General features: G+C 34.2%; 1 non-coding gene across 1 annotated transcript; it reads right to left on the minus strand.

Moving 5' to 3' along the window:
• Nucleotides 1-7,710: 7,710 nt before the first annotated feature.
• LOC141424360 (U2 spliceosomal RNA) lies at nucleotides 7,711-7,901 on the minus strand. Its single transcript, XR_012449307.1, has one exon. It is a non-coding gene; the product is annotated as a U2 spliceosomal RNA (small nuclear RNA).
• Between the last annotated feature and the right edge of the window lie 64,188 nt (nucleotides 7,902-72,089).

Raw genomic sequence — 72,089 nt, forward strand, 5'->3', positions numbered from 1 at the left:
GGTGAGCTCTCTTAACAATCACTTGTGTGGTGATCTAATCCACTTATTTAGAGGGCTCACAAAACTAAATCGATAGTTCATTTCTTTCTGTCCTGGGCATACATCCCTACTGTCACTTTGTTCTATATAGGGAAAATGCTATAACTTGTTGTCATTTTTTCTTTTCAGCGTAACAACTACAAGTTTAGTAGAGATTCTTTGTATTTCTCTTTTCAGACTTGTACTTCTCATTTTCTTTTTAGGCTTTGGAATGTTGAGGAAAGAAACACTCCAGGTATCATTCTACCTGTTGGTCTGAAGATTTATATTACTTCAGTTTCCAGAGCATTCTCTCTTTGTGTTTTGACTCTACTTTCTGAATAAATTTTTACCCTGTCAGTGTCTCACCTCTCATTTTCTACAGAACATATCTATAACTCTTCCTATACTTCTGCTGTACATTTGCCACTGTCCACATGCAACAACAAATGCAATCAGTGCTTTATCATTGGAGGAGAGGTTGTGGGTAAGGGCAATGGGTATCTTTTAGAAAGGAATAATTTATTCTCAAAATCTCCTTCCAATGCAAGTAAGCACTCAATACAGAAACATCCACACCCATGTTTATCACAGCACTATTCACAACAGCCAACTTACAGAATCAGGCTACATCCTCATCAACAGAAAAATAAATAAATAAAATGTGGTATATATACAGTATGGAGTATTATTCAGACATAAAGAATAATAAAATTATGCCATTTGCAGGAAAATGTATGGAACTGGAGATCACCATATTAAGCAAAATAAACCAGACTCAGAAAGACAAAAATGACATCCTTTGTCTCTTATGCAGAATCTAGATCTAAAGCAAAAAACATAAACATAAAGGGGGAACTATTTAGAATGGAACCAGTAGGAGGTATGAGAGGGGAAAAGGGAGGGGATATGATCAAGGTACATTGTATACATGCAATTAAAAGGTCATAATGAGACCCATTTAAATAAATGTGGGTGGAGGTGGGGGTATGTAAGTAATAGAGGTGTAAATATGATATAAGCATCTGGGTGCATCTATGGACACAGCACAGTGAAGGCTCTCACATTGTTCAATTCATATGCATTAATAAAAATTTTCCTACTTCCGATTAATAAACAGTAGGATAAATTCCTGATTCCACAATTCTATTTCCATTTTTCATTAAACAGCTGTCAAATGGAGACAATTACAATTTTATGAGATAAAAGAGATATTGACTTACAGATCACTCCATATTACATTCTTGAGTATAAACAAATGAATCTACTAAAGAATATGAGATTTGTGTGGGTACAGATCCCATCAATGTAGCCTTCTTCATTCCTGGAATGTAAGGAATATGTTAAAGAAAAAATAATCTTACAATTTAAAGTTATAGTCAACAAAGACACAGAATATTTAACAATTATTCCTTTGGAAAAACAGTAATTGGACTAAAAATGAGCTGATTCTAAATGCTTCCTGTACATTAACCTACTTATCCTCTTTATAAGCATAGGCTGCATGGATGGATAATTATTTGTTTTCCTTGCCTCTCAAGGAGTGAGTTCATCAATAAAACTTTGATAAATCACCAAATAACCTTTTAAACTACTAAATCATGGATACCAAACATGTGAAGGAGAAACAATAAAAGAGAAAACTCAAGAGCATTCTGGTTTTTATTTTTTGAAACTTCTTCATCCTTTAAATTTTCCCCAACCCTGATCTGCTTTAGTAAGTCTTTGACAAGCCCACCAAATTAGCTAATGTAGTATGTATATATTATGTCTCTCTCTATATATATACATACACAAGCATTATATACATATATTTTATATATATTACAAAGATGCTACATGTTAGTATATATATTCAATATAAATTGATATACATCTATATACATTGTATATATACGCTACATATACATACTAATACATATAATATTAAACATATATACAAAGAATGAGTCATTGCAAATATTATAGTTTTGCACAAATAATAGATTAAAGCAATTGCAATAAAAGAGTAATCATATTTTAGAGCAAAAACTTTATTGAGATTTTTCTTTGTGTCAGGCATTCTGTTAACTTGTTAAAATATATTCTCTGTTATATTCTTTTCATCTCTATAATAACCAAACTTATGAGGTAAGTATTATCATCCCCATTTTATAAATAAAAAATAAAAGCTTAAACAATTTTAACAGTTTGGCCAAAAGCACCCTTCAAATGTATGGCGGAACAAGAATTAAGAGACACTTACTACACTTAATGATTGAGACAGAACACAGTGAATCTAGTAATTTCCTCCTTATGTTTTACCTGATTTCTTCATCTTCAAGCAAATTTGCTGCACAGAGCCTAAGCCAAAGAATTGTTGGTGTAGTTCTTCACCCTTCTAAACTAATTCTGAATTATGCCTCCTGTTTTTATTTCCCAGTCTTCTGTGACCAGAGTAGCAAAATTATTCCCAAAGAATAAAAATAGTTTGCAACTTTTCTCTTTTTGGTGTTGCACAGAAAAAAATTATAATTTTTTATATATCTTGAAATGAGTTCTGATAATTCAGAAACTGTAAGGTATATCAGTCTTAGAACACCCTGCCTTAGGCACTCTCTGTAACAAACAGATCTGCTATCCAAACATTACAACCCCATCTACACTGACTACTTGCTCAGTCCTTCTTGTATTATGGGAGTCTCAGAATTCTCTGATGGCACTTAGCAGAAAATGTGCTGAGAAGAGTAGGAGTAGAATAAAATAACTTTGGGTATTCAAAAATCTCTCCAATAGTGTGGGGTATGGTACACAGAAGACTAAGAGTTTCTTATTAACCAAAGTGGCAGAGACACATTTCTCTTAGCCTATAATAGACCTCTATTTCCTCTTTATATAGCCAAGTAGATCTCAAATAAAGTTACTTATAATTAAACTGACATATCATAATGTGAGATAATTTTTCTGACTCATTATAATTAGAAATGATTCTTCTCAGAAATTGAGAAAGTAGTGATTTTTGTGTTGTATTTTAAGGACATTTTGACCACATCTTTCCCAAGGAAGATGAGAATGTCTTAGAAAACATAACTATTGCCTACCACAATAAGGACAAATTCCAAAATCATTTTTAGGTCTTACAATCCTCTGTCTGATATATTATTCCTCTCTCACAATACAAAAAAAAAATCTATGTTTTAGGGCTAGGGTGTAACTCAGTGGTAGAATACCTCCCTAGCATGTGCTCCCTGGGTTTGATCCCTAGCACTGCAAAAAATAATTTAATTAATTAATTCAAGTGTTTCTATACACTAGCTGTATAAAGCACACTAACTTCAGAATTTAAAATATTTAAATAAGTTTATCAATATTTAAATAAGTTCAAGGACTAAGTATTATGATTTATAAAAATAATTAATGCTTAGTTACTAAGACTAATGATTTTATAAAATGCACTGAAGGGCATATACTAAGCCCATTCAGGGTGGAATTATAAATAATGAATACTGCTACACTTGTCAGACTAAATGAGCAAAATCCAAAATGGTCTGATTTACTCACTAATTTGATGAAGTTACTATTTTCCCATAGATTTTCCATCAAGGAAAATGAAAGCATATCTGATGTGAAACATATACATCAAAAGCTATGCTAACACCACATCATGAGTGATGTCCCAATAATCTGTTGTCTCTTCTGTAGTTAAGTCATACAACACTGATCTAAGTCACAGTTGACGCAAGGGTCATTCCAGTTTGATATTATTATTGACATAGTTTTCTTCAGTCCAGTCTAAAACAACATTATGGGTAGATCTTAAGTAATCTTTTTTTATTGACAATCTCTCAAACTCTTAACCTATTTTCAAATACAAGATAAATCATATTTCAGAATACATACTAAAAATACTATGTTCTAATACAAGTAATTACAAAGTAAATTCCATCACTACATAAGTAAAGAAATTATCAACCAAGAAATTATCTGTCTAAAATGTAATGACCTTAAGTCATGTGCTTGTATAAGTAAACAACTGAAAATTTTTACTTTCATATTGCATAAGCCAAAATTAAACCCTAATCATGTTAGCCAGTCTAATTTCACAAGTCTAATGATTTGTGAAGTTTTGTTTACATGAATTATATGAGATATTTGTCAAATCACTTGATAAATGGTCACAAAGTGAAACTATATTAGTTTTTACTTTTAGTTATGCCTGCTAAAGCCTCTTTCATCTATTTATTCCCAATTCTCTTTAAACTAGTCTCTCATTCATACATGCATATATATGTACCCATATATACCCTACACTATATATATATGTACACACACAATTCCAGCAAATAAAGAGTTTTGAAATTAATTGAAAACATCTGATAGCAGAATTAATGTCTTATTCTAAAGAAACCTAATTTATGATATAGGTATTTACAGTTTGTATTTCAAAATAAATTGAGTGGAAAATGGTAGAAATGATTGTTGACTTTTTCCTAAACAAGTATTTTTCATATATAAATCTGGCTGAAATTAAAATTAGTGATGATTGTTGCATTAGTTATTCGTAAATAGTGCAAGATTGAAGAAAATAAATAAGATCAGAAAAGAATCAATGACACACCCAGTACAATAATATGATAATATAAATATAAAAAAAGGAAAAAAAATCAAGAAAAGTTTCTTACTTATTGACATTGACATACTTATGCATATATACCTGTACATATATATGCATGTATATGTTTGTGATTACGGTAGAAGTATCAATACTATTGACTTAACTTAGTGGGTGATTTTCTCTCATGAAATACATGAAACCACAAGAACTTGTGCAGAATTTTAAATATCAGCCAGAAGACTTTTTTTAAATAAATGTGAGTTATGAAGCATGATACAGTAAATTGAGAATAGGCAGATTTAAAGTTAGTTAGACCGAGCTATTTGTTTCCTACGTCTTTACCCATTGAGAATTGTAGACTTAAAAAATTAATTTTATATGTATAATTATTTTAGATGATATTATGTGTGCATTTAACTAGTCAAAAAGCTAGATGTACTGAACCTATGCCTAATTAGCTTGGAATTTTTGTCATAAGGGCATACTGAATTTTGTCATGTGACCTCTGTACATGTGATGGCAATATCATATGAGTTCTTGCCTCTTAAAAATTTTGTTATGTTGGGTGCCATATATGATTTTTAAATGTTAAAAAAACAACTTTTCATTCCAGGATGAAGCAAAGCTCCATTTGATTTGATAATATTTTTTCATTTCCTTTTCCTTTGTTTTCTTCCCTCCCTTCCTTCCTGCCCTTCTTATTTCCTTGACAGGATTCTGATGTGCAATCCAGGCTGGTCTGGAACTTCTGATTTTCCGGTCTCAACCTCCACCGTGCTGGGATTATAGATGTAGGTGTGCGCCACCATTCTTGGATGATTTGGTAACATTTTCTTATGGATTATATTATATCTATTCATGAGGAAAACTGATCTGTTGAATTTTGCTTCATTAAGGCCTTTTTCCAGTTTTCATTTTGGTATTGGGCTCATAAAATGAGTATTAAGGTGTCTTACTCTCTTAGACATTACAGAAGAGTTTATAGGGAAATTATTAATATTTCTGTGAAATGAGTTTTATTTTACTGATTTTTAACAGATTAGATTTTCTTCTTAAACTGATATATAAAATATAATCCTCTCTTCTAGCTTTCTGAAATATACAGTATATTGTTATATGTAGTCACCCTATTATGTAACAAACAAACATTGATCAAACTTACCGTGCATGAAAGCAACACTAGGAATCTCTCTGTAGAGCTATCTTTATCCCAAACTAGCAAAAATGAAATGTCTTTCTTATTATCTCTTATGTTTTCTCTTCAACAAAATTGAAGAAGAGGGAAGAACAGGTTTTGCCTGGAAGCCAGGTGTTAGGGGCGGAAGGGAAGTGGCACAAACAATATATACACATATAAGTAAATGCAAAATGATTAAAAAAATAAATAAAAAATAAATCAATGTGAAATTTAAAAAAACCCAACAACTTACCTATCCCTCTGGAACCCCTACTTTTTGCAGCCTCTGATAACCACGATTCTATTCTTGACTACATTAGATAACTTTTTCTTTCTACATATCAATGAGATCAAGGTATATTTGTCTTTCTGTGCCTAGCTTATTTAATTTATCTCCAGTCCCATTTCTGTTTTCCTAAATAACAGTATTTCATTCTTTTCATGGCTAAATATCATTCCATTTTCCACATGACCATATTTTCTTTATGCATTTATCCGTTCATGAATACTTAGATTGCCTCCTTTTCTTGGCTATTTTGAATAACACTGTAATAAACATGGGAGTGCAGATGTTGCTTCAAGACATTGATCTCATTTTATTTATGTAAATCCTCACTTGTGGGATTGCTGAATCATATATTAGTTCCACAGTAATCTTTTCTATAATTACTATACTCTTGCATGTTCCCACCAATACTATGCAAGGGTTCTTTCCTCAACATCCTTGCCAACACTTATCTCCAGTTTTTTTGAAAATAGCCATCTAATTGGCATGCAGTTATATTTCATTGTCACTGTGACTTGAATTTTCCTGATGATTAGTGATTTTGAATTTTTTTTTCATGCACATCTGTTAACAACTTGTATCTCCTCTTTTGGCAAATGTCTAGTTCTATTGCCCATTTTTGAAATTGGGTTATTGTTTTATTTCTATTGATTTTTTGTGCTCCTTCTATAGTATGTTGTCATATATATAGTTTGTAAATAATTAGGTTATCTCTTCATTCTGATTGCTATTTCCTTAGTTGTATAGAAACTTTTCAGTTCTATGTTATCCCATTTATCTAAATATTTTTTTTTTTGCTTTTTTCCATGTGCTTTGGAATCTCACTTATATCCTAGTCATTTCCCTTAGATTTTCTTTTAGTGGTTTCATGGGTTCAGTTCTTAAACTAAATCTTGTATCAATTCTCTGCTGACTTCTGTAATTGGTGAGAGATAGACCTAGTTTAATTCTTCTACATATAGACACCCAATTTTCCCAGTATCATTTATTCACATTACTATCTTTAATGCATTTTTAATAACTTAGTTAAAATAAGATGGCCAAAGATGTATGAGTTTGTTTTTAGGCTCTGTATTCTGTTTCATTGGTTTGTGTCTGGTTATATGCCAATATGATGCTGCTATAATTGATGTAGCTTTGTAGTATATTTTGAAGTCAAGGTGTGCCTCTAACTTTGTCCTTTTTACTCAGACTTCTTTGGATATTCAACTTACATATTTTGTGTCTTCTTCAACTTCCTTCATGAAAGTTTTATAGATATATTTCACCTCTTTTGTTAAATGCATCCTAAGCTATTGTAGCTATGGTAAATGAGATTATTTTCTTGATTTCCATTGTGGACAACTTGCTATGGATACAGAGCAACACTACTGATTTTTGTAAGTTTGTTCTTCATCTTGCAACTTCACTAATTAATTTTATGGGACTTTTGGTAGAGCACATGGAATTTTCTACATGTAAGATCATGACATCTTCAAATAGTCACAATTTAACTTAGTCTTTTCCAATATTCATGACCTTTTTTTCTCCCTGTTGCCTGTTTGCTCAGGCTAGCACTTCTAGTACCTAATTGAATAAAGGTAGTGAAAATGAGCATTAATTTTTACTTTTTAGACAAATTTTTACTTCCCTGATGGGGTGTGCACCATTCCTAGAGGTATTGCAATTCCAGGCTGATATGTGGAATGGACAGAGCAACCTCCTATTCCATCTCCTATTTCAAAAAATCCACTTGATATATTATTCTTGGATAGAGGACATGTCAGATACTTAGCTGAGAAGAACAGGTACTACACTTGATCTTAGCCAAAAGACCAAGAGGCAATATTAAAAAAAAACACTTACATTTTTTTCTTTTTATGTGGGTGTGTGGTACTGATGTTTGAACTCATGGCTTCATGCTTGCTAGGCAGGCTCTCTACCACTTGAGCTACTCCGCCTGTCCAATGCTCACTTTTCTTTCATTTTTTCTTTCTCTCTCTCTTTTTTTTTTTTTTTTTGGTGATTCTGGAGTTTAAACTCATGGCCTCACATTTGGGCACTGTACTACATGAGCCACTCGGCCAGCCCTGAGCATCCATTTTTATTCAAGATCTTAGAAAGAAAGACTTTCATTTGGTTTCTCACTTCAGTGTAATATTAGCTTGGTGTACTATAAATGACTTTTATATCCCTCTACACCTAATTTTTCCAGTGTTTTTTATCATGAAAAATTTGAATTTTATCAATTTTTTCTGAATCTATTGAGAGGATCTATAGGGTTTTTTCTTCTTTCTGTTGATTTAGTGTATCACAATCATTAATTTGTACATGTTGCAGCTTTTGCTTCTCAGGACTGAATCTCAGTTCCTTATGGTGAATATAGTCTCTCAATGTGCTGGTGGACATAGTTTATTAGTATTTTGTTGAATTTTTTTATACTCATGTTAACCAAAGACATTATTCTGTCATTTTCTTTTTTTGTCACAGTCTTGTCTGGTTTTGCTAAGAGGGTAATATTGGCCTTGTAGAATGGGTTTGGATCAATTCTGTCCTCTTCTGTTTCTTAAATTAAGGAGAATTGGTACTAATGCTTTTGTAAATGTTTGCCACTGCTCAGTAGTGAGCTCTCTGCTTCTAGGCTTTTCTTTGATGGGATAAGTTTCTTACTGACTCTACCTCATAAGTTTTTATTGGTTTATCCAGGTTTCTATTTCTTCATGACTCAATTTAATAAGATGTACATATGCAGAAATTTGTTCTCTTCTTGTAAGTTACCAAATTTTTGGCATATATTTGTTCATAATTATCTGTAATGATACTTTGTATATCCATGGTATTAATTGTAATATCTTTCTTTTTTTGTGAGACTTCTCTCTCTTTTCTGTTGTCCAGTTGAGGATTTGTGATTTTGCTTATCTTTTGAAGAAACAGTTCTTAATTTGTTTTGTGTCATTTTTAGTCCTGAACTCATTTACTTTTACTCTGTTCTTTATTATTTCTTTACTTACAGTAATTTTGGAATAGTTTGTTCTTGTTTCTATTTTTCCTTAAATTGTAGGAATGCCTTATATAATTGAGGTCTTTCTGCTTGTATGATAGGCTATAGACTTCTTTTTAGTACTGATTTTGTTCTATTCCTTGGGATTTACTGTGTTTTGGTTTCATTTGCTTGTTTCAAGAAATTTTTTAATTACTTTTTCAGATCTTCATTGATTCATTATGATTGATTCAAGGGTAAGTTATTTAATGCCCATGAATTGATATAGCTTCCAAGGTTTCTCTTGTTACTAATTTCAAACCTATTGCATCATTATTGGAAAAAGAATATGATTTCAATTTCTTAAACTTTATTGAGACTTGTTTTATATATCTAGCCTGAGAAGTGGTCCATGTACTGATTAGAAGGATGTGTATTGTTTAGCTATTGAATGGTATGTTCAGCAGATATCCATTAGGTCAATTTGGTCTAGGTTTCAACAAATATTTCTTGTTGATTTTCTTCAGGATTATCTGTCTGCTTGGGATTTTTCTTGTGAGATTTTATATGAAAATTTAGTTTCTTTAATAGATATGGAATAGTTTGATCTATCTAGTTTGTCTTGAATGGGAATAAGTTTGTCCATTGCATATCAATTGCTGAATATTTTGCATAAATTTATTCATAATATTGACATGTATTATTTTCATGTCTGTATGAGCTATAGTGACATTATATTTTCATTCTTGATACTGGTGTTCTACAAGTTTCATAAATGATGGCAGAATCAAATGAATTCCTATGTCTGAGACAGAGCTCTTTATTATTCATGATATATAAAGTAGCAGTTTGCTTGGACACTCCAAATCCAATTTGGAAAGTGATGAATGATGAAAATGAATGTTATGCATGTGGAGAATTGGTATCACAGCTGTACAACCCCAAGTCACTCCTCACTTGCAGGTGGACATATCTGCATTGTCCTTTAACAAGTATCCTTATAAAGAGTCTGAAACAAAACTTTCACATGTTTTTTTCTCTGTAGACATATAACAATGTCAGGAATCTGTGGAGAATTGTGCCCTTCTCCTTTCACTATTCTTTCCATGATTAGTCTGGCCAGGGTTTATCAATTTTATTATTTCCAAAGATTCAACTAGTGATTCCATTTATATTCTCTAATTGTAGTGATTGTTACATTTATTATTTCTTTCTTTATGTTTGCTTAGAGTTGAATTTTCTCTTCTTTTTCTTCTATGTCCTTAAAATGGAAAGTAACATCATTAATTGTAAGACTTTTGTCCTTTTGTAATATATACATATAACTGCATAAATTTTTAGCACGTACTCATTTTGTTTATACCACAAATACTAATACATTGCATTTATTATTATTCATTTGAAATATTTTCTCAACTTTCTCTTATGTGTTTTATCATTGGGTTGTGGTGCTTTCTTTGTCAATGTGTATGGATGCATTTATTGTATTGGAAATGTTTTATTTTTTGAAAATATGTAGTCATTATTGTACATTGTGTTTTATTTCTTTATTATACATATTTAAGTATATGGACCATATTTTTAATGGCTGCTTAAGCACTTTGTTATGGTTCCATATTCTCTGTTATTTCTGGATCTTTTTATATTGATCAGTTATTTTCTTAGTCATCAGTTCTAAGTTCTGCTTTTTGAAATGACTGGAAATTTTCAAGTTAAATACTGAGCATTATAAATTTCACATGTCTATGCTGGCTTTTATTGCATTCCTTTGAAAAGTGGTTAATTTTATTCTGGCACATAATTTATTCACACATGCTTGGTTAGAGTCTACTGAGCTTCACTTTTAAACTCACTAAACTGTAAGAAGAACCTTTAGTCTGAATCTGGCCACAACTCAGGTTAGAACTACTTGAGTACTCGTCCATCAATTCCATATGTTACAAAATATTTCCATTCTGGATAGTGTGAATGTAAACTCTTTCTAGTCCTTACTTCTTTTGAAAATTTCATTGTTCTCCTGCTTTCTAGTAGCTCTTTACTATGTTTTGAGTACTTTACTCCACAAATATACAGATCTATATTCATCCAAAGATTTAGCAAGATATATTTTCAGATTTATGGAGATTTTTCTGTGAAACCCTTTCTGTCTGGTACTATTCCTTATAGACTCTAGATTAAGTAGCTTTTATGAATATCAAAATTTATCTCTTCAATTCAGCAAGACTATCAGGTAATTCTTGTGTTATCCATCCTTGCCCTGAAACCCGTAAGTGGCCTCTAGATAGTTAACTGAAATAATTACAGAGTTTACACTAGTTTTTCATTCTCTCAGAGTTCAATTCTGAGCTACCTGTAACAATGTCTGAAAATAGTTGTTCCCAACATGTCTTCTGGCTTTCTAGTTGTTATACTGAGATGGTAATTCTAGTCCCTTTACAGCAATAAGAAAAAATTCTAGAAGCATGATTCCACTTTTATTCTTGAATTGAAGACTACTAAATATGCATAATTTTCCTGATGTGGTATTAAAAAGTCCACACAGCAGAATTATAACTTGGACCATAGAGACTGACAAAAAATAGATTTTTAACACTGTGTGTATCCTGAAAAGTAAATCTGAACATGCCAACCCCCATCAGTTATTCTTGTAAATAAGTCTGCTTGAGTTTGTGTTGAGCTAGGAGATAGGTAAAAATGACAGGAACTTTTTTCACTGCATTTAATGAAGAGGGTGAATATTCACAAAATTTCCCAAAATTCAGAAACAACTGGTATAATTTTTTTTAAGATTTAAAAATTCTTAAGACAGAAATCAAATTAGAGAAATAGATATAATTAGTAATAGTATATTTGGAGTTTCTTCTTAATTACCATTAAAAGTATAAACTTACTTAAATATATCTATGAAGGAAGTAAAATAAACAATTTCACCAAAAACCTTTGTGGAACAAAATTAAAATTCATATATTTTTATTTACAATTAAATTTACAAATTTATTTTATTTAAAAATTTTTATTATCATATTGCTGTACTGAGATCATATTGTGATATCAAAAACACATTTCACTGCTTTACATCTTGCCTTTTATAGAAGTTCTTATATATTAGTTTAATTTTCCCTCTCTGTCATTATTCCTCCCCACTTAAAAAAATTTTAACAAGTCGCATTTTCCATTTTCATGCACAAGTACATAACAGTTCTACCATATTCTTTCCTTTTATCCTCCACCCTCCCACTGATACCAACTTCAGACCCATATTAGTTTTTGTAGTAATAAAAGATGTGTTTTAAAGAATCTGATGTTTAATTCAGTGTCAAATTCAAAGTCCATTAGGAAGAATAACAGTGCTTCACAGCTGTTAGCACAATGTCAAGACCTACACAGGTCTACAGAATTAGTGAAACATTTAAATATATTATCTACAGAATAAAAATTACTGTGCCTCAAACTTAGAATTCTTATAGAAGTAAATTCCATATTTCAATAAATATAATTACTTAATTTTCATTCTAGTTCTGAGACTCAAACTTAAGTGAAAAATATTAAATTCCAGTGTTCTGTTACCTTTGAAAGTTGAATCTGTTTAAGGTGAAACAGGGACTTTTTAAAAATGTTATTTTATTTGTGTTTCTAACCCCTGTCATAGTCTCAGCAGACTGATTAGACAACTACCTGTAACTATAGCAAGCTTAAAATATAAACTTCTTTTATGAGATCCGTACAGATACGAACATAATTTTTTTTATTGTTACCATTGTTTCTGTCACAATACATCAGGTCAACCAAATCCACTATATCCAAACAAAAACTTGTCTCCATTGATCTTATTTTCTTATCAAGCTCTGTCTTTATTTAATTGTTCTTTTATTTCCTCACATATAGTGGTCATGAAAATGGACACCTCCTGTCACCCACTTAAGTACCTTAACTGACCATCTGCCTCAGGTACTCCACTCTAAAATATATCACTATGCTTCTGTGAGATCATGTTTTTAAATGCAATTCCTGAGAAATCATTAAGCATGGCATGAATAGTCAGGCTTATTCTCAGGAGATATATAAGTATTCAGATAATCTGGTTTGACGAATCCCTTTGAGAACCTTGAAAAACTATTTTAGAACTGCATTATGCTCTCAGTATTTCTTTCTGATTTCTTCTTTCCTTCACAAAAGCCATGTCTGAATCATGAGAAATCTGAAACTAGAAGCATGAAATGAAGAAATTTGGATGGATGCTCCTGAACACACAGGTCAGCAGACCTTCTAGGCCTGCAGAGATGCTCTATCATGCACCAGTAAGTTCTAGTGTTTATTTCATGATAGAAGATGCCGGGGTCAATAGATTCCTGAAATCAACAAGTCCCCTCTGCTTCAAGTACTGTCCTCACATCCTCTCCTGACTATTTCAACATACCTTACTGAAGAATCCCAGGGCTTAGGGAGAGAATACAGACTGTATATTTTGAAAGAGTTGCAACAATTAGCTGGTATTAAAAAAAAAAAGCAGGAGCCAGAGAAATACTCTGGGAATGTGTTCTAGTGATTCCTCACCAGGAAAACCAAAGGATAATGTTACATAAACAACCTATTAACTGAAGTCCATGCTCAGGACATGGGATGGTTTCTCAGTGAATGGAGCAAAGTCATTGTGTGTATGGCTCTTCAATACAAAAAGTATAATAAGGTCTTTGATTCACAATGTGGAAATAGTTGAGTTGACTTGGCTGCTAGGAATAGAGAGCATAGGAATCCAGAGTCTAAATGAAGTGGAAATAAATAAACATGTATATCATGTGAAATTGAAGTTTTCCCTTTCAGAAAGTCCAGATTGTACATTTTTAACAGAACTTTAAGAATGCATATGTGAGAGGAACACTGAATTTAGTAAGAAATTCAGTGGTGGCTCTTTTGTCCCAGCCATGGTTGATGGTAAGAAATATGATCATTAATATCCACATGCATCTTCTTATTCCAGCATAACAGATCTTGAACTTTCAGAAGTCAGTAGACTTCAATTCCTATAATGACCCACAGAGTTGGAATGGTACCTAGGGGAACTATTAAGCACCAGGGACTTTGAAGATTGAGCACTAAGACCAAGAGGTTGAAGGTAGTCACTCTAATAAAAAGAAAATCACAATTTCTTGCTCAGTCCTCAGACATGAATAGATTACAGTCCAGAAGGGAAAACTCTATACTATGGCAAGAATTTACCATACCTATTTATCCAGTTCTGTAAATGGGGATATACACACTTGCTTAAGTGATTACATGTAAGAGAAAGAGGAATGTGTTTAGGTATATTTAACAACTACTGACCCTAGGGTCTCAGTTGGCATTAATAACTGGAAACCCAAAACACCATCTCTGTACCCTTGCTAGAGTGGTTTACGGGGCCTCTGTATAGTCAAGGCATCACATTCTATCCACATTAAATGTACTTAGAGTAGATAGCAAGCACTCATGACAACAAATATATACCTTTTAATCACCTTTCCCTGTGTGTACTGATCCCCTCACGTGTGCATTATACATTTCGCTTACTGGCATCACTATTTGCCAGTTGTTCAAATTACTATCCCAAGAGCTTTTCTTCAGTCCTCATCCCATACCTTCTAACTGCAGTTAACCATTCAAACCTGTTGATTCTACTGGATTTGTGGGGGGGGATTGTGTTTGTTTTTGATTTTTGATAGTAGAGACTGAGTTCAGGGTCACACATATGCTAAGTAAGCAAGCTCTCTATCACTGATCTCCATCTCAACCTTTAAATATTTTTAAATTTTAATTTGTGACAGGGTCTTGTGAAGTTGCCCAGGCTGGCCTTGAACTTTTGATCCTCTTGCATCAGCCTCCCTAGTATTTAGGATTATATATGTGTGCCACCAAGCCAGCAGTTTATGTCTTGATTTATCAAAACTGTATCATTTTCTGACTGATCTCCTTCTAATATCAAGTTCAAAAACAAATTCCAAACACCTAACATATGAATCTACCTAAAATACTACTTAGACACTTGTTTTCCTTGCCAAAAATATTTTGGTGTCTCCAATAGAATTCAGGAAAAATTCCATACTCTTTATTGTTCATAAAAGCATATTCAAAGACCAGTCTCCATCTCTCAACACCTCATCCTTCACCTGAAAACTATAAGTTCCACATGAAAATTTAGACTCTTACCTTGCTAGAGTGCCTATAGTTCTACATTATCTTCCTAGAAGCATTCCATAATACTGACAGCTAGATTAAGTGTATTCATATTTATCCTTATAACATTAAGTGATTACCCTATCTCAGCAATCATTACACTTAAATCTTACCATGTTTATATTTTCTGGCCCATTGAACTATTTTATTTACCAAGTATCTAGTATTTTCCCTGGTTCACATATGTTAGATATTTACCAGATGGTTTTTAAACAAAAATAGTATTTCAAAACCTTCTCAAAATTCTTGAAATATGAGTTATTACCTCATATTAACTCAAATAGAAGATGTGTCCTCACAAATAATTCAGGATTCAAATTTACATTTGTTCTATTTACATTTACCCTTGTTTCTTTTCATGGAAATAATGACTATAGTTAAAACAGTAAGAGATTTTCTTCTAGCTCTGCTCCAGAATAGGAAATAGTAGATGTTTAAAGCATAACATTTGTGAAAAATCAAGAATAATACAATTCTTACCAAAATATTTACATTCGTGTATTTTGTGTCTGGCTATGCATACACATATTAGGCACCAGCACTGTATTTTAGTTTGTCATCTTATATAAAACCCATACGGTTTGAGAACTTGAGAGAAGCTGAACGATTCCCCCAAATTATCAGCTACTTAACTAACAAGAGAGTAGTAATTACACACTTGAATATATTAATTCAAGGAACACTCCACTATTGAACATTCAGAAATTTCTTACCTCAGTATATTTTTTGGGGGTACACAAAAAATTTTTTGTGTCTCCTCCCAACAATGCCTCTTCCTTCTCCTTTGTAGGCTAAGTTGTTAATCAGTTTTTATTCCATAGCTGAATGAAGCTACTTTTTAAAAGTAGAGGGACACTTAGATTCATAGATGGGGCAGAGGAAAAGAAGAAAGAGACCATTATTTTGGCCACTTTTTGAGCAAAATAATTATTTAAAAATTATGTCTAGCATGCCTTAGAATATTCACTATGTGCTACACTGCTAATTCTACTTTCTTCCCCTCTCTCCCACTCATCTTATCTTCCCACTCGTTTTTCCTATCCTACTTTTTCCTTTAAATTGTATACTATAAATTCTACCTCATTATTCTTCATTTTATTGCAAAGCCAAAAAAGAAGGGCAAGCAATGAATCTTTTCCTGGTTTTTATGTCACACAAATACTCACAAAAAAGATTATTAAAAGGATACCCTAAATATTAAAAGACATATAAAACTTACATTTATAATTACCTTCGATACTTTATTTTACTATGATGAAAATATATTAATAAAACTAGTGGATTTTTGTAATTGTTATAAATATATTAAAGAAAAATACACCCAGAAATTAAAAAATGTATGTATTCCATCTTAAATCATATAAATAACTGAATGATTTATTTTCTCATCTTTTTCTTATATTTTCATCCAAGAGAACATAAGTTATGATATATACTCAAGAGTTTCACTCTTATGTTTATTAGAATTCATTGTATCTTCTAATTCTTAATGAACTTCAGAAATGAAATAATATTGAAGATTTTGGTAGTTATTTTGCCATGTATAAGTCAAATGAAGATTTAATGGTCTAGTGAGAAATGTTTGATTTTTATATTTTGAAAGGGATAAGCCTTAAATGAATTCTGGAAAATTTAATTATTAAAACTTTGCATGTATTGTCTCTATTTAGTGAAATTAAATTCTTTTTTTAAGATTCGTTTTTTAAAATTTGACAAAAACTTAGTATAAAAATATAATTTAACAATGCAAACTCTTAAATGCCAGTATTTAATTAAGACTTGTAGGGTTAGCAGTAGGTAGTTTTGAAATAGTGAGCCCTATTATGCATGTGAAAGATTTAGAAGACGTGAAAGAAATCTGATGTTCCTATTCATTGTTAGTGTACTGAAAGGCTTCTGATTTTGCAAGTTGATTTTTCTATCCTGCTCTTTTCCTGCAGATTTTTATGATGTCTCAGAAGTTTGTATGGAGTTTTCTGGGTCTTTTAGGCATAAGATCATGTCATCTGCAAGTAGGGAGAGTTTGAATTCTTCCTTTCCAATTTGAACTTTTTAATTTCTTCTTCCTCTGGGTAGGAATTATAAGACTATGTTCAATAAAAATGGAGACAGTATACACCCTTCTCTCCTTCCTAACTATAAAGAAAATCATTTGTTTTTTCCCAATTTAGTATGCTGTTGGCTATAGACTTGTTGTAAATAGCCTTTATCATGTTGATTCCTTCTATTCCTAGTTTCGTCAGTGCATTTATCATGAAAGGATGCTGAAATTTTTCTGAACTTTTTTGCATCTATTGAGGTGATCATTTGTTTTTTGTCTTTGCTTCTATTAATATGCCATTACATTTAATGATTTGCATATGTTGAACCATCCCTGCATTCCTTTGTGAAACCAACTTGATCATGATGTATGAACTTCTTGCTCTGTTAATGAATTTGGTTTGCCTGTAATGTATTGAGAATTTTTGTAACTAAGCTTGAATTTCTCTCTTTTTGCTACGTCCTTGTCTTAGGCAAGGACAAAGTTTTGGAATAAGCATAATAGTCTTCACAGAGTGAGTGTAGCAGTATTCCTTTCCTTTAAATTTCATGGAAAACCTTGAGGAGTATTAGTATTAGTTCTTCTTTAAAGTTCTGGTAGAATTCAGCAGTTAATCCTTCAGGCCCTATCAGCTATACCACCAAAAGCAGTCTACAAGTTCAATACAATTCCCATCAAAATACCAATGACATTCATCACAGATAGTGAAAAATCAACCACAAAGTTCACTTTCTCTAAAATTGATCATATCGTAGGGCAGAAAGCAAACCTCAGCAAATATAAGAAAGTAGAAATAATCCCATGCATTCTATCTGATCACAATACACCAAAACAAGAACTCAACATCAAAAACAACAGTAAAAAACATGCAAAAAATTGGAAGTGAAACAACACATTGCTCAATGTTCAATAGGTCACTGATGAAATAAAAGAGGAAATTACAATGCTCCTGGAACTTAATGAAAATGAAAACATGACCTACCAGAACTTATGGGACACAGCAAAGGCAGTCCTAAGAGGAAAGTTTATAGCCATGAGTGCATATATTAAAAGGGCAGAAAGATCTCAAATCACTGACCTAATGCTACATCTCAAACTACTCAAAAAATAAGAACAAGCAAATCCCAAAACAAGCAGGAGAGAAATAATAAAAATAAGAACTGAAATTAATGAAATACAAAAAACCATACAAAGAATCAAAGAAACAAAAAGCTTATTCTATGAAAAAATAAACAATATTTTCAGACCCTTGGCAAAACTGACTAAAATGAGGAGAAAAAAACCCAAGTCAGAAAATCAGAAATGCCAAAGGGGAGATAACAACAAACACCATGGAAATCCAGAGAATCATCAGAGACTAAGTTGAGAACCTGTATTAAAATAAGTTCAAAAATCTTGAAGAAATGGACAAATATCTAGATACTTATGACCACCCAAAATTGAACCAAGAGGATATTTATCACCTGAATAGATCTATAACACAAAATGAAATTAAAGCAGCAATAAAGAGTATCCTAAAAAAGAAGAGTCCAGGACCTGATGGATTCTCTGCTGAATTCTATCACCTTTAAAGAAGAACTAATAAAACTATCATTACACTTTTGCACAAAATAGAAAGGGAAGGAACACTGCTTAATTCATTTTATGAAACCAGCATTACACTCATCCCAAAATCAGAAAAAGACACCTCCAAAAAAGGGAACTGTATGCCAATCTCCTTAATGAACATCAATACAAAAATCCTCAACAAAATAATGGCAACCCAAATGCAACAACATATCAGAAAGATCACTCAGCACGACCAAGTCAACTTCATCCCAGGGATGCAGGGGTGGTTCAACATGTACAAATCTATAAATGGAATACAGAACATTACTAGAAGCAAAGACAAAAACCAGTTGATCATTTCAATAGTTGCAGAAAAAGCCTTTGATAAACTTCAACACCACTTCATGACAAAAGCTCTAAGAAAACTCGGAGTAGAAAGAAAGTATCTCAATGTTATAAAGGCTATATATGACAAACCTACAACCAACATCATACTTAACAGTGAAAAACCGAAACCATTTCCCCTAAAATCAGGAAAGATACAAGGGTGCCTACTATCTCCACTCTATTCAACATAGTACTGGAATTCTTAACCAGAGCAATTAGGCAAGAAGAAGAAATAAAAGGAATAAAAATAGGTAAAGAAACTGTCAAAATATCCCTATTTGTAGACAATATGATCCTACACCTTAAGGACCCAAAAAACTACCCAAAAACTCCTAGACAGCATAAACTGCTATTGCAAGGTGGCAAAATACAAAATAAACTTACAAAAATCATTAGCTTTTCTATACACCAACAATGAACAAATTGAGAAGGAATATATGGAAACAATTCCATTTAGATTAGACTCAATAAAAATGAAATACCTAGAAGTAAACTTAAAAAGTATGTGAATGACCTCTACAAGGAAAACTACAAATCCCTGAAGAAAGAGATCAAGGAAGACTACAGAAGATGGAAATTTCTCCCATAAACATGGATTGGTAGAGTCAACATAGTCAAAATGGCTATACTTCCAAAAGGAATCTACATGTTTAATGCAATTCTAATCAAAATCCCAATGACTTTCATCACAGAGATTGAAAAAATCTACACTAAAATTCATTTGGAAACCCAAGGGGCAGTGAATAGCTAAGGCAATACTAAGCAAAACAAGGAATGCTGGAGGTATCACAATACCCAGCTTCAAACTATATTACAAATCAATAGCAATAAAAACCAAATGGTACTGGCACAAAAACACATATGAAGACCAGTAGAAAAGAATAGAGGACCCGGATATGAATCCACACAACTATACACGATGGAGAAAATAAAACCTCTTCAACAAATGTTGCTGAGAAAAATGGTTATCTGCCTGCAGAAAACTCAGTCTAGACCCATGGTTTTCACCCTGTCCTAGTATCAACTCAAAATGGATCAAGGACTTTAATATCAGACCTGAAACTCTGAAGTTAGTGCAGGAAAGAGCAGGGAATACTCTGGAAGTAATAGTTATAGTCAAGGACTTCCTCAGTATAACCTCAGCAGCTCAGCAACCAAAAGAAAAGATGTACAAATGGAACTTCATAAAATTAAAAAGCTTCTGCACAACAAAAGAAATGGTCTCTAAACTGAAGATACCATCCACAGAGTGGGAGAAAACATTTGCCAGCTATCCATCAGATGAAGGATTGATAACCAGAATATACAGGGAACTTAAAAAAATAAAGTCTCGCCAAATCAATGAACCAATAAACAAATGGGCAACTGAACTAAACAGAAATTTTTCAAAAGAAGAAATTCAAATGGCCAAAAAACACATGAAAAAATGCTCACTGTTTCTGGCCATAAAGGAAATGCAAATGATAACCACACTAAGATTCCATCCACCTCACACCTTTTGGATTAGCTATCATCAAAAACACCCCCAACAAAGGTGTTGACTAGGATGTGGGGAAAAAGGAACCCTAATCCACTGTTGGTGGGATTGAAAGCTGGTACAACCACTCTGGAAAAAAATTTGGAGACTTCTTAAAAATCTAAACATAGACCTGCCATATGATCCAGCAATCCCACTTTGGGGATATACCCAAAGGAATGCAGAGGCACCTGCACACCCATGTTTATTGCAGTACTATTTACAATAGCCAAATTATGGAAACAACCAAGATGCCCCACTTATTAATGAATGGATCAAGAAAATATGGTACTTTTACACAATGGAATTTTACTCATCCATGAAGAAGAATGAAATCATTCACAGGTAAATGGATGGAACTGGAGAACATCATTCTGGCGAGGTTAGCCAGGCTCAGAAGATCAAAAATCCTATATTCACCCTCATATGTGGACTTTAGATCTAGGGCAAATGTAGCAATGCTGTTGGACTTAGGTCACATGCTAAGGGGAGAACCCGTATGGGAGGAATGGGGATTGGTAGGAAATCCAAAACTTGAAAGTGTTAGATGTCCCCACTGCAGAGGAGCTAATACAGTAACCTTAAAGCAACAGAGGTCAATATGGGATGGTGACCGGGAACTAGTGAAGAAGACAGGTAGAGATGAATCAATTCGGGTGTAATACACTTGTGCATGGAAGTGATTCTAGGAATCTCTCTGTATAGCTATTCTTATCTCAACTGGCAAAAATGCTTTGTCTTTCTTATTATTGCTTATGTCTTCTCTTCAACAAAATCGGAGAAAAGGGCAGAACTGGTTCTACCTAAAAGCAAGGGGGGTAAGGAGGAGCGAGAGGGGGCGGGAGACAGGGGAGAAATGACCCAAACAATGTATGCCCATATGAGTATATGAAAAAAGAAAAATAAATAAATAATGTTTATATAGAAGCACAATAGACAGCTGATAGCCAAAATAATACTGAACAAAAAGATCAACACTGGAGTTGTCACAATCCCAGACTTCAAACTATAGAGAGCCATAGCAAAAAACAAAACAAAACAAAACAAAAAAACCCAAAAAACCCAGCATGTTTCTTGCACAAAAAAGATCCCAATATGAATCCACATAGCTATGCCCACCTGATTTTTGACAAAAGGGTGCAAAACATACAATGAAGAAAAGACAGCTTCTTTATGAAATGTTGCTGGGGAAACTGGATATCTACATGCAAATATCTGAATCTAGATCCATGTCTTTTACACTGCACAATTTTCAACTCAAAGTGGACTAAGGATCTTAATATAAGGCATGAAACTTTGCAGCTAGTTCAGGAAAGAGCAGGGAATATGCTGGAACTAATAGGCATAGGAAATGACTTCCTAAACAGAACTGAAATTGCTCAACAACTAAGAGAAAGAATTGAAAAATGAGAATATGTGAAATTAAAAAGCTGTACAACAAAAAATGGCCATCAGATTGAAGAGTCTCACCATGGAGTGGGAGAAAATCTCTGACAAGGGATTAATAATCAGAAAATGCAAGAAGCTCATAAAACTGAACTCCCAAAGAATCACCTATAGAATGAAGAGATGGGCAGAAGAACTGAACAGAACTTTTTCAAAGGAAGAAGTACAAATGGCCAAAAAAGCACATGAAGAAATGTTCTACATTCTTGGCCATAAAGAAAATGCAAATCAAAGTCATATTTAGATTTCACCTTACTCTTGTTAGAATGGCTATTATCAAGAACACAAAAAATAAATGTCAGCATGTGGGGAAAAGGAAGTCTCAGTTGGTGGGAATGTGAACTAATGCAACCACTATGGAAAACAGTGTGAAGGCTCCTCAAAAAAGTGAAAATATTACTACCATATGATCCAACAATACCACTTTTATGCCGTTACCCTAAGGTATGTAAGTCAGGTTGTGATAAAGACACTTGTATACCCATGTTAACTACAGCATTATTCACAGTAGCCAAGTGGTGGAAACAGCCTAGGTGCCACACAACTGATGAATGGATTCAAATACTGTGGTATTTATATACAATGAAATTTTATTCAGTCATACAGAAGAATGGAATTTTGTCATTTGCAGGTAAATGGATGGAAATGAAGAATATCTCTTAAGTGAAGTTAGTTAGGTCCAGAAAGCCAACTATTGCATGTTTTATCTCTTCTGTGTAATATTGGCTCAATACAAGTATTTGCAATATTATATATGCATACAAATATAAACAGAACTTGTACCCAAAAGTGGGACTGGTAGAGGAGACTAAGACAAAAGGAAAAGAAAGAAAGATAGGGAATAATAATGAAATAGATCACATCTGTAAAGAAACATGATACAATGAAACAGACTGAAACCTGTTAGACAATGCAGGTTGGGGAAAAGGACGAAGTGTAGTGAAGGAGTACTAGATCAACTTAAGCACTGTGTATGTACAGGAATAATATCAAGGCAAAATTCCCACTGAACACACTGAACAATGAACAGTTACCTAAACTATGGCAGACAAGAATGAAAACAGATCCCCCTAAAGGGAGAGTACTAACAGGAGTTAGAGGGTGAAAGATGGAAGCAAAGAAAGTGAATATGGTAATGTATTTTTTGTAAAAGAATGAATATCCAATATTCAAACCTGTGAAAATCACTATAAGAAGGGGACTAAGGTAGAAAGTAGAAAAGTGGAGTGGATGAACCAATTCAATATGTAACACATATATACTTGGAAATGTATAATGAATCTCCCCGTATAGCTATCTTAAATAAACAAAAATGTCTTTTTTCAAAAATGAAGGATAGGAAGGTAAAACAGGTCTTATCTGGATGTTGGTTCCAGTGGGAGGGCAGAGGCTATAAGAAAAGAGTGAAGGAGGGTAAATATGGTGGAAATATTGTGTACTCATTATGAAAATGGAAAAATGGGACTTGTTGAAAATATTCTAAGAATGGGGGCAAAAGGGGAAAGGAAAATGATGGAGGGGGTACATTTAACTAAGATATATCATAAGCACTTTGTAAATGCCACAATGTACTCCCAGTATAACATTAATATGATAGTGAAAATTAAAATTAAATAAAATTGATTAATTCAAAATAAATAAAATTGATTTTGTGGTATAATCTAGCTTTAAAAATGGAAAACAAACAATAAAGAATAACAAGTTAAATACATAAAGCAGAAAGAAATAAAAATCATGGCAGAAAATAATGGAATAGAGACTAAAAAAATACAAGGAATCAATGAAACAAAAAGATGGTTCTTTGAAAGGATCAACAAGATTGACAAAGCCTTAGCCAGACTAACTTCAAGAAAGAGGGAGACTTAGAACCCAATTAATAAAGTTAGAAATAAATGAGGGGAAACCACTCAGCAGAAGGTGCCCAAGAAGTAGAGCACTAAAGACATTGTGAACTTCTGAAGAATGGAAGGCAATAAGAAAGAAAGGAAGGGAAGTGTATGTGTGTTGGTGAGGGGAGGTAATTAAGAAATGATCTGTACTTACTCCGAAAAGATCTGCTAAGGGAAGACCTTGAAGAGTATTGAGGTGGGTGGGCCACTGTTGAGATGACGAGGTTGTAAGGAAGAGCACAGGCCTACTCACGGGGGATCAGAAGGCCTGATGGTGACTTCAGTTCATTCCTGGCTCAGTCCTGGAGAAGAATCTGGTGGAGAAAGGCTAGCTGGGCCAAGAGCCGCTCTGAAAGGAACAGTCTACCAAGTGGTGCAGAAAGAGAAGCAGCGGGGAAGTAGGAGACTTGGAGCGTAACCAGTTGTGGGGGGGGTCACATACACTACAAGGATTAGGGATCCTAAAGGAGGGGGGTTGTGCAATAAGACTGCATGGGAGATAACAGGAGGTGATTTCTAAAATGTTCAATTATAGCACCTACGCACATTATCAGATAGTGCTGTCCCCATTCGCCACTCCCTGGTCCTTTTCCCGTTCCATCTTCCCACTCGCCCATAGGTCCATGAAGTAGCTGGGGGTTAGATGGGGGGGCTTCACTGTGCAGCTCCATTGTGAATCCACCCATTTCTGCTGGCTCAAGGGAAGCTTGTCACACCCCTTTTCTCTTTTTTCTTTCACACCAACCAATGGGACAGGAAATTTTCAGCCACACCCACGTTCAGTGGAGCTTACTAATGCAGTGGATACACCTCTTCTGGCTTACCCCACCGCCAGTTGCTGTCCAAAGCAGTTCGTGGTGATAGCTAAAATCCATTGCAGTGATTTCAGGGATTACGGAAATGTGTCCCATCTTCCCCATCCCAGCCCTGACACGCTGGAAGAAATAAGACAGAAAATTGGCTGTGGTTAAGAAAATGCTGAATGAGTATCAGCAAAGGAACAGCCCTGGTATTTTCTTGGGAGCAAAGAACAAAAGAAAGAAAACAAAACAAAACAACCCCTGCTGGGTATTGTAACTTAGTGGAGGATGTGCCCAAAGACCACACTGTTCCTGCAGGACCATCTGTGGATGATTGTTTTCTGCTAGTATCAGCCTGATGCCAGTATAATCAACCAGAAATTACCACAAAATCAGGGTGCACTACATGTTATGGATGAGGTCAAGATTTTATCACATATCATAAGCCTGCTACAAGATTCTCAACAACTCAGTGGTAAGAATCTTGTGTCTGAGTCTATGCCTGATATCCACAAGGAGGGCCTCATCTCTAATGCTGATCAGAAGGATCTGGACAACCAAGAGCTAGCAGTAACCTGGACCTCAACTTCCTAAGAATTCAACAACTGAGTAACAAGATTGAGAAATTGAAGCAGGAGAATCTAGATCAACTGGAAAAAAAAAAACAAAAAACAAAAGGAGGGCCAGCAGAAGGTGCAAAGAAGCAGTAAAATCTAGCAAGCAGCAGCAGCTTCACATACAGACCACAGAGATTCTGGTGTCTGAGAAATCAGACTTGCATGTAGCTCTGGCCCACTTGGAGCCAGGAAACAAGGCAGAAAGCTGCAGAGAGGGAGTTACTCACCTCCAGTTTGCCCAACAGCACATGAGAGATCTGGATTTGACTCTGTCTGCCATATCGACACAGAAGAAACAGGGGCACAGGTATAAGAAGGAGCTTAAAAAAAAAAAAAAAAAAAAGATGCCCTGAAACAGAAACTGAATAAGAACCAGGAACAAAACGAGGGTCTGACCCAGCAGAAATCATAAGTGGAAGAGAACCTTTGAGTAGTACTGATGGAGAAAGCAGGCATGTTGCAGGAAATAGAGGAGATGCAGAACTTGGAGATGTCTGATCTGCTGCTGCTACTGTTCTCCAGTGGGTCTGAGGCCCCTGACAGTAACCAGCAGTTACAACAGGCCTCATATGAGTGGGTCCAGCTGCAGACACAAGTAGGGGAAACTGACAGGGTTGCTGAAACAGCTGCAGTTGGAGAAAGACCAGTATAAGGAGATTCTAAAAGAAGTAAGTGTCCTGTCAGAGCAGAAGATGTAGAAAAGTTTGGAGCAGGTGCACACCTAAAGGACCAAGAAGGAGCACAGTATGTATCAGGTGTTGGAGCTGGAAAGCAAGTTGGCTGATCTCAGGAGCCAGCTGGTGGAGCCTCAGACCTGACATCCCCCAGCAGGTCCATCTGAGGCAGAAGTACGACTGCAGGAGGAGGACCAGTGGCTGCAGAAGGAGCTGGAGAACCCAGCAGAACAGCTGCATGCTGGAAGACCAGCTGCTGGTGCTGGAGCCGGTGTCAGAGGTCTGGAACCAGCAAGCAGAAGACCACAAAAAGATCCTGCAAACTATGGAGAAGGACCAAACCATAATCATCTGCACACTCTTACAGAACCTCAAACTCAAGGACCAGCTGGCTGAGCTGCAGGATGGCATCATCAGGCTGACAAATGACAATGTGAAGCTCACCAGCACCCTGCAATTGGAGCAGATCCTGCTTGGATCATATATATATATATATATATATATATATATGAAGGTGGTTAAGAAGGTAGCCAGTTGCAGGAGACCCTGGGAGACATGCACAGGATGGTAGAGGTGAAGCACCAAGAGGCTTGGGTCTGCAGGAGCAGAGAGAACAGTGCCTGGCCCACTTATAGCAGCCCATGCCTACTTATCAACAGCTGACTTCAGAGAAGGAGGCACTGCCCCAGCAGCTTTTGATATAGATCCAGCTCCTGGAGCAGCTGGAGCAGGAGGCAGTCCTGACTAACCATAGGCCAGGAAAGTGCAAAGTCTATATTCATGTTTATGTATATGTGGCATTCAAAAGAGAACTCGAAAATTTTGAAAAAATTTAAGTTATAGTAACATTATTTCATTTTAGAGTTCAACCTTTATTTTCTGCTGTTATTTCTTCCATATGTAGACAGACACATTCACAAAGGAAAACACACTCATGTACACACATGCACACTCACAGGCACACCTAGGCAAGCACATGCACATATACACACACATGCACACACACACATTTACACACACATACACACTGCCACACACATAGAGGCACACACACACACACATACACAACTTCACATAATTTTTCCTTAAAAGAAAATATCTTAATTTTGTTCTCAGTTTCAAATGGGAAAACAGTTTTCTTTTTTTCTCTCTAAGACAGATATTTGTAGTTTTGGCATAGTTTTGTAGTTTTAAAATTCAATACCTATTTTCTGCTGTTATTTCTTTCACTTATAGACAGACAGATACACTCACACAAGAATACACAAACATGCACTTACCTTCACACACAGGCACACAGGCACACAGGCAGATACAACTTCCTATGCTTTCCTTAAAAGACAAGTATCTTTGTTTCTGTTTTCTCTTTCAAATGTGAAAATATTTTTCCTTTATTCTCTTCTAACTCAGATATTGTTAGTTCAGGCATAATTTCCTTTTAACTCCAACATTAAGTACCACAAGTTAAACATTTTTCAAACCATAATTTGACCAAAAGAATAAAATGTTTTTAACATGGACATAAAGGAAAGGTCACTATATTCCAAATAGATTAGGCCTTAGATATACAGATAGGAATTCCCCACCCCGCATTCTCAAATAAAGGAATCTGGCTTTATCATTAAAGTCCTTTATTTTAGTGAAATTTGCTTTGTTCCTTTTGTGTTAGTTTGTATATGTATATGAGTGTATATATGAATATGTTAGGCTTAATTATATGCTTGTATATTCATTTAAAGAACTTGGCAAATTCTCAGCAATTCTTTGGTTGTGACTTTATATAGATAATGTATTTGAGAAGGAATATTTTCTCTCTCCCAGAACATGTAAAACTCATAAAGAAATGAGTCCGATATCTAAAATTTAAAATAACTACAAGATTCAATATTCTAAAAAAACCATAGACATAGAACTTAAACATCCCAATTATTCCAAACATAGCTAACCATACCTGTCAATATAATTCACAGAAGATTTTAACCAACAACAAGAAGAGCCAATAACGATAGCATAAAATTGACCTAACCAGGAATAATGACTAATTTTATTTGTCAACTTGATTAGGTCACCAAGTGCTAAGGTGCTTGGTTAAACATTACTCTATATCTGTCTGTGAGAGTCTTTTTGAATGAGACTGAACCAGGAGACTGAGTAAAGCATATTGGCCTCACTTATGGAAGTGGACCTCATCCAAACTGTAGAGAGCCAGAGTAGAAGAGAAGTCAAGGCAAAGGAGCTAAAAATATATGGTGGAGAAATAGCAGCCTCTTCAACAAAAACTGCTGGGAAAACTGGTTAGCAGTCTGCAAAAAACTGAAACTAGATCCATGTATATCACCCTATACCAAGATTAACTCAAAATGGATCAAGGATCTTAATATCAGACCACAAACTCTGAAGTTGATACAGGAAAGAGTAGGAAATACTCTGGAGTTAGTAGGTATAGGCAAGAACTTTCTCAATGAAAACCCAGCAGCACAGCAACCAAGAGATAGCATAGATAAATGGGACCTCATAAAATTAAAAGCTTCTGTTCATCAAAAGAAGTGGTCTCTAAACTGGAGAGAACACCCACAGAGTGGGAGAAAATATTTGCCAGCTACACATCAAAGGACTGATAACCAGAATATATAAGGAACTTAAAAAATTAAATTCTTCCAAAACTAATGAACCAATAACAAAATGGGCAAGTGACCTAAACAGAATTTTCTCAAAAGAAGAAATTCAAATGGTCAAAACACACATGAAAAAATGCTCACCATCCCTAGCAATAAAGGAAATGCAAATTAAAACCACACTAAGATTCCACCTCACCCCTGTTAGAATAGCCATCATTAGCAACACCAGGGACAACAGGTGTTGGCGAGGATGTGGGGAGAAAGGAACCCTCATACCCTGTTGGTGGGAATGTAAACTAGTACAACCACTCTGGAAAAAATTTGGAGGCTACTTAAAATACTAAACATTGACCTACCATTTGATCCAGCAATACCACTCTTGGGGATATACCCAAAAGACTGTGACAGAGGTTACTCCAGAGGCACCTGCACACCCATGTTTATTGTGGCACTATTCACAATAGCCAAGTTATGTATGGAAACAGCCAAGATGCCCCACCACTGACGAATGGGTTAAGAAAATGTGGTATCTATACACATGGAATTTTATACAGCCATGAAGAAGAATGAAATGTTATCATTCACTGGTAAATGGATGGAATTGGAGAACATCATTCTGAGTGAGGTTAGCCTGGCCCAAAAGACCAAAAATCGTATGTTCTCCCTCATGTGTGGACATTAGATCAAGGGCAAACACAACAAGGGGATTGGACTTTGAGCACATGAAAAAAGCAAGAGCACGCAAGGGAGGGGCGAGGATAGGTAAGACACCTAAAAAATTAGCTAGCATTTGTGTCCTTAACGCAGAGCAACTAAAGCAGATACCTTAAAAGCAACTGGGGCCAATAGGAAAAGGGGACCAGGAACTACAGAAAAGGTTAGATCAAAAAGAATTAACCTAGAAGGCAACACACAGGTACAGGAAATTAATGTGAGTCAACTCCCTATATAGCTATCCTTATCTCAACCAGGAAAACTTGTTCCTTCCTACTATTGCCTATACTCTCTCTTCAACAAAACTAGACATAAAGGCAAAATAGTTTATGCTGGGTATTGAGAGGGTGGGGAGGAGAAGGAGGGGGCGGAGTGGGTGTTAAGGGAGGGGGTGGGGGCAGGGGGGAGAAATGACTCAAGCCTTGTATGCACTATGAATAATAAAACAATAAAAAAAAAAAAGAAGTCAAGGTAAATGAAAATTTGCTGTCTGCCTGCATATTTTCTGACTGGAACTTCACCCATGTCTTGCACTTGGAGTGGAACTTATACAACAAGTTCTCATACATCTCAGGCATTCTGACACAGAAACTATACCCTTGATTTTCCTAGGTATGGAGCTTGCAAGTAGCAGATTGTGGGACTTCTTAGCCTCCACATTTATGTAAGCCAGTGAGCCAATTTCATGACTACACACAGACATACATATAGTTATTCATTGCTTAATGGCTGAAGGCTTTCTGAGAAAGGTTATTAGGTGATTTTGTTGATGTGAGTACATAATAGATCATATTTATACAAACTAAGGTTGCTGTGACATCACTAGGTGAAATAATCTGTGGAATCACCATCATCTGTGTTGTCCTTTTTTTTGACTAAAACCTTACTATGAAGTTCATTTCTGCTTGTACCTTTGTAGATACCTAAATAGCCTCCTCTTGCTTTTACTTCTCTGTTTCGCAGATTTTCTTTTTCATTTTCTCAGAAAAATATATTAAAAAATCATGTTAGAATCTACCTGAGTGTTGAATGCAACTTTTTCCAGAAACATTGAAGCTGTGTTCTTTCAGAGAGTTGTTTGGAAACCTCATTTTTCAAGTGAGGGAAGCAATCAGATCTTTAATATTTGAGAAGATATAAGGAAAATATTTTTGATGGCTGTCTTAAAGGGGAATTATCTGAAACCAGTCCTTGGTAGTAAACTGCTAGGGTGTGCCCTGCAAGGTGGCAGCCATAACTAGGGTCCAAATATGAAGCTCTTGTAGCCAAAATTAGCACCCACAGAATGTGCTTTTACTCTACGGGTCACACGCACTTGTTTGTGCCAAGATTTGGACAAAAGAATTATAGTATAGGGAAGGATCACATTATTTGTGAGAGGGCAAGAACCATTGGGTAGCAACTGCAGCTCTGTGGTGACATATTTCTCAACTGGAAGGTAGAGACTGAACTCACTGACAGCATGAGTTTCCAGGCTTCTTAAAGAGTTAAGACTATGGAATTATCTGAGGAGAATTCTAGTTAAAGAGGTAGGTGAAGGATAGTTTTGAGGGGATGGGAGTGTAGCTCAGTGGTATTATATGTACTTAGTATGCATGAAACCATAAATTCTATTCCCAGCCCCACCCAAAATATTAAAGCTTTGCATCTTGAGTTTGTAGAGCAGTACATCCACATTAACCACAATAGGTTACAAAATTCAAAACACAATAAAAAGGCTTAAGTAATTGAGTGTCTGCATAGCAAGTGTGAAGCCTTTGAGTTCAAACCCTAGTAACACTGCAAAACAACACTATTAAAAAAGCACAATTTGAGTAATATTTAAAGAAAGCAAGTCATAAAACATACAACCAAGTCATAAGTTTTCAAATTCTAAAGCATGTAAGTCAACTGAAATTCCACTTGGTTACAAATACCTTTATTAAATTCACACACAAATGTTAAAATGTTTCCTTTTAAGTGATTTTAAATTCTCAAACATTATTCCTGCTATTTGTATGTCGTTCATTTAGAGTTGTTTTCTGGACTTCTGTGAAATCCAAAAATCAGAGGAAGATATAAAAAGGAAGGAATTTTAAATGAACCTTCATTATTTTAGAATACTCGAAGTATTTAACTTGAATGAAGAATTAATGTTAGTCTAGCACCAACCTTCCAACAGGAATGTGCTTTAATTTCATGAATGAAAAGTCTAGAACTATGCAAGACATGGTTCACTGAGGGTAAACCAGAGTAAGGTAAGCTTTTTATAGCATATAAATTTTCATGAGGTTGTTAATCTAAATCCTGTTCATTTCTAAGACTTTCAAAAGTCTATTTAATAAAGAACAATCAACTAACTCTTTCTGGGACAAATACAGTCTTGCCCAGGATGAAATTTCACCTCTGCTTTCCAGGGACAAGACAATCACATTCTATCTTTTATGACTGTACTAATGGACAATGAGTACATTCAATATATGCTTTTTCTATTTGTTTGTTATTTGGAAAATTAAGAGGTCCCTCTGTTCTAGAAGAGAATTATTACATAGAATACATAGATTTTTTTTTACAGAGAAAAAAGCATAAAATTGCTCTACAAATTTTATACTTTTGTTAACACCTGATATGTAGATGTACATATTTTTATAACTTATTTACATATACAATTATGTATTTTTATTATATGGTATGCATGTACATATATTAAAAATTTCAACATATCACCTCAAATACTTGAAGGTCCATAGATTTGTAATGATGCTATAAAAAATAAAACTAGATATTTTATTGAACCCATCACCACAAATATGGATTGGAAAATACAGATCTACTAATAGCCTCATATTCTTCATATTGATTACTTTCATACAATTTCTATTGAAATCAAATTTTCCATTAAAATCATCCTCAATTTGTATTAGAAACATCTGAAACTGCATTTAAAAATCAGCAGATTCATTTTTAGTGTGTATTCTGGTTTTATTTAGAGTCATACCCATTTAATTTAGGTTTGGAAGTGTTTATTTACAGGGCTACTTTTAACTTAAGTAGTGTTTTAGGGAGTGTTGATCAGTGATTATGAGATATAACCAAGAATGGATGTATTAAATCGATGATACTGTGTCAACCAAGCCAATTATTTTAACAAAGTATTCCTATGCAGATCTATGTCAGGGTTTATTACTACCTTGTTAGGATGATAGCATTTATAGCCACAAAATATGCTAATATGTGGATTAGATTAGAATTGAAAATGCATTAGATAAGTACAAATTAAATTGTGGGAAGACAGACAAAAGTGGCATTTACGAGTTCCAGCAGGGAGGATACAAGAAGGCAACTAGGGCACAGAAGCAGACAGCCAGAACGCTGTGAATCAAAAACCTTGCAGAGATGCTGGAGACACACTTGGCATAAATAAAAGTGAATCAAAACTTCGAAACCCTGAACCCCTAGCCCGTGGAAGTCTTCTCCATGCCACGTTTCACTGAGAAAACAGGAGAGCTGTCATAGCCGCCAGATGCCAGCTCCAGACCTGCTTGGGAGACATTTGGCAGACCAACCAGGTGAGTGCCTAGTGTCACATGGTATTCCTCCAGCCACACCTGAAACAAACCAGCATAGCCCCCTGGGATGACTTCCCCCCCCCCAAAAAAAAGCCTGAACAATAAACAACAAACTGAAAACTAACACACAGCAGAGGGGGCAGAAATGCTGAAAGCACACAAGAGAAGGGGGGTGGGACAATGAGCTAATCTCCTCATAAATTGTCAATAAACAAATGGCTGGAAAGACAGAAAGACTGACAATGGGTGGCTGATAAGCCACTGCCTGAAGTAGGGTAGGTAGCAGTCCACAAAGCTCATCTCCTGAGACAGTAAGCAACACCCAAAGTCAAACAGCTTTGCAAAACATTTCAAAATTCTGAGAGCAGTGACCCCACTGACTGATCACTGACTATGCCCCAGAGAAAGGGGGTGAGGCAAAGAAACAAGCCTCCAGTAAACAAGCACAGTGATAACCAAATCCGAAGCAGGAAAGCTGGTGGACAACAGAGCTGATCTCTAGAACCTGAGGACAGCATCCAAACTTAAACTGTCACATCTCACTGAGGGAGAAGCTGACCAAGCACCTGCTGCTGAAAGACAGGGAAAAAAACACTACCCAACCACCTGGCAAGACTGTGACAGAGCTTCTGCTTAAATACCAACACTGGCACACTGGATGCTGAGGAGTAACATCAGAACTTAAACTAAGACTGAAATTCTATTGTTCCTGAATCTGGAGTTTTGTTTGTTTGTTTGTTTTGTGTTTGTTTGTTTGTTCATCTCAACCCATTGACTTTTTTTATAGTTTTATTATTGTGAATTATTTAATAATACATTAAACACAGACCAGGGACAAAAATAGCACACACTCAGTTAGCTAAAAACCCAATATAGGCACCAAACAAAATAAAATTAATGGAAAGAAAACAGGTAACTGAAACCACCAATAGCCTATCAAGAACATAGTTGTGCAGTACCAACTAGAGCAATGGGAAGAAGAAAAAGGGAAGGAAATCATTCTCCCCCCCAAAAAATATAAAACAGACTTCAGAGGGAAATGAAGAAAACTGATACCCAGTTCTGGACTCCAATAAAACAAAGATAAATAACACCAAGGAACCCAACAATGCCCACAAGAACACCCTCAAAAAGAAATCCTGCAAGTAATAACAGAATTTCATGGACATGATACTAGACACAGTAAAGCAAAATGTACAAGAGGCACCCAAGAAATTTCAAGACACCAAAAATAAAGAATGTGAGAAGACACAAAAACAAATAAATGAACTCATAGGAACCCTACATAAACACCAAAGTGAAACAGAGAACACTATAAATAGAGAGATAAATGAATTAAAGATAAAAATAGATAATATTAAAGAGGAAGTGACCCATGATATGGAAAACTGCAGATAAAAGAATAAAACAGAAACACAAAACACAGTGGAAGGCCATTCCAGCAGACTAGAACAAGCAGAAGGCAGAATCTTAGAACTTGAAGATAAAATAGAAATTAAAGGAAAAACTGAAGAGCTATTAGTCAAACAACTCAAGTCCCGCAGAAGGAATATGCTAGAACTCAACAGCTCCATCAATTTCATCAAACATACTCTGAAGGACCTAAAAATATACATAGACTCCAACACATTGGTAGTGGGAGACTTTAATATGCCCCTATCACCAATAGATAAGTCATCCAAATGAAAAATGAATAAAAAAATTCTAGAGCTACATCACACCATAGATCAAATAAACCTAGCTGATGTCTACAGAATACTTCATCTAACTTCTGCACAATATACATTTTTCTCAGCAGTTCATGGAAACTTCTCCAAAATTGATATCTTAGGACACAAAGCAAGCTTCAGCAAATATAAGAAAATAGAAATAATACCATGCATTCTATCTGATCACAAAGCATTAGAACTAGAAAACAACAACAACAACAAAAAAAAAAACAGTAAAAATCATGCAAACAATTGGAAGCTGAACAACACATTGCTAAATGATCAATGGGTCATTGATGAAATAAAAGAGGGAATTAAAAGTTTCCTGGAAGTTAATGAAAATGAAAACACGACCTACTAGAACCTATGGGACACAGCAAAGGCAGTCCTAAAAGGAAAGTTTATAGACATGAGTGCATATATTAAAAGGACAGAAAGATCTCAAATCAATGACATAATGCTACATCTCAAACTCCTAGAAAAACAAGAACAAGCAAAACCCAAAACAAGCAGAAGGAGAGAAATAAGAAAAATAAGGGCTGAAATCAATGAAATAGAAACAAAAAACAACATACAAAGAATCAATGAAACAAAAAGCTAGTTTTTGGAAAAATAAATAAGATTGACAGACCCCTGGCAAACCTGACTAAAATGAGTAGAGAAAAAACCCACATCAGTAAAATCAGAAATGCAAAAGGGGATATAACAACAAATACCATGGAAATCCAGGAAGAATCAGTATAGACTACTTTGAGAACATATATTCTAATAAATTGGAAAATCTTGAGGAAATGGACAGATTTCTAGATACTTACACTTTCCAAAACTGAAGCAAGAGGATATTAATCACCTGAATAGGTCTACAACACAAAAAGAAATTGAAGCAGCAATAAAGAGTCTCCCAAAAAAGAAAAGTCCAGGACCTGATGGATTCTCTGCTGAATTCTATCAGAAGTTTAAAGAAGAACTAATACCAACCCTCCTTAAATTGTTCCATGAAATAGAAAGGGAAGGAACACTGCCTAACTCATTTTATGAAGCCAATATTACTCTCAACCCAAAACCAGACAAAGACATCTCCAAAAAGCAGAATTATATGCCAATTTCCTTAATGAACATAGATGGAAAAATCCTCAATAAAATAATGGTAAATGAAATCCAACAACATATCAGAAAGATTATCCATCATGACCAAGTCAGTTTCATCCCAGGGATGCAGGGATGGTTCAACATATGCAAATCTATAAATGAAAATACAGCACATTACTAGAAGCAAAGACAAAAACCACTTGATCATCTCAATAGATGCAGAAAAAGCCTTCAACAAGATCCAACACCACTTCATAATAAAAGTTCTTAGAAAACTAGGAATACAAGGAATGTATCTCAACATTCTAAATATTATATATGACAGATCTACAGTCAACATCATACTTAACAGTGAAAAACTGAAACCAGTTCCCCTAAAATCAGTAAGGATACAAGGGTGCCCACTATCCCCACTCCTAATGAACATAGTACTAGAATTCCTAGCCAGTGCAATTAGGCAAGAAGAAGAAATAAAAGGAATACAAATAGGTAAAGAAATAATCAAAATATCTCCATTTGCAGACATGATCCTATAACTTAAAGACTTAAAAAACTCTACCCAAAAACTCCCATACACCATAAACAGCTATAGCAAGGTGGCAGGATACAAAATCAACTTACAAAAATCATTAGCTTTTCTATACACCAACAACAAACAAATTGAGAAGGAATATATGGAAACAGTTCCATTTAGAATAGACTCAATAAAAATCAAATACCTAGGAGTAAACTTAAAAAAGATGTGAATGACCTCTACAAGGAGAACTACAAATCCTTGAAGAAAGACATTGAGGAAGACTACAGAAGATGGAAAGATCTCCCATAATCTTGGATTGTAGAATCAACATAGTCAACATGGCTATACTTCCAAAAGGAATCTACATGCTTAATGCAATTCCCATCAAAATCCCAATGACTTTCATCAAAGAGATTGAAAAAATCTATACTAAAATTCATTTGGAAACCCAATAGACTGCGAATAGCTAAGGCAATACTAAGCTAAAAAAGGAATGCTGGAGGTATCACAATACTCGACTTCAAACTATATTACAAATCAATAGCAATAAAAACATCACGGTACTGGCACAAAAACAGACACAAAGACCAGTGGAAAAGAATAGAGGACCCGGATATGAATCCACACAGCTATACCCACCTTATTTTTGACTAAGATTCCAAAAATATATGATGGAGAAAATAAAGCCTCTTCAAAAAACTGTTGCTGGGAAAAGTGGTTATCCATCTGCAAGAAACTGAATCTATATCCATGTTTATCACCCTGTCCTAGTATCAACTCAAAATGGATCAAGGACCTTAATTTCAGACCCAAAACTGTGAAGTTAGTACAGAAAGGAGCAGGAAACACTCTGGAAGTAATAGGTATAGGCAAGGACTTCCTCCCTAGAAAGCCAGCAGCTCAGCAACTAAGAGAAAGGATGGACAAATGGGACTTCATAAAATTAAAAAGCTTCTGTACAACAAAAGAAATGGTCTCTAAACTGAAGAGACCACCCACAAAGTGGGAGAAATATTTTCCAGCTATTCATCAGACGAAGGACTGATAACCAGAATATACAGGCTGCTGGGCAGGGGGGAGAAATGGCCCAAACAATGTATGCACTGATGAATAATTGAATAAAGAAAAAAAAAAAAAGACTTCCAGCAGGAGAGCTTAGGCATGTCAGAGACAAAGTTGAAAAGCAGATAGATTTGAATTGCGTTTAGGAGTTGTGATAAACAGTACTTGATGAACAAATACTTAAGATGAGAAATCAGCTGATGCCAAGGATCTCTGATTTTAAACTTCACAGCAGGTTTGATTATGTTCTATTCAGTGAGATATGCCATAAAAGAGGGGCAGATTTGGGGAAGATCATGAAATTTTTTGAGGTTTTGAGTATGATATACCTACAAAAGTTGTCAATATTTAACGCAGGGCCAATTACATATTTCTGAAGTCCAAGTACAAAGTTAAAATGTGGGTCTTCATTCAAAAATCATTGAGAATTTGAAAGCATCAAACTAAACACAGAGTACTCTGAACACTGGGTCATTATAGGACCCACTCCCTGGAGACTGCACAGGGTGAAAAAACTCTGAAGAGAGGCTTAAAGTCAAATATAAACTTGGAATTTGCTGGGGGAATTGCATTATATGAACTGTTTTAGGAAAAAATATATACTAAGAAGAAAAGACAGTGTTGGGTTAAGCCTTGAGAGTCCTGATCACAAATTTGAAGTTCATTACAGAAGAGGGCGTAACAAAATATCCATGAAGAAAGTCACTACTATTTAAATGAATAAAAATCAGAAGAATTTGATGCTGGAGATGTCAAAGGAAGATATGGTATAAGGAATATGGAGTTTTCAACTCTGCCAGTGTGTTCAGAGGACATTGACTGGGGGACATGCATTTGACTTAGGAGAGGGGGATCACTGGTGATTCTCCAGGTGTGTTCACTGGTGCTATGGAGATGGGAATAAAAGCATCAAGAACAAGGAGTAAGTTAGAGGTGACAAAAACAAAAAATATAATAGTTAATCAGTTTGATGTTAAGGAGGATAAGAATAGTAGAAGATGATAATAGTATCATTTTTTAAAGATAGGGAGACTTGAAGCATAAATCTACATTTATGACATCTATCTACTATCATCTGTATATCTATTTGTTTATCTTTTTATCTATCCATCCATCCATCAATCATCTATCTATTAAGTATCTATCATCTAACCATCTGTATCCAGAGACAGAGATAGTTATGAGAGAAAAAGGCTAAGTGAAGAAAAATACTTTTCATTATAAAAGAAGAGAAAGAAGTGAAAATACATGTCTTTATAGATTACAGTGAAATATTGAGAAACATACTGATAGCTTATCTTTTTCATCATCATGTTATAAGTAGGTCAGTAATTTAGAGAGAGATGCTAAAAATGGAATTAAGAAAGAACTAGTGGAAAATATGCACCTTTGCCTGAATAGGTATAAGACAATTTTATTTACACTGAATACAGATATAATAACAAAATTTCAGACTATTTTACGTGAAATTTTAGGTAAAAAAGTAATATTAAAATAAATTTAATTTTAAAATGTTTTTAGATGTATAGAAAATCTAGGAAGACAGTGCACACACTTTCCATTCACTCCACAACTGATTTATACTCTTATTTATAGTTTACATGATGCTATGGTTTGGATCTGGAATGCCCCCAGAGTCTCATGAGTTGACTGCTTGGTCCCCAGGGCAGAAGTGTTCAGAGATGGAGTCATCGAGAGATGACTGAATTATGAGGACTCTAACGTTGTCAATGGGTTCATGCATGGATGAGTACATAACTTAATGGGCTATACAGAGGTGTGGCCTATTTGTAGGAAGTAGGTCACTGGGATTTGGCCTTTGAGGGTGTTCTGTTCACGGTCCCTTTTGGTCTCTGTTTCCTGGCCACCATGATGTGGTGCTACTGCAATGCTCCCTGCCGTCATGCTGTGCCTCAACAATCCCAGAAACAACACAGCCAGCCAAACATGGACTGAAACTGGAAGCCAAAATAAATCTTTCTTCATTCAATTTGTCTTTTTTCAAAAATGAAAGACAGGAAGGTAAAACATGAACTGTTTGTGAGTTAATAAACTCAACTGGGAGGGGGAGGAATTAAGGGAAGGGTGAAGGAGCATGAATATGGTCAAAATATTTTATACTTATGTATGAAAATGGAACAATAAAACCTGTTGAAACTCTTCTTAACAAGGGGGAGATGGGATAAAGAAGAATGATGGAGGGGATGAATCCAACTAAAATACACTGTAAGCACTTTTGTAAATGTCACAATGTACCCCCAGTACAACAATAATATGCTACTTTGAAAATATCTGCAACTCCAAATTGTTCATCATCTCATGATACAATTTGCATAATTATCTAGTAAATGTTCAGTAATCCTGAAACTGCATCCCAGCCAAATCCAGCTCTGAATCAAAGCAAACATGTGGCTTCTCTGAGCATATAGCAGAATGACTTTGCAACAATAAGGAGATTTCCTTTAACTTGGTAGAACCTCTAAATTTAATGATCAGCCACCACCAGCAATGCTGAGCAATCTGATCCCCCTCGTCAGCTCTGCTCACTTATATTTGCAGAAAACATTTTGTACTTTTGCATTTTTACTAAGCTCTAATCTTATAGTCATGAACACACTCAATCGCTCTCAGAATGTGTTTTTTCTTGTTGAATTGTAGGGAATTTGGAAGATCTCAGACGATAATACAGTATTTTTCTATAAATACACTTATATCCCAATTTGCATCCACAGCAATAATTCTTATAACAATAATTAAATATTATCTCTATTAATGCTAAATCTCTTGCTTCTGTTCTGACCAAATTTCTTTCATCTTTCAAAACCTCTGCTTCATATGTTTTTTGTCCAAATTTGTTTCATTTGTTTCAATTCCTTCAAAATTGGAATTTGATAGTAGGAACTCAATAAAATACATATATGCATCATTCTTATATGAGGGGTCTGTGTCGTACAGCCTTGGCTTTCTCCTTCCTCCTATCACTGCCATTGATCTTGTTATAAATATTATTGGCACTCATTCATCTATAAATAACAAGTACCCTGTTTGTTTTGCTGTTTTTAATACACTGACCAAAAGCCAATATTCCAAAGTTAGGTCTTCCTATCTCTACTGCTATAGGCTTCAGGATCTTTGGCAAGTCAATCTACTTGCCAGATTGACTGAGATTATTTATTTATATTTTTTTTTAAAAAGAAGATAAATTACCTTCCTCTTAGGGTATAGGTGAGCATCATGTAAGTAAGTATAACACTGTCAACCGATTCTGAATACGGTAGTATTGGTTCTCAAACGATTATAATTATTACTTTCATTCCTCCTTGAAATATTTTATTATTTGTTTTCCTGAAACAAATTCTTAATTTTCTTACATCCTTCTACATTATATTTTCTCCTGTCCCTTAATTTGTCAACATTCTATCTGATTTTTCTTTCATTAAAGCCTTTGTTACTCTGTTTTCTCTTCAAATTGTATAAATCTTTTGCCTTTTAAAGCCTTTGTCAATTATTTTCAATCACTGGCTATAAGCCTTGGCTGCACATTAGAATTAGCTGCAAAGTGTTTAGAAATGGCAATCTCCACATTATGGCATCCCATACCAATCTCCATTTGGTACCTGAGACAAATTAAATAGCTGCATATGGGCCCCAGGCATTAGTTTCTTTTCTTTCCCTTCTTTCTTCTCTTTCCCATTTCTTCTTTTCCTACTGCTCCTCCCTCCAATCTCCTCCTTTTCCTCTCTTCTCTTCCCCTCCCTCTCCTTTCTCTCTCCTTTCTTTCTCCTCCTTCTTTTTCTTGTTTTTCTCCTCTTTCTCCTCCTCCTTCTGTTATTCCAATGCTTTAAACCAAACTGTAAACAACTGTACTTTAGAGACCATCTCCATAGCCTGCTTAAGGAAATAAAGTTAGTTGGAATATAGCACAAATATTTGCTTACTATTGTCTGTGTCTGCTTTGAAGCTTCAATGGTTTAATATTTGCCATGGGGAATTCATGATCCAAAATTTAATATATTTATTGCAATCTTTTGATTTTTGCAGTGCTAGAAATTTGAACTCAGGACTTCATGCTTGCTGGGCAGGCATTCTACCACTTGAGCCACTCCACCAACTTGTATATCCATTTATCAAAAACAGTTTTGCTGATACTTGTTAAGTTCTTTCTTAGACAATTGTATCTAGATGTGTGATTTTAAATTTCAATCCTATGATATGAACACATCTTTATCATTAATCTTTCTTCTGAGCTCCAGTTCCTATAAACAAGTGGCTATGTGATATTCTCAGGCTTCATATATTTTTAGGTGTCAAGCACACTTTTTTTCACTTCTCAAATATAAACAGATCATTTTCTTGTATACCCTAGCCCAATAAACTCATTTATGAACTACCCAGCTATTCAAATTAAAGTCTTGGCCATGAAAAGTTTCTAAAGTAATTCTTGACTTATCTATCCACTTCACCACCATTTGTATAAATTGCAAACCCTATCCACCATCATCTTTTATCTGGAGAACTTAGTTGGTCTTCTGACCCTTGTTTGTCCCCATTTAATACATTCACTGTGACATAACAAAATAGTAAACTTTGCAGAATGAAAACTTAATAGTTCCTTGAACTTTCCAATACTTTTACATTACATATGTGGGAAAGTCCCTAATTTTGCAGTTGAAATTCAGCATTCTAAGTGACTTATCCTTTATGTATTTCTATAGCTTCATTTGGGCATACTGCTTTCACACAATAACCATTCACCCCTATAAGTTCCTTCAGGACCTTTCTCATCTTGTGTCTTTTCCCCCAGATGTGGGGTAATTAATTATTGGCCAATTAATTATTTATTGGTCAATCATTCAGCTTTCACTCCAAATTGTGCATCCTCCAAAATGTCCCTCTGATCCAATCTAATCATACTATTGTAGCCTCAAAAATCTCTCTTAACTTCAAAGAATCTATTACATAGCATAATTTGGTGCTCTTTTGTACAATTATTTGTTTAATGCACATCTTCTTTTCTAGATATTGAGTTCATGAGGATAGTTGCCATGCTGTCTTGGCTGATCACTATATCTCTATGGCCTTGAGCAAGTTCCAGTATAAAACATAGTATGTATTGAATAAGAATTTGATAAAAAAAATATAAGATCTACTCTGGGTATTCTGCAAGTACATTTTGAGTATGAACTTTGTTGTCTATACCCTTAAGGTAGCAAAACATATTTATTATTTTAAATTTTATTTTTGAATATGACTACAAACATATACTCTAATGGAGATAGCATGTTTAAAAAGACCTAGATATGATAGCTATAAATAAAATGCAAGTGTGTAGTGTGCTCTCTTCTGTCATTCATGAACCCACTGCAAAAGAAAGGAATCTGTAATCAATGAGAGGAGATAAAGTTTGTGGATTCAATCCACTCTAGGTAGAGTTGGTACATGCTAACAGTGGAGTTGGGAGCCTATAATTATTTTACCATTCAATGTGTTCTCGAGGAAATTCATGTTTCATTTTCTAGAGGTGGAGTGGGAGCACTAGATGTATGCTATTAGATGTATGCTACTTATTATAGTGGTATAGTAAGGCAGGGTTTCTGTCATATTATCTAGCCAATTTCCATTATTTAAAATATCATTACTTAAATTATGATGGTTTAATTATAATCCATTATATCAGCCTGATAATATATATAAATACATATATATGTATATATATATATATAACCAATAGATTTGACCTGCTTTTCAGGACTCTGAAGATTGAAAAAAGTCTATCATCACAAAAGGTATACACTGAACATGTCTCAATTCCAACAAAATTTATTTTCCCAGGGACTCTGTAAGAGACATCTATGTAGACATTTCTATTTACTAACAAAAAATTTACATGATGTATTGTATAAACCATTTGTATTCTTTTTCAGTACTGAGGGTCAAACCAGAACCTCACCCATGCAAGACAAGTAACCTATCACTGAGTTAAACCCTAAGACTTATTTGTTATTATTTTAAAAACTGTTTTCCTCTGAAATATATTATAGAATGCAAAAAGTTTCTTAAAATCATTTTCAAATGTTTATTATTTTTAAATTTCTGTGTCAATTTCTATGCTTTGCTATTTGTTAATATTACTATAGTCCATTGAAAAAAATCACTTTACACGGCTTTAAAAACAATGAAATATATTGATTTCTACAACAGACAAGTCCAAACTTAAGCCAAGATTCAGGAAAAGGCTGGTTCCAAGGACGTGTTTTCTTTCTAAACCTCTTCTCTACCTTTCATGTTCATGCTAATGATGACTTCTTTCAAGGTCACAAGATATGTACTAGAAAGATACTAGAGGTGCATTTTGTCTTACCTATAACAAGTGGTAGAGAATTCTCTTTTTTGATCCTCTTTGATCCACTAAGGTCCCGTAACTCCCCTAAACTAATCAATAGAGTCTAGGCATAAATTGTGGTGCAGGAAGTCTAGAAAGATGAACCCAAGTCATCTTTGCACTATGTTCCACAAGATTTGACCTTCTCCCCTTTAGACTCTTTGGGGTGCCTGAACCACCAATGTTAGACATCTAGTGACATTGCTGGTGAGAGTACAAGGAGTGATCACACAGAGAGGTATGCAGAGAGAATACATACAAAGAGAGAGAGAAGGAGACCCATCTGGAAGTAACAGCAATTCTAGCTAATAACATAGGAAGACTGTCCAGATGAGTTCACTGCACTAGCAGAATCATGAGAGATAATGAACTCATTGCTTAAAGCCATTTGGGTGGGCATGTTTTGCAGCATTAGACAATAAAATCAAGTAAGTTTATACAAATTGAATTATGTAAATGAGTTTCCATCCCTGAAGTTGAATATGATTGTAATTTCTCCTAAAACCTACAGAGGTTGTAGCAGTAAAAAGTAGAATACATGCTAAATAGAAAGAAGTAATGTTCACCACATTTGCAATCATAACAAGAAATTGGGAATCAGAGGTAAACATTATTTCAATTGTTTAAACTTAGTAGCTGTGAGATTTAATTTCAGTTTGGTTTTCGTAAGCCTCAGTTGCCTCATATGTAAAATTAATATAACAATGACTACTTCATTAGTTTTATTTTTTCTTTTGTTTTAGTAATTAGAAATAAATGGGATGATCTTTAGAATACATTTAATTTAGTGTTTGCATATAGAAAAAGACCAATGACTCTAACATCTATTATTATTAATTGCCTTCACTGCTCGATACCTTGAAAAGCTGGGCTCTTGCCAACTTGGTTATACTTCCAGATGCTACTCCTATTAAGACACCTGTTAACTGTTATACACTACAGATAAGTCTGAAACAGCAGAAGCTCAGTATGTTCTGAGTTCTGTTTGCTGCTATATTTTAATCCAGGACATGTTTTTGTAGTTTGCGCTGTTAGTGCAGTTTCTTAAAAGAGAGATTTAGTTAAGTGTGTAATTTGATATCACAGATGGTAGATAGATGATTCCCTCTTTAAGTTGTGTCTGTGATGGTGGCAAGGCAAGGAATTAATCTGAATAAATCATTGGACATAAAGAAGAAGAAAAGTTCCAGAAAAGCAAACTATTTGTGAAACATGGAGAAGAGACTTGAGTTGAATACCTATGCAAAAATATTAGCAGCAACACAGACAAAAGTGGATTGCTTTAATGTACTGCAGCTTCAGTTTTACTCAAAGTACTACAGATACTTGAGATAACATCTGCCTTTCTGGCCAAATCAAGTAGCAACGCCTATTATGTAGACAGAGTAAAATTCAAAATAAGATTAAATTTTGAATGAAAAAAGTATGATATTACCAAAGGCCATGGAAAATTGTGACTTTTCACAAAATAAAATGTACTAGAAAATACTCATTCAATTTGATAAGTATATACAACTAAAATAAAATACTGAGAAACTTGTATAACTTTCTCTATTTTAGTAGTCTTAAGTAATTTGAGAAAGTAATGACAGAAGTTATATTATTTTATTACTTTCTCTATAAAATGATTAAAAAATTCTGTATTTCTTATCTAACTTGCTTAAGTTTAATTCATGATTGTCTTTTGTAGAAGAATGCTATCCTAATCCTAGAGAGCAAAGGAATCCAGGAAAGTGTCTGGGTAAATGCCTGTCCTCATAGTTAACATCGCTTGACACTAAAACAGATCTAACACATTACTCAAGGGAAAAAAGAGAGGTCATGAGTCTTTATCTTTTGGTCACTGGCTGTACTGTCTTAAATTTCATTCTGGACTGCACCAATTTAAGGCAGAAAAAAAGAATATAAAACTGTAAATTCTTGTTGCTTTGAAATCTTACTATAAGGAAAAAAAGGCCTTCCAAAGATTGCTGGCATCTCTACTTCTTAGTGGTCAATTTGGAAGAAAACTACTATATTTGGTTTCTGTAATATCCCATATAATATAAAGCTTTAATTATAGAAGTGTGAGAAAAAGTACAAGGTACAAACCAATAATTCTTAGCTGCTCATGTATTCATAGGATACTGAGAATCCCATGTGTAAACCATTTCTTTACTTTTCCCATCAAGTTTATATGGAAATTACCTTGGCTGTGCACCAATTAATTTTCCTCTCTCTGGTTCCTCAATCTCTTGTGTTTTCCAGGAAATTCACTTTCTTTTGGTACCCTTTGTCCTCTCAGAACTTATAATGAAGGAAACACCATATATTCAATTCTCTATGACTTGGCAAGTGAGGCTTAAATGACTTCAGATTCTATAGAATCAAACATCTACCAGCAAATATTTTTATTACCTAGCTAAATTCTCAGAACATAACTCGATTAATTAGTTTAACAGAATAAACTGTCTCTTTGCATGTCTTAGAAAGACTTTCCAGTAAGTGAACAGAAAGCAAAAGGAAGAAAAATTATTATAGGGAAAGAAAATCTTGTCTTGCCTACATATATATTCTCATCTCTTTGTGACCCTCAAAGTTAATTATTTCTCTCTAAATGCATTTGTAAAACCAATTTATCTGAGAAACCTTGATAAAAAAAGTCCTTACAAATTATACGTTCTGGTGACCGACTCTAAACTCTCAACCCCTTACTCCCAGTATTGATAATTTTGATGGATAAAGATGTGTTAGATAGAGGTCAAATTTAGGTGGCTTCAAACCTATAAAAAGAAGACTAATTTGATTTTTGAGTAGATGGAATGGCCTGAATGGCCTTAAAAGTCATTGCAGTTTTATGTGAGGCTTGGCAAAATCCCAGTCCTCTGATAGGAACTCATACATAGGCATGGAGTTGAAAGGCCCTGGGCAGGTCAAGTTGATCTCAGTATTTATGTTTTGGCACCAACAGTCCATGAAAAATAAATGACTTATCTTAGCAGGTCCTTCATATTTTTAAGAAGTCATTTCACTTCAGCTGTATTTCAGATAAAGAGCTATTAGGACCTTTAGTACACATAGACACTTGCATTCAAGTGAATTTGTACATCATTAATTCATTATGTCTGCCTCTTTTGTTTTAAATTACTGTATATGTGAGTGTAGGTATTTATTTCATTAGAAGTTCAGAAAGAGTTTCCGTGGGAATGATTCTCTGAGCAGGGACACACTGTCCTCTTTCTTGGTCAGAATTTATCACATCTGGTAGCTTTTTATAAACACTGTCAAGTCTGTCAAAAGTCTGAAATTACAAAACCAATCTTTTTCTTATTTCTTACCATGTTTATTTTGCGTTCAAATGTTCAAATTCAAGTTGAAAATGTATGCTTCTCCACATGAATTGTTTATTCGACTTTTAATTGGCTTTCTTCCTCTCAGACACACCATACTAATCTTTTCACACTAAATTGTTTTCATTAACTTTCATTCCCTGTAAACATAACATGCTATTCTCTCCTCTTTATACAGAGCCACATGTAACCTACAAATATTTGACACAGTGTTGCTTATTTTCAGACTTCCTCAATTATTCACTTCACTTAAAATATTCATTCAACTGACAAAAGACATTTAATAAAGAACTACTAAAATCAAAAGACTAGCAATTTTATTGGCAGAGAGAAAAGCATATAAACACACACACAAATATGAATTGCCAGCTCACTTCACTGAAAAGTTAAAATGATGAAATGAAAAAATTTTGAGGGAATTTATCGAAAAAGAAATCAAAATATATGCTAAACCTTTGCTACTCAAAGTATGGCCCTCAAACCAACAAACTTGTTTGCTTATTGCAAAAGAAGTTCAGGGTAACATCAGACCTGGTGAATCAGAATTTTCCTTTTAATAGTATCAATTGCTGATCCCTATGCATATTAAAATTTTGAGAAATTCTTGCTTCTTTTAAAAAGGTCAAAAGGTTATGTGTAAGGGTTGGAGGTGTGGTCCAAGTAGTAAAGCTCTTGCCTGGCAAATGTAAGGCCTAGAATTCAAACCCCAATGTAACCAAAAAAAAAAAAAAAAAGTTATGTGTGAAACGAAAATATCGGAGCTGGACTTTAAGTACAGATAGAGAAAGAGCAAGAGCATAACATTAAAATCATGTCAATTATACAAAGAAACATATTGCCTTATTGATGGTTTACTTTATGTGGATTATAGGATCAGCAAGAAGGAAGCTTTATAGGAGAAAACCATAGGATAAGCTTATCCTTAACATTTGGTAGAGTGATAATGACAAATATGACTTTAGAGAAGTCTGAGTATTGGTAAGTGGAGAAGAAATTTATGTAGAAAATGGCAGAAGGATAGTGACTTTGAGGCCAGAATGGGCTACACAGCAAGACACTGTCTGAGAAAAAAAGTTTTTTTAGTGTGTTAATACATTTGAGAAAAAGAACAATAAGTAAGAAACTACATAAAATGTTACAGTGATGGTTGAGGCAAAGTACCATGAGAACCTACTTTGATGTAGAGGAGTCATTAGAGAATGGAGGAGAAAGATTGGAAACACCATAAAAATTATTTTTTAAGGAGTACTACTGTAAAGTGAAAAACAAAAACAGGAATAACAGGTAGGTAAGTGGATTCAAAATAATTTTTGTGGTTTTTTTGAGGAAATAAGAATGTTTTTATTTTTCATAGGGATGACGCAGTAAAGAAGGAGATAATTGATGACACTTTTGAGTAGATGATAAAGAATCACAAACACAGGTAGTTTGTATATCCTCAATACAATATCATGAGTCACAGTATATGAATCCCAGTAGACATCATTGAGATGATTATAGGATGAGTGAGAGGAAGTGAAAATTCTCTCATAATAGTTTTCTTTGTGAAGAAGAATAAATTAGCATTAGTTAATAGTGATGATGGGAAAAGAGAGTACAACTTTTATGCTGGAATACAAAATGTGAAACCACATTTTCTATGTCTCAGAAGACAATGAATGAAGCACCCAAATCCTCTTTTGATGATTAAAATTTAATTTAAAAGTAGAATAAGAACAATTTTGTGCATTATTTTGGGGAAAATAAGGCCAACTAATCCATGAATGGGGTGAGTCAAGTATATTTAAGTTCATTATAAGGATAGAAGGCAAGATCATGGTGAAGTCCATGTGCAGAGGAATGCTCACAGTGATTGAAAATTAAATGACATTGGCTAAAAATATAGTTCGTGCAGAGGAGGATGAGCGACAAGTAAAAGGCTTTCATGCCAATGGATTTCAGCTTCCGTTTTTTAAAGAGATGCTCTCAGAGGAGTAACACAGACTGTCATTTGAAAAGCATCATGATGATAACAGAGTGGGTGAGGTAGGCTGAGGAACATGGATGGTGAAACCATGCCTTCAGCCCCGCCATCCCCCACTTTTCTGAGGTTTGTCAACCAACTTTTCTTTAATTCAATGTAATAAACACTGGATTCAGGAAACTTCCATCAACATTTATTCTCTCCTAATGTAATCAACAAATATGTGTTGGAGTGGATGTGAGTGAATCTCTTTCTCCAAGAGCTTTTTCTTTAAAAGGAAAGAAAATCAATGCATATCAATATTTAAAATATTGTGCAATTTATTTTTCACTTCTTGAGAAGATATTTACTACTTCTCTGGTTGTCTCCTCCAAAACTCATTTCCAACTCACTTCTTTTTTTTTTTAGTTTGATTTTCATACAGGCTCTTTTGCAACCTTTGCCTATTCTGGATTTAAATACCAGATCCTACCACCTCCACCTCCCTCCTTAGTAGCCAGTATTACAAATGTGTGCCACCCTATTCACAATAGCCAAGTTATGGAAACAGCCAAGATGCCCCACCACTGAAGAATGGATTAAGAAAATGTGGTATCTATACACAATGGAATTTTTGCAGCCATGAAGAAGAACGAAATGTTATCATTCGCTGATAAATGGATGGAATTGGAGAACATCATTCTGAGTGAGGTTAGCCTAGCCCAAAAGACCAAAAATTGTATGTTCTCCCTCATATGTGGACATTAGATCAAGGGCAAACACAACAATGGGATTGGACTATGAGCACATGATAAAAGTGAGAACACACAAGGAAGGGGTGAGGATAGGTAAGACACCTAAAACATTAGCTAGCATTTGTTGCCCTTAACGCAGAGAAACTAAAGCAGATACCTTAAAGCAACTGAGGCCAATAGGAAAAGGGGAACAGGTACTAGAGAAAAGGTTAGATCAAAAAGAATTAACCTAGAAGGTAACACCCACGCACAGGAAATCAATGTGAGTCAATGCCCTGTATAGCTATCCTTATCTCAACCAGCAAAACCCCTTGTTCCTTCCTATTATTGCTTATACTCTCTCTACAACAAAATTAGAAATAAGGGCAAAATAGTTTCTGCTGAGTATTTAGGCGGGGGGGGGGGGGGAGGGAGGGGGCGGAGTGGGTGGTAAGGGAGGGGGTGGGGGCAGGGGGTAGAAATGAACCAAGCCTTGTATGCACATATAAATAATAAAAGAAAAATGAAAAAAAAAAAAAAAAACAAATGTGTGCCACCATGCTGAGCAGGAAGTTTTTATTATTGATCTTGATTTTGAGATAGAGCCAGGGAAGTTAAGGAAATAGGAAGGTAGAGCAGATGATTTCATTAACAAAAGGATATGTATAGGGGATAATAGACAGACAAATAAAGTGTGACTTCTGACCCTGGCCTTCCTGCTACATACAGAAAAGAAGAATGGCAGAGTAAATCTTGAGGCCCCAGGGCTGCAAATGTTGAAGGAAGGCAGGATTAAGGAAATCTGGGCAAGACTGAAGGATTGTTTTGTGGAGGTTCAGATTCAAGTAAAAAGATATTCTTACTTTGACTGAGGGCTTGTGGCTCATGCTTGCAATCTTCACTCCTCAGGAGGCAGAGATCAAAAGGATCATGGTATGAGGCCAGCCCAGGCAAATAAATTGCAAGATCTATCTTGAATATACCCAACACAAAAAAGGATTGGTAAAGTGGGTCAAGTGGTAGAGTACTTATCTAACGAGAATGAAGCCCTAAATCTAAACCCCAGTACCACCAAAAAATAAAGACATTCTTACTTTAAAAATGAATACCAAATGAAGCAAAGTGCTTACGAGAAGCATCTTTTGATATTTTTGAAAATATACCACTATATTTCTCCCATTCAAGTACTAATTCATTTTGATCCTGATTAGTTTCTGAGATCAAACAAGACAGGGTGCTCCAGGGTTATATGGCCATGGACACAAATAGGTTTGAATGACCTCTGCTATTCAGATTATTTAAATAAGCACAAATCATAAGAGAGAAAAGGGAGAGGAAAAAGAACCTTTCTTACTCTTTGAAAATCAATATTTTCACAAATAAAAAAACAACTTGGAACCCAGGAGTGGTAATACTAATAAATGGAAAAGACTCACAAATGAACAAATACAGAAATCATAAAAAAATTACAAGTAGCCAATACAAATAAGATTTTTGTGAAAAGACAGGAAAAAAAAATAAAAGGAATACAAGTAGGTAAGGAAGAAATCAAATTATCCCTATTTGCAGAGAACATGATCTTATACTTAAAAGACCTCAAAAACTCAACCAAAAAACTAAACACAATAAACAGCTTCAGCAAAGTAGTAGGGTACTAAATCAATTTACAAAAATCAGTAGCTTTTCAATACACCAACAGTGAACAGATTGAGAAAGAATATAGGAAAACAATTCCACTTACAACAGCCTCAAAAAAAAATCAAATACCTATGAATAAACTTAACAAAGGACGTGAATGACCTCTACAAGGAAAATTACAAACCATTCAATAAATAAATCGAAGAAGACGACTGCAGAAGATGGAAAGATCTCCCATGCTCATGGATTCATAGAATCAATATAGTCATAATGGCTATACTCCCAAAAGCGATCTATATGTTCAACTCAAGTCCTATCAAAATCCCAATGAGATGCATCACAGAGATTGAAAAATTAACCCTAAAGTCCAGATGCAAGCACAAAAGATCTCTAATAGCTAAAGCAATACTTACCAAAAAGAGCAACACTGGAGGTATCATAGTACTAGAGTTCAAACTACAGTACAGAGCCACAGCTATAGAAACAGCATGGTGCTGGCACAAAAACAGACAATGAAGACCAATAGTCCAAAATACCTTTGACACAATGGCTTACTTATTTATCCTAGTATAAACAAGCTGACAACAGCTTTCTCAGTTTAATCTTCATTGGGCACTTCAAGAACCTCAGTTTACTTTATCTAAAGCTATTCACTATGTCCAGGGTAACCTGGATAGGGTCTCACATTATTGTGCATGATGGATTAATCCGTGATCCTCCAATTTACACTTCCCATGTATCTGTGGTACCAGGCACATACTACCACACCCACCTTTTACAGGTTGAGATAGGGTGATGCAAAAGTTTGCTTAGGCTGGCTTCAAACTAAGATCCTATCAATCTCTGAATCCCTAGTGTGAGCCACCACACCCTGCACTGGGATGGTTACTCTTGGTTGTCAAGTTGATTGGATTGAGAAGTGCATAGGAGATTAGTAAAACACTAATGTATGTAGGTGTGTCCGTGAGGGCTTTTCCAGATAGAATTAAATAAGTAAGGAAGACCCACCCTGAATGTGGGATATACTATCCTATAAACTATGGGCTCAGATGGAATAAGAGACTAAGAGAGGAAAAAGAAGGAAGCTAGCTGATTGGTCCTGGCACATTCTCTCTCTCTCTTTCTCTCTCTCTCTCTCTCTCTCTCTCTCTCTCTGTCTCTCTCTCTCCTTTCTAGCAATCATGAGATGAACAAGTTTTGCAACAAAAATTGCCAGAAATATGAAACTAAGTGACCAAGGACTACATACTCTAAAGTCATGAGCTAAAATAAATCTTTCTTCCTGGTAAGTTCTTTTCTCAGGTATTTCTGTCACAACCACAGAAAGCTAACTAACAAATCTTCTCTTCACTAAGTAATTTTTAAATCTCATCTGATGTGACATATGTAATAATAAAGGATTACATTAACCCATGAGAAAGAAGGTATGTTTTTCCATAAAACTATTAATCTTAAGGACATATTCTCCAAGGTGACCAAACATTTACCACTTGGTCCAAGTTCCTGTGGTTCCTAAAGATGCCTTCAGTTTCTCTGAACAAAATAGTTTAGAGTCAATGAAGATACAATTCAATAAAAACATACCTGAAGTCTAACATAGAGTTAAGGAGATTAGAGAAAAAAAAAACAGCTACATTGTATCCCTGTGACCTTCCTATCTAACACAACTTGGTAGAAGATTCAAGAATACAAACAAGAATGAGATGAATTTGTCTCTACTTACAGATGCTGTTTAGAAAACTTCTAGGATTATTCAGGGTACTCCTAGATGGACACACAATATTTACTTTAGCTATCAGTTTTGTTAATGGGCTTTGTATAAGACTGAAAAAGAGTATCAGAAAACACATGAATTGGCAGAATGTTTTTCTCTTGAAAACCCATTCTTTAGGTTAATACATGCTGGTAAAATGAAATCTACACAACAAAAGCTCATGGCCTTTCATCTTAAATACAATAGTCCCTGTTATCTACAGGGAATATGTTTCTAGACCTCCAGTACATGCTTTAAACACAGACAACAAACGTTGAATCTTATATATACTATATTTTTCATTTATGTGCATGCTTATGATAAATTTCTATTTATACATTAGGTACAACAAGAGGTTAACTATTATAACTAATAATAAAATGAAACAACTATAACAATGTCTTATTATAAAAGCTATGTGATTCTGGCTTCTTTTTCTTCTTAAAAAATAACCTATTGTATGATGTTTGCTCTTCTTATAATGATGTCTGGTTTTAATAAGTGGTGACATGAGAGCAAGTGAATGGCTGAGTCACTAGCAGGTAGCATTAGGGTACTATGTAAGGGTTACTTGAACACAGGCACTACTACACCAAGACAGATAGCTAGTAGGTGACCAATGGGCAGGTGATATATGTACCCATATATGTTCAACAAAAGGATGAATCACATCTCTGGTGGTTTGGAGTGGGAAAACTCAAGATTTCATCAGGCCACACAGAATTGCTCACAATTTAATATCTATGAATTGTTAATTTTTTAAATTGCCAATTTAAAACTTTTAGACCATGCTTTACTTCAGGGTAACTGAATCTAGGGAAAATAAATCTATGCACAATGGGAAGGAGTGGGGGAAAGGAGAAGAAGAAGAAAAAAAGAGAAAGAGGAAGAGGAAGAAAAGAAGAAGAAGGGGAAGAGGAGGGGGATGGGAAAGGGGAGGAGGAAGAGGAGAAAAGGAGAAAGAAACAAAACAAAAAGAGAGGGAAGAAGAAGAAGAAAGAAGAGGAGTATTTGATATTAGATATTTGCCTAAGATTTTAAGTCCCAAATACAATTATAAAATCAGAAAATCTTTAGATGCTGAACATCAATATCACCCTGCCTTTCAGACCCTCAGACACTACTCATTGAACCATTATCAACTAATGAACTTCTTTCCTAAACCTATTACTTCATCTTGACTTCTAATGGTCATTCACCTTTTCAAGGGCAAAATCAAAAATTAACTTGAACTGTTATTCACCATATTACAGAAGCCCCTACTTTGCTCAGATCTTAGGAATTTGAATTTATCTTGCAATTTAACATCTATCCACTATTTAGATGAATGATTTCTTTGTTTTACATTATTCAAGACCTATTTGCAAGGTATTGCATATTTATTAAATGATGTTGTATAGATAGGAATAGATTTCAATTTTGCCACTTAGGTACTAAATGTATTATTTGGATCATGAAATTTTCCTGAGAGACATACCTTACCAGCAGTTTATACTGAAACCATCCTTAACTTCTCCCCTACTTTAAAATGTGTGATAATTCTCCATTTTCTAAAACTAATTAGCTGTTATAAAATTAGGATTTCTAACTTATCTGCTATAGCATGTCCTTTATTTTTCATGAATATGGGTAATTTAGCTGAATGCCAGCAGTGAAGATTGTCTTTTATAACAGCACTGAAATTCCTACTATCATTCCTTTTCTTTGCCATAACTTTGGACCTCCAAAGTATTCCTTTCCTATTTTCCCATTTATTCACAAAAGAAAGGGACATGCCCTATGCATCTATTTCAAAAACATAATAGAAAGCAAAAGCCAATTGGATATGTAATTTTATTCTGGATCCTTTATAAGGATCCAGTATAAGCCTTTTTACTTGTTTAGAAGTTATAATCACAAAGGAAAAAAAAAAAAAAGAAACAGTTCAAGCCACAAGTCAATTTTGTGTTAGGTCATACCCTCAGCATGTCTTACTTAATGCTGAACAGACCTTTCTTCTAACTAAGATATCTCAAATTTTCTTGGCCTCTTGACTCACCTCTTATGAAATTCCTCTGCTCTCTCTTCGCATCACTATCTACCAGTAACAAAATTTTAATCTTGCCACCCTCCTCTCTCTCTCTGCAGAGAAAATTGCAGGATGCTTTATCTTCACTGAAGTTTCAACCTTCCCCTGATTGACCTTTCTCAAATATCTCTTTCAAGTACAGACTTTACTCTCTTCATGGAGAGCCTATAGCACCACACTTCAGAAGGAAATTTCAGGGCTGGATATTATAGGATTTCAAAACTCATAGTATGTAAACATCTACCCTGTACTAAATGAGAGGATACTACTGACCTTGTAGCTCTCACCACAGCCTGTTTCCTGGCCAAGGACAGGAGGTTAACATTTATACCAATGGTAGATAGGTTTGGGAGGTAATACATGGTTTTATTGTCTTCTAGAAAACCATATCATTCATGAAAATAGCTGGGGTAGCAATCAAAAATGGACAATAGGCACCTGATGTCTTAAAAACTGTTATTACTGAGAAAGGTGGTCATACTTTATGTAAAAATCCATATAAGGAACAAATTTTCCAGCACAAAAGAAAATTCATTGACTGATAAGCTTGCAAAAGAAGCAGTTTCGAAAAGCTGTTGCACTCTCATCACAATCAGAAAAGATCTTAAATCAACTCTGCTTTCCACCTGATCCCCTAATTAAGGTGTTTTAAATCTTCTAATTCAAAGAAACCAAATGTGAAAAAAAACCCAATTGTATGCATAGTGAATTGTTTTTTCTACCTAGATGGACTTTAGCTACACCTATATTTACTTGATTTTACTAGAAATTTATTCTGTGATCTTTGTATTGTCACTCAGTTGAGAGGAAAACCTAAAAACTATTCTGCCAACATTGGTAGAGATATTAACTCCTATTTTGGCTCATCTGCTAAAACACATACACTGGTAAAGTTTCAAAAGTGAAGCAAAGGAGGGAACCCTAACTGCCAGAAGTTTTTTCATTATTTATTAAATTGTATTCAATTGTCTAAATGTCATGGGTATAACTATGTTCTTATAATACAATAATGCACTCAAAAATGAGGTACATTCTAAGAAATGCATTGTTAGGCAGTTTCATTATTGTGTGAACTTCATAGAATGTATTTCACAAACTATAAGAGGTATAATGTCATAAGGCAATAAAATCATAAGAAACTACCATTGTATATATGGTCTATCACTGACCAATGTCATCATTCAGTGTGTGACTGTGTATATATTTTGCCCCACTAACTGAAGCTTTCCTTTTTCAAGCAACCACTGCTAGTGATATTATGAAACTTTTCTTGGAGCAACAATTTTCCATGTAGGGAGTTCTACTGGTCTTTCAACTAACTCAAGGACCCATGTTACTGATAAATTAATCCAGATAATCCAAAAATGTTTTCCCCATTCCTAAAATTACATACCCATTTTCTTTAGTCTGGATTTAAGCTATAAGCCTAATAAAATTATAGCTTGATAAACTGACAAAAGTTCAGTGTAATGTTTTGTGTTTAGCTCTGATTTCTCTTCACAGTTATCTTACTAGATCACAAAGACTCTCCATACAAAAGAGTAATTGGGCCATCCATGAGAACTCTCTATTCAAGTTAGATTCTTGAAGATTCTAACCTAATCAAATTGGAATTATAAAATACTACAAATGACTTAGACAGTATACCTATATTTACTATCAGTAGTCCAAAGCTTCTTTTCCTCCATTTTTGTCATCCAAATCAATCTACCAGAAATTACAAGCTTAGTTCAAGGAAAACTGATATTGATTCCAATATCAAGGTCCTTTCTTTCATCATCATTACCACTAACATTACTGACAAAGTCTAGAGGGCACATCCATAGATTTAAGTGTCTCAACTAAAAACGTACCAAAGCTAGTTTTAATGAAAGTAGAAATCAACCCCTATTATAGATTTGAAAACAAAGCTCTCTTTTGAACAAGGTGATGTCACATGATGAATGTGGATCTTTGGAGCAAGAATACATCATGAGGATGTGTTCTATACAGCTTTAGTATTGGACATGATTTTAGCCTCCCAAGAGACCCAGGTCACTCTTCAGAGTGACTGGTGAAAACTTTTTGATATTCCTACAATCACTAAATATTACAAACAAACCAGGAAATTTATATGTATTACCACCACATTTCTCACTCCATCATGTAAGGAAGTTGTGTTGGTGAATTTACACTACTTCCAAACAATGAACATTTATTTCACATAATTCTGAAGGTTAGCAAGTCGCAGATCAAGGTGCTGCGGGGTTCAGTTTCTTGCTGTCTTCAAGGAAACACACTATGTGCTGTGTTCTCACATAGTGGAAGGAAAAAGCACCTCTCTGAGGTTTCCGTAATAAAGGCATTCATGTATTCAGAGGCAGAGCTGTCATAATAAAATAACCTGCAAAATCTCACCTCTTAATACACTGTGGATTAATTTTCAACATATGACTTTTAGGGAACACAAGCATTCAGAGTATGGAGGACAGACACACTGGGCCCAGTGTTGCGTAATCTACTTGACTAGCTCCCTAAATTTAATCCATTGAAGTTTACAAGAAACTTGAAGCTAAACTACCCTATGGAACTATAGACTTGTATTTCACAATGACTCTTATTCTCTCCTAATAATGTTTAAGTACACATTTTGTCTTTCTTCAATAACAGAGAGGCTGACCAAGGTCATAAAATTATCTACTGCCTCCTTACTGACTTGCATTGGTAAACGTGTTCTCAAACAATACCTGTTAAACTATCCCATTCCTGTCTCTTCATCCTTATCTGCTTGAGCAATTTTCCTCAAAATTCTTGCTAGATCCATTTATCCTTCCATATAAAAGAGACCATTTTTCTTCTTAGTTTTCAGATATTTGCAGATCTGGAGGTTGTAGTTTTCTGCCTCTTGAAGCAATCTTTTTAAATAAAGTCTCTCATTAACTAAACCCAGAGTGGTTTTAGACAACATATCAGATCACATACAATATTATATAAAATGTATAAATATGATTACATAGAATATTATATAAAACAATTCCAAGAATCTGTTACAGCTACACTGTTTCATATTCACTGGTTATAATTTCTGAAAATATACAGTTTTATTTCATGTAAAAACACATAAAAGTGTATGTATGTAAAAAAGAGAATTGGTTTCTGGGTGAAGGAAGGAGTGTTTAATAGATTGTGTTCAGATGAACTTTGCAGAGAACCTCAGCAGTTTGGTATCATTTCAGTTCTTAAGATAGATTTTGGGTATCTTAGTCTTAATTTAATATTCCTTATATTCTATTGTATTTATTAAGCACTTAAATTTCTTTTTAAAGTATATGTAGCAGCCCGTGCGATAAATAACAAGTGTGGTAATAGAATAGGTGGAGTTATTATTTAGTATTTTATAATTATATATACTTCTTTTATTTGCAAGTTTTAAAGTTAAAATTAAAATTAAGATAATGGTTTTCAAACTGCTTTTTAATCAAAAGCTTAGGTACTATGAGTATCTCTAGGCACAGTGTTTATAAATAGTGTGCTATAAGACAGTCCTAGGATTGAATTTGGTGTTGACACTTCTATTTCTATCACTTTGAGAACCTGCTCAACCTGCTCCCTTGTGGGAGAGATGTGACATAACTTCTATCTCATTGGGATATTTGGATTTTTTTAAGTAATAACATTAACTGCCTAAAAGGTTAAACGTTATTCTTTAAAAAAAATATTCTGACAAAAAATTCACAATAACCTGTCTTCTATGTGATTTCTATAACTTGACCACATCAGAGCCTGAAATTGCATATTTGGAAAAAATCAGATACTTTGACTTTGGAAAAAGATGAATTCAAAAATTTATTTTGAAGTTGACTGCTTCCCAGCCCTGACACTAATAAACTATGTTATGTTGGACTCTGTCAAACATATTTGCTGAGTGTCTACTAGTAATATGCCACAACAAAGTGATAAATGCTAGGGATAGGCTGTTGAACACTATAAATTAATTCCCTTTAGGAGCTTACATGTCCTCATCTATAAAATAAATGATTTAAATTAAATATCTTCATTTTACTCAACTTTCAATAATTCCTAGGTAGCAGAAGTTTTACCAGTTGGTCTTGATAGTTCAGTAATATTAAAAATAAAGAATTATTACATTCATTCATATTTATTTAAAACATATTTATTTAAGCACCCAGGCTTAATCCATAATGTATGTTGATTATATAAAAGGAACAACAGAGCAAAGGTAGGATTTGAAGTGCAAGAGTGTGAGGGAGGCTGAAAAAGTTAATATGTGTTAGAATGGCAATAATGTCCACATACTTTAAAGTATGTTTCATTGTTCCTGTTATCATTCTTGTCTCAATTTCTACCTACTTCCCTATAATATTATGAAGACTTATTGATTAATCTCTTTGCCACCATTTTTTGCCTCAACCATCTACAGTACATTGTAAACATGAGCAGTTAGAATATATTTTTAAAATAATTATATCCTGTGGTTAAAAATAACTTAAAAATCTTGGGGTGACTTTCCATTTTACTTGTAATAAAAAACAAGTTATATATGATGTGGCTTTGGTCTTTGCCTGTGGCTCCCAGCCCTTCTCTTTCTATTCACCTTACTGATACCCCACCAGCAGAAGTGTTTCTGCACTGTTCCTTGACCTCTCTAATTATTTACTTCAGCCTTTGGTTCTAGGGACATAGCATACCCTCCTTTTTTATGAGCTCTTCTGTTAGATTTTTCTCCATTTAATGTTTTAGGTCTTAGCTTAAACTTCCCTTATGTCAAAAAGTAACGTAACATGTAATCACCAACCATTTATGGTGGTATTCATAATATACTTTGGGAAGACATTAACATTTTTTATTATTTATATTTTGTTTATTTGTTTGCCATTTGTTCCCTTTTCTCATGTAGGATATAAATCAAAGTATGAATTTAATTTCAAGTACTCAGATTTATTTACTGCTATATCCCAGATATATAGAATCACCTTTACTAAATAGCAAGCTCTCAATAAACACTTACACATCAAATGGTTAGGAGAAGAAACATATATTTATATATCTGTATATCTCTCCATGGTAAATATATATTACATTGTCTGTGTTATTATATTATAAATCATATATTATATAGTATTGATTATATATGTTGATTATACATGTAATTATACATATATATACAATCAATTTTATGTTATCAAATATGTGAAGAGAAAATGAAATATATATGTAATATATATACATATATGTGTGTATATGTAATATATCATCATTTAACCAAGTACAGAATATATAGTTTAGAATTTGAAATACACTAGGCTTTTTTGTTTGTTTATTTGTTTACTTGAGACGGATCTTGAGCTCATAATCCCGTAGCTGTCTAAGTACTTGGGATTATAGGTGTCTGCCACTGTACCTGGCCTGAAATATGTTCATTATTAGTTTCATGGTCAAAGAAGTGAGAAAGCCCAGGATCAAAAGTAAAATGCTTTCTTTACCATGTGAAAATTCATTTCACAAGTGAAATTTTGTTCATATTAAAAAACACTGATCACCAAATACACTATTTCAAATACCACTGTTAAAAAGTGATGAACTCTCTATGGAAGAATGAATATAGAATTTTTAAACCTGTTAAAATCATCATAAGATGGGAACTAAGGTAGAAAGAAGAAAAATAGAGGAGATGATTCAATTTGGGTTATAATGCATATATACATGGAATTGTCACAAGGAAACTCCCTGTGTAGCAATCTCAAACAAGCTAAAATGTCATTTTTTTCTTTTTATAAAATCAGAGCACAGGAGGGCAGAACAGGTCCTGCCTGTGGGGTTGGTACCAATGGGAGGTGGGAGGGGGTGGATAAAGGTTGTAGGAAGGTGAACATAGTGCAAATACTGTGTATACATGTATTTAAATGAAAAAAAAAAACACCTGTTGAAACTTTTCCAGGACTGGGAAATTGGGGGATAAAGGAAAATAGCTGAGAAGGTGAATTCAAGTGGGATATATTTGATATATAGTAGGAACTTTTATAAGTGCCTCAATGTACCTCCACCCAGCACAATAAAAAAAATTTAATTTGAACTTATAGAAAGTTTAAGTTAACATCTTCAAAAGTAAAGGATAGAATATTATTTTAATGTATTTTCTCATCATTTAATACTATTAAAAGTTTTTGAAATTCTTTGTCACAAAAGAATTATAACTACCTTTTCATAATAGTTCAGTCTATTCTAATGTCAATGTATACGGTAGGGTGTTAGATATGCCTCAAAAAAGAGTTTGGCAAAATAACAAAAAGGGGATAGCCAAACATTGGTGGCTCATGCCTATAATCCCAATACTGAGGAGGCAGAGATCAAGAGGATTGGAGTTTGAAGCCAGCCTAGGCAAATAATTTGTGAGACCCTATCTTGAAAACTCCTTCACAATTAAGGTCTGATGGAGTGGTTCAAGCTGTAGGCGTTCAGTTTAAACACCAGTACCACAAAAAAAAAAAAAAAGGGCAGGAGGTATAGGACAGAACGAAATTATCCTGCGAAAGTGAACATTTCCACTATGGAGAAATGAAATAAAAACAATTAAAGTGGATTTGTATAATTTCCTTTTTAATTAAATTTATTTTAATTGCTATGTAAAACCATAAAAATTGCACAAACCAATGGGTAACATGTTTTGATATGTGTAAATTTTGTAATATGTGAATTAGGTTAAAAATAAAAAGATCTTCAAACATTTATTATGTCTTTAAGTTGAAAAAAATTAAAAATCCTTTCTTTTAGTTTTTTGAAATGTATTATATGTTGTTATCTTAGTCATCCAGAGCATTCTTTATCTAACTTTAAATTAGTACCAATAAAAATATCATTTTTGTAATAAAAACATTCCTTTCTATATGAAACTCTTTTAAACTAGATTTTCAAGATAAATTATGAAATAGACTTCTTCATTAACATTAGAAAAGAGTAAATATAATTAGTAATTAATAACATATATGCATTTAAACCATAATTGTAACTATTTAACTATATTTCATGATCTCTCTTACAAATGAGATATGTTAGATATGAAACTGAAAATCAAATCTCAGTATGAAATAGGAAATTGTTAAACAATGTAGCCATATTGTGATTGAAATATTTTCCCCTCACAATAACATGAAATAACCTGAGCTAATTTTAGCAGTAAAACATGATTATGTTTTAACTTAGATTCTATGGTAAACATTACCATTTAACCATGTTACTATGCAATTTTCTTCAAATTTGGTGTCTGTCATGTAAGGTTGGGTTATCCTTTTAGCCAAATTTATTCATTTCAATAAAATAATACATCACTTCAATAAAAATGTTAATTTAATCCAAGACTGATTTTGAAGAATATTGGCAAGAGACTCAGAATAATTATTTAATCCTTTAAGATAAGAATGTTTTCAAAAACTTGCAGAAATGTCAATGCTAGATGTTCTATTTAACAGATAAGTCTAATAAAACAAAATTCATATGTGTTCATCTAAACTTCTGTTTAGAACAGTCAAAATAATTTAATTTGGTCAGAATTTTATATAATAAAACCAGTTTATTAGGTATATAACATCTAATTCATTTTATTCCAGGAGTCATGGCAAAAAATTAAACATGTGTTTATAATTCAGATTATAAATTTCTAGAAAAATATCACATTAATACATTTAATTCAAAATAATATTTATCCAATATTTACCATAAAATTGTCTCTTTACAATACAAACCTATTCTCTGGTATTTGAGATATTTACAATAATTCAAACTTTCACCCATGTTAGACTACTTATATTTCTATACAAAAAAACCAAGTTCCCTTCCTTAGTGCTTTTACTAAGCTATGTTCTTGACCTCATCTCTCATGTTTTTCTTTATCTTTTCATAGAAATGGGTCGAGTTGAATAAAGTCTCTAATTTTTTTCACTATAATTGGTATTAATATTAAAACTATGATAACCCAGATTAATAAGAAACAGTGCCATACATGTTTAAGAATTTGTATATCACTCATTTACTCTTTTAATCCACTCTGCAGTGCCTTAAATACACATACATTAAATACACATACCATACTGGTCCAGAGTCCCTGCTACTGTGCAATAACACAACACAGAATGAGCATAAATTGACTTCTCAGTTGGATAGACATTACAGGAATCTAACTGCAGACACATAGTTGTATTATTACCTTGCTCAGTTGGTTAGCCTACCAAGAGACAGTCATTTTAGTGAATGATAATGAGGCACATTCTGGTGCCTAAAAACCATATATTTTACATTTCAGTTCTTTTCAGTTCTTTAGTAAATATCAGATACTTGAGAGGGATGACAAATATATAGAACATAAGTTGGAAAAGAAAGTAAATTAATATAGGGAACAGGTCAATGTTAAAGTTAACTTTTTGCAGCAATTTACATGCCCTTAATGTGCTATTAATTTCATGTTTTCCATGCCTTAATATAAGTTAGGAAGGGCTTGCTTTTTCCAAATTCATTGTATGACAAATACTTGAATTTGGCGATAGGAAATTGGGACAGATGGCCATTCAATCTGTATGCAAAATGAGAAAATTTCCATGAAATAAGATCATGAGTACCTGCCAGTAACTCATATTCCAGCTCTCCTTAAGCTGAGTAAATACAAAGAATAATAAAAATGTTAATTGTGCTATAATATCAATCACAGTAATTAAAACAAAATAGCAACAACAACAAACATGCCCTGAATCTAATATGGAGAGTACAGATAAGTGGAATTTAAAATAGGTTGTAAAAGTCGGAGAGATTTTGAGTGATGGAGTTTGAAAAGAGGGCTTGGGGACAATGCTATTCTTATTCATTTTTAGAAATCTGAATGATTTCGTATCTTTGGGGCTGGACTACCTCCATAATTCAGGCCAAGTGGATTTCACCAATGCCAAGGCAGTAGACAGTGATTCCAAGGGCAACACACTACTACTCCCATCCAAAGGCCATAAAATATGGATTAACCTATGTGCCACCAAGTGATATGAGATGGTCCTCCTGAGTGGAATATTAAAAATATTCTCCAAATGCACAAATTACCCTTTCAATGAATTACATTTCCCCAAAATTTATATTCTTTCTTTATTCGTCCTGAGGTAATACTAACAGAAAAGATGTGTTGCACTCCAAAAAGGAGTGTAATGGGCCAAAAGAATTAAAATACCTCTTGGAGCCTTCTTCCAACTATAGATATCAAGCTTATGAATGCAGTTAATTAACAATAAATACTTACAGTAGACCACAAAATATTAATGCCAATCACTTGCTACTAAAAACATAGTAGCAAGCAAGTTTTATCTCAGTTTGGATTATCACAAAATTTTTAAATTGCCTTAGTGTTTATTAAAGTATATAATTATAAAAATGGTGGGTCTCATTATGACATTGTCATCTGTGTATATATGATACTTTGATCATATATATTTTCCTACCTATTTTGATTTTAACAATACACTGTAGATCTAAAGTAATAGTTTATAAATTGATTAAATAAAATAATATAAGTAAAAGAGAAAGAAAACAAAATATGTGAACATATCTGTAAGGGTCTACATTTCTACCTTTGTGTTAAGGGGAAGAGTTACATATTTGCAAAGTGGGAAGCAAGTCAAACAAATTTCAGGCTGTGTAAAGACCTTCAAAGATAAGAACCATAAATATATTCATAACAATAACAGGTATCATAGGATAATATCAGAATTTACTCTCCTATCTTAATGAAATGATGTATGATCTAATGACTGTGAATTCATTAGAAAGAATTACAGAGGACAGGGAGTTGATATATTCTAATAGTTGTCTGTGTTTTAGTCCTTGCTATACCCAGGGATTCTACCACACTGTGTGAAAATTTGTTATTTCTCCACTGTCGATTTCTCTATGATTACTTTAGTCAAATAAAATTCTTATTTAGTTATAGGTTCTTTCACAAACTATGTCTTCTTAGTTCCCTAGACTCTTCTTTTCTTGAAATCTTGTCTTTTATCTTGTTACCTACCTATTTCCATTGGCGTGACTTAAGCTTTGCCATTACCAATATGCAACTTGTTGGTCATCATAATTTCAGCTTTACCACAACAATCTGTCTTCTCAACTTGTTTGTTTTACTATACCAACCACCATTACTGTCACAGTGTTTACAAAGCATTGATTTCATAGTCTTTGCCCAGTTTCTTACCCTTCTCACATTCTTACTTCCCTGCAGACTCAGCTCAAGTTCCACAATCAATTGCTATTCTCCTACTATGTGTACATTCTCAACTCCAAAGCAACACTCTGTATTCATTATACTTAAAAGCCTAACCTTAAAGATGGGAAAATCTCAGTCTTCTCTTTTCCTATAACTAGGAAGCTGAACATGGCTGGAGAATAAATAGCCATTATGACCAGTTTCACTTTAAATTCACAATTATTGACTCCAGTGACTCCTAATGCTGCCTGGTATCCATAATACAGCTCTCACGTTCAAGGGTATACTTCCCTAGTTATTTCATCTTAATTTTTCACCTCTCCTGAGCTTGTTCTTTCATCCTCTCTTTGACTTGATGACCTTACTACTTGATGACTGCTTCTCTGGTACAACAAATGCAATCAGAAAAAAATTTCAGCAGTACTCAGTCTATTACCCACCTACATGTAGCTTCTGGTTCTCTTTGAATACTATGTCTAAACTGCCTACACTTTTAGCCAAAGTCCAATCTTCCATTTTTTTTCTGTTTGTTTTAATTCAAAAATAAAGCTCATCTTTTATGATTTGCACCTATTGCCTCTTGTTTGTTCTTTATTATCATACTTAATAACATTAAAACACTGTATTATTTCACCCAACCTTTCTTATGCAAAACTGAAAAATTAAAATCTCTTTGACTTCACTTAACTAGTTACTAACCTATTTTTCTTCCCAATGTCAACACCATCCACTAAAATTATGCATATCAAGTATTCATTGCACTCGAGAGTGATAAACTCAGTGATAATGTCTTACTGCTCATATGAGTAAGAGCATTTAACAAAGTTAATAATTGTCTTGTCCTTTCTTGGTTTGATTTTCAAAATACCATGTAACTTTTGTGGTATTTTATTCTATATTTGTAATCACTTCTCTTTAATCTGTTCTACCACATCCTCTTAGACTCTTAAATCTTCCTCTGAAATATCACAGATACAATTCATGAGATATATCTATTTTTTCTGCACACCATCTTTAGATCAAGATTTTGGCAGACACACTCAGTGAATTGACTGAAGGTACTTTAAGGGAGGGACTATTTACAGATTCAGGGTTAAGGGAATCACCAGTGGATTATGACACATGTTGGTAGTAGCATTAGTAGAAAGGCCTGACAGGTGTGAAAGCACAAAGCAAGGAATTATGTTGACAGTGTCTGTAGAGGACTGAGGCTTTGGAAGTAGTCAGTGGTGGGCTACAGTCAGTTTATACTGGCTGGCAAAAACTGATTGAATTTCCAAGCTGATGGCTAAGCACTGCTATTATTAAAAATGGAATTATGTAAGCTTTCATTCAAATGAATTTTATTAATACCAGTAGAAAAACATTCAAATCTAAGTACTTCATAATTATTGTGCTACAGTTTTGTACTATCTGTGATCTTATAGTAATTTATATCTATATGGGTGAAATAATGCCAATATTTGCTACTGTGCTTGTCTTCCCACCTTGACCATGGTGGTAATATTTCTAAAAAAGAAATTATGAAGTGGGATAAACTGGGCCTCCCTCCTCAGCTAGCCAGTTGTTCATCAGTTTTTCAGCAGACTGCTAAACTGAGGTCACATGAAAAGATCTATAGTATAGATAAGCAGAGCCACAACTAAAGCCATAGAGACAGTTGTAGAGTCAGGAATGAGAAAATGAATACCTTGGTTTTTCTTTTACTAACCATGTATATGCTGACAGTTCTTATCAATGGATAAATTCAGTTGAAAGCCTTTAATTGTGGCCAGTGGACATGATCGCATGGAGGCTAATGCATAAGACATAAGGGCATATAATGGGGCTGAAAGGACTAACATTGATGATGATCTCATCCTCTCTAGCATCAAAAACTGTTTTAATGACTCTTAAATTTACATTTTGTATCTACACTTTGACCTCTACTTAGGTATTCAGTAGGTATCTTGAACTTAACCATATTCATAACTGAACTTTTGATCTTCTAGTCCAGGCATACTTCTCCACTAAACCTCATCCCAATAATTAATGAAATGTTTTTTGTCAACTTGCTTAGGTCAAAAACTTTAGTGTCATCATTAGCAATTCTTTCTTTTTCTTATATTACAATCAAAAAAGCATTTGTCATTTCTATTTTCAAAACTATTTTAAGAATCTGACATTTTCTGACTCTTTACCTTAAGCATATATGCAAAATTCCTTTAAAATATCCTCTGAGATTCCTGTTTGAGTAACTAGGAGAAGATATGTATTCACTCTGATTTGGAAATCTTGGGGACTAAGTTAAAATGCTGCTAGTTAAAACAAGATGGGCATTATTAGACTTACATTTTAATTCTGGCTTTTGAATTTAGACTACATTAAAAAAGGACTAATGAGAAAACAGAGACAAGAAAGAAGGAGCTATAGCACTGTTCTATGTGAGAAAGGATGGTAGTGTAAAAAATCAGTTAAAATAAGAAAAAGCTATTATGTCAGGTGAACCTGATATAATTGAGAAAAGCCTTAAAAAATGTCTTTGATCTGCTCATCCAAGAAATTTGAAGTATGTGAGGTATTTGATATGAGACAAAGTCTCCTCCTTGATTTGGATGGTCAAGTTGGCCCTCTGGCAAAGGAAAGCAGGCAGCCTGTATCAATTGATAGCAGAGCTTAATGGATAGTCAGGTAGAAGAAGTGGACAAAAAAAACTGAATTTTGCCAATAACCTGAGATAGCTCATAAAGAAATTTTCCTCTAGAGCCTGACCAACATCTTGATATTCATCTTGTCATACCCAGAACAGAAAATTGAGTCATACTGTGACTGACATTTTGACCTAGAGAACTGTAAACTAATAGGTGGATGTTTCAAACCACTAGGTTTGTGGTAATTTGTAATATAGCAACAAAATACAAATATTCCAACCCGTTAGTGTCTTCTCATGTCATTCTGTCTCATTCTCAGTGTTCTTTAGTTACTATAACTTCCTTCACAATATCAATCCATCCCTAAATCTCTGACACCTAATCACCTAACCTCTCTTTTTCCTTTTCTCCAATGGCTTCCAGTGAAATCTGACTTCTTCATGTTAAAGTTCTATAAACATGCACACATGCTCAGAACTGTTCATTGAGCTTTCTCGCTTTCTAGAATGCTTTTTGTGATGTATCTGCCTCATTATTTTACCAACAGTAGCTTTTATTTAAATGTAATGTCTCAGTGGTGCTTTCTATAGACTGTTATGTGAAATAACAATTACTTTCCCACTTGTAGTGGTCTATATTCCCCTTCATTGCTCTATTTTTGCAACAGTTAATAAGCATATTGGCTTAAATTGAACAAGTTCAAAGCACTGAGATTCAAATATACTGAGACTTGAAGTTCCTTAAAACAAAAGTTAACCTGTGTCACAAATTATACCACTCCTAAAGTAGTTTATCACTGAGCTATCAAGATTTTTGGTACTTTAAGAAAAATGACACAAGGGACCTTCAGATGCATAGATCAGTTACAATTGTTTCTCATTTTTTTAAACTTATACACTTTTATTTATAAAGATTTTATATATGTAGATATGCATGTGGTTTTTCAAAAAAATAATGACTCTTTCCTTTTATAATAATATTTTTGAACTAAGTGTATTGCTCTTTACATACAAACAGCCCCCTTTATGTGAATTATTGTGTAATAATGTTTGCATTAGCCTTTCTTCCACATCACCAATTTAACAAATCTTTAAGAAAAATGAAAACTCCTAAAATAAAAATAAATATAAAATGTAGTCTTATAACAATAATAAACAGGAATTTATTTACTTTGATTCATGTAACAAATAAATATAGGGTAATGTGACTTTATTACTATTATTATTGAAATGTTCACAGCTATTCACAATATCTTTGCAAATGATTTTCTGCTGAATTGGTATAAAATAACTGCTCCCAAGTTTGTCATACATGTTAAATTGTCTCAATTAGCAAATAATGCTGTTTTAACTTGTCTATGTGCTTAAAGCTTCTTGCATATGACAAGTCAACATTGCTTTGTACCTGCCTGATCCTTTGTGTATCTGTGATTTCATTTTTTCCATGCACTTGCCTGGTAGGTAAGGTAGGTGCTCTACCACTTGAACCAATCTGCCACCTCTTTCTATGTTGCTTATTTTTGAGATAGTGTCTTGCTTTATGTCCTGGCCAGCCTGGACCACAATGTGCTTCCATGCATAGCTAGATGACAAGTATGTGCCACTGTGCCCAACAATATTGGTTGAAATGGGGGTCTCATGAACATATTGTCTGGCCTGGCCTCAAACCACATTCTCACCAATCTCGGCCTACCAAGTAGATAGGATTACAAGTTTGAGCCACCGTGCCTCCCCTGAAAATATTTTTTATAACTTGCAAACTTACCCATAAGAAAATGCCCGAAAAGGAAGATCTATCTTCTGATGCTTTTGTGTTGATTGACCACATTTCTGTCAATTGGGACAGAATGAAGAATGGATGATTCCCTCTTCAGTTTGCTCCACTATGCAAACACATCTTGGTGAAGGGAATGAATATACTAATAAGTGACTAGAACTTTGCTCCATTGTAATGCAAATTTAGAAAAGGAAGATTCATTCACATGTAAAGAACAATGGATCGAAAACCAAGATAACTTTGTTTCTACTCCTGGTTTTCTCACTAATTCCTTCATTCTCTTAACCTTATAATTGATGCTTAAAAACTCTGAAATAGGAAATTGGACTTAAATTTTAAACTGGCAACCAGTAGTTCAGTTGTCATTAGTTCAAAAGGAATATTTGTTCTTAAATTATCCTGGATTTCTAGCTACTTTGCAGGAAGAAAATGTATCAGCTGGTGATGAATCTATGTTTGTTTCCTGCTTGCAATAGTGTTTGCTCTCAGAAGGATTCACTCTAATCCAGTCACCACGGCTCTTATTCTCCCAAGTGAGAGTTATGGAGTCCATTTTACATGTTGTTACTTCATTGCCTCTCTAAATATTTTTGGATGCAGTGCATACACTAAATGACTTGCTCAGTCTGTTGCTCTTGTAATATGACAAGATTTTTTTTGTGATCCTACAATGACCTCCTACTTTAGCAAATTACATAGCTGTTGTATATCATTCTCCATGTTGAAAACTTTGTAGTCAGTACTGGAAATATCTTTAACCAGAGGGGAATGTGTTAAAAGAATTTGAATGTACTGTACTTTATTACGACTAGGTAAGAGGCATTTTGGTCCTGATAATGAGAGGCAACTGACATGATGTCTGGGATTAATAGACACAGGTGCTGAGGAGACCAAAGGATAACAGAGCTGGTCATTACCTGTAGCTTCACATTTAACCTAAACAATATCTGAAAGTAGAAAGTAAGTCATTGAACATTCTAGCAAGGGCAGAGCCCATTCTACTGTTCATCAGCTGTGTGTCTCAAATCAGCCTTGTATCTGTCAGGAATGTTAATGAGTCATAGGGTTAAACAGTTATGTGTTATTTGATTGAAAATTTAGTGTTAATGTTGGCTTTTAATAGGCAATAAAAACTGTAATTTGTCCTCAGAGATTTGTACAAAACTACTGGCACTCCCTTTTAGCATGTGAAGAGGCAGAAATTGAGGTTATATAATTCAATATTTGATCTGTGCTTAAGGTCATGTTGATGAAGAAATTCCAAAGATAAAAATAGGAACAAAAAGTGCTTTGTAATTTAAAATATTCTTTCTTCTTTTCTTGATGTACATATTTGACTTGGGAGGCAGAAAAAGTGGTACTTTCATTTCCAAGGAAGAGACCACGTTACTTTTGTTGTAATATAAATGTTTTCCTCCAAATCTCTAAAATACTGGTGCCTGCCATCTGTTTGTCATGTAACTATCAGGCAGTTTCAAACATTAAATTCAGATCATGGCATTACCCTGAGTAACATCTTATTCTCAATGAATTTGGAAACAAGTCTAAAGTTCCTTATAATGGAAAAAACCCATTGATATTTTTTAAAATTGAGGGGATAGTGGTTCTATGGCTGTTTTGCTTTATTGTAGGAGATATTCCTTTGTACTGCAGCACTGGATCCTGGGCACAAAATGCCAGCAGAATTCCATCCTCATACAGTATGACAGTGTTCAGTGTTTTCAAAATAGCATGGTACTGTACACCCAGCTGTAAACTACTGGCATGGAGCAGAGGGCATGGAGAACTGATCCTTGTCAATCCCTCTGCTCTCTTCTCTCACATTCACTGCCTTGTTTCTGGTTCCACCATGACCCTAATTCTTGAACACTGAAAGTAGGAGCAGAATTTTTGTATTGCTTTTCACATAGCAAGCTTAATTTTATTTTCCAAGGTTAAGCTAAAATTCTGCTTTCTCAGAATAGCCTTCCCAACTATACTTTCTAAATTTATCTATCCAGTTGATCCTCAGCTTTTTCTGTGATATCACTTTGCTTAATTCTTCCACTGTATTTAACACAAACACAATTCCCATGTTTATTTGTTTATATGTTTTCTCTCTGTCTCCCTGCATTAGCAAGAAAGCTTGATGTAAGCAAGGACTTTTTCATTTTTGTAACATATCCCCTAGAATGCAGCAAATTTTCCTCC

The sequence above is a fragment of the Castor canadensis genome, chromosome 6, assembly GCF_047511655.1.
Source record: "Castor canadensis chromosome 6, mCasCan1.hap1v2, whole genome shotgun sequence".
Classification (NCBI taxonomy): domain Eukaryota; kingdom Metazoa; phylum Chordata; class Mammalia; order Rodentia; family Castoridae; genus Castor; species Castor canadensis.